Source organism: Coffea arabica, chromosome 10c (assembly GCF_036785885.1).
Source record: "Coffea arabica cultivar ET-39 chromosome 10c, Coffea Arabica ET-39 HiFi, whole genome shotgun sequence".
NCBI classification, from domain to species: domain Eukaryota; kingdom Viridiplantae; phylum Streptophyta; class Magnoliopsida; order Gentianales; family Rubiaceae; genus Coffea; species Coffea arabica.
In genome coordinates this window covers 10886941-10959029 of record NC_092329.1, presented here as the reverse complement: position 1 = coordinate 10959029, position 72089 = coordinate 10886941, and the positions used below count along the sequence as shown (strand labels likewise).

Here is a 72089-nt window from a genome sequence, read left to right as displayed (position 1 = left end):
TTCTAGTATTCTATTTATTGTCTATTTAGTAGCTATATTATAGGTATATTTGTAGTGAATTATTGTGCAATTAATTGCACATATAGGCGATTCTGTCTAGAAAATTGGTACTTAAATAGGTCAGTGTGCCTCACCAAATATTTCCTGGAAATTACCATTTTGTAATTTTAGGTACAATAATTTACTCGTTATACCTTAATTTGGTAGAGCTTCCACAACAGAATCAAACAAGGAGAAGTTCGGGAAATACCTGATGAAGCTTTTTGGGTCAAATCAGAACGAGAAAACACGTGAAAGGAGCAGATGTGGCAGATTTGTTAAAGTTTCGGACATGCGCCAATGAAGCCGGACCAGCAACTTTGGGGTCAGATTCGAGGGCTTTCCAGTCGGTGTTTGCAAAAAATTTCTAAATGAAACTTACTCTCCTCACTCCCTAGATTGTGCAGCAATCGAAATCTTCTCAAATAAAGCTATATTGAAAGAGAAACCTTGGTCAAAAGGAGGCCCAAAGGTCAACTATTTCCGGTAAAAACTTTTTTGCAAAAATCTCTTTTTCCTTCTCTGTTTTCCTTTCTTTCTTTTCCTGCTATTTATCCTCACCCCCTCCTAAGGTTGCATGTCTTTTCTATTTAAATGAGATGGAACCCCCCAAAACCCTCCCATCCAGGGTTGAGATGAAAACCCTCTTTTGATGCTTATTTTTTGGCCATTCGATGGCTTTTTCCAGAAGTTTTCTTGATAAGAATTTGGTTGGTGAAGTGGCCTTTGTACTAGTAATCTTGGGGAAAAAGAAAAGGAAGAAAAATTGAATCAAAATTCCAGCTGCAAATTTTTGTACTGTTGCCTTGTTTCTGGTACGAAAACGCGAGGGAGAAGAAGGTATAATGTGTGTGTGGAGCAGAAAATTTTTTTTTTCTAGAAAAACAATTTTTTTTCTTTCTTTTTTTTTTCTTTTCTTCCTTTCCCTTTTTGCTTTTCCTACAAAACCAATCAAATAAAGTCAAATGAGATAGAATGATTTTCTTAGAAAAATAAAAATAAAAATAACAATGGAAATAAATAAAAATGAATATAAATAAATGAAATGATCTATCGAGAAAATTTTGCGTCTACACAAACCATAAATCTCACTTTAAAAACATAAGTTACACTTTTGAATGAATGAATTTGTAGCCAAAAATTCATTGAAGAATTTGTAATTTATTATGTTTGATTTCAAAATAAACCTAGGACATTCTTTTATTAAAATATCGAACAATGTGAGTCCCATTGACCAAAGCAATGATTAGATCTTGTTAGAATTGGAATCTTAAGCAGCTTTCACAATAATCATCCTGAAAAATAACTAAAACTATTTAAACAAATTAGAATAGAAAACACTCTCAAAAGAGGGGACTCTGCTCACAATGCTTAAATTGTCTTTCTGGGGAAAAAATGGACAAGTTGCAGTAGCTTTTTCATATTATTTTTTATTTTTGTTGGGTGTAATGGAAAACTTTGGCAGGAGGGAGAAAATGATAAAAAGAGATTGGAATTCCCTCCAACCGCCAGATCATTGGTTGCATGGCCACTAGGAGGGACTCTAAGTTCCTTTTCGGGTGCTGGTTGTAAGATCAAATCTCCTTGCCACCATCAAATGCTAACCAATGTTTTAAAACTCGGACCGTCAATTGAACCGGTGAAATAAAAGGGTCGAGGTTCAATAGGTCGGACCGGTTCAATCCCGGTTCAATGAATTTTTTAAAAAATAATTTATATAAATATATATATGTACAAAATAAGACATGCAATAGACTAATTTAAAACTTTATATGATGAAAAGTTTACTATTTTTGAATAACTTGAATTTTCAAAAATAAATTTTTTAAATTATAAGTTAAAACAAATAAATTTTATTTCAATTTCAATTATATTTACCAAAATAATCTTAAATCCAACCCAAAAATATCACAATATCTTGAAATTATACAAAATTCAAGTCTATGAGAATTTTACATTGTGAACTTAAATTTTAATTTACGTCTTTGGGATTTAGGGATTGTAATTTAAAAAAGAAAGTTTGGAGTTCGAAGGAAGTTAAGAGAATCGAAAATAGAAATGCAAACTTGATAAGAAATAAAAAATGAGATAAAAGTGAGTGGTTGTAGCAATAAATAATTTGGGTTAAAGAAAAATAATTTTTTTAAAATTTTTTCAATTTAATGGAAAAAAATTAAAAAAATAGAAGAAAACATCAATAAATTAAAATTAAAGAGGTTTAATTAAAAAGGGAGTGACAAAAAAAAGGGGAGAGAGAGAGTGTGTGTGTGTGTGTGTGTTGAAAATTAAAAAGAAAGAGTCATGAAAGAATGAGATTTTGTAGGAAAAATGAAAAAAAGAAATATGGATGTTTGTTATATATATATATATATTTATATAAGTTATAAAAAAAAAACAAATAAGATGTGATGGTGCAATGGTTATTATATTGTAGGGGTGCAAACGAATCGAGCCGCTCGCGAGCTGCTCGATTCGAGCTCGAGTCGAGCTTGAGCTGGTCGAGTCAAAATCGAGCTCGAACTCGAGCTCAAAACATTAAGCTCGTTAGCTCGCGAGTCGGCTCGCGAACTCGAATATATATATATATATTTTTATTTTTATTTTTATTTTAATAGTAAAATTACATAAATATCCTTAATATTTTATTATTTATTAAGAAAAATATTATTTTATTTATTTTTTAAAAATAAAATAATTATTTTTATTTTTTTCGAGCTCGAGTTCGACTCGAATCGAATCAAGCTCAAGCTCGAGCTTAAAAATTGCCAGCTCGTCGAGTTCGAGCTCGAGTTCGATGAAATTAAGGCAGGGCTTGACTCGGCTCGGCTCGGCTCGTTTGCAACCCTACTATATTGGTCTTGTATTACAAAGGTCTTGAGTTTGAATCTTGATAGAAGCATTTTGCGAAACTTAAAAAAAAAAAAAAAAAAAAAAAGAGGAAAGTTGAAAACTGGTTCAATCCGGACTGATCCGGTTCAGCAGTTTTCACGGTTTTGATCGGGTTTGATCGGTTTTCTAACAAAATCAACACCAATATAGAATCGGACCAGTGTCATAACCGGCTCACGATTCGACCAGTTGAACAGACCGATCCGATCCGGTTTTCAAAACACTGATGCCAACAATTCTTGGTTTCTCATATCTAACTGATCTAGTCCCCTCTGAATCATAATTGCCCAAAATTACCTCCTAATTTGTCAACGTAAGCTTTAATAAATCTTAGGCCAATGGCCTCACTAGGCATTGGGCTTGTCCCAAAAAAAAAATTCCTCCTAGTCTGTCAACCTAGGCCTTAACAAACTCTTAATGGGCCTAATGAATTAATATTATTCCTTTTAAGTCTATGAAAGAACATTAATCATAACATAATTTAGTCTTTTATATTTCTCATTTGCCATTCTAGTCCTTGTACTATATACCTAATCAAATTTAGCCCCCAATATCTCACTATTGATATTTTGTGCTCTTATGTTTCTATGACTTCTATGCTATAAAAAAAATTTTTCCTCAAATAACTAAATCACCAAGTACCAATACAAAAGATTACAATTGCAAATGTGCAAACAAGAGCAATAAAAGTACATAAGATCATAAATAAGAAGGTAAAGATCTAATTCCCCTTCTCTCTCCCCACTTTTTAAATTTCATCTCTCCCTTGATAGAAAAAAAATTAAAAAATAAAGATCTAAAAGTGAAATATCAAATTCAAATTTTCTAATAAACATGAGGTTCTTAATAGAAAATTACCCTTTTGTTGCTTTTTAGTATACTGGGATTCTTTTTCTTGTTAGAGCCATGAATATGGGGGTAAAGTGAGGACAATAACTAATAAATTTATGTTGGCATCAACGGAAAAGAGTAGCAAAATGCAAGAAAGTCAACAACGTGTCTCCTAAAAAAAATAGTCTTACATAACAAGACATAAATTTGGGAACAAATTTTCAAATATTATCCAGCTTGCATTTTAAATATAATTTTTAGTCACCATATTTATCTCACATAAATCACATTGTAAAAAGTGTTACAATATTATTCTAAATAATTCTTTTTGAAATAATCTCCTATCCAAAAACACCACAAGATTGTAGAGTTTTCAGTTTTTCTTCTTATTAGAAGGTTTCATTAAGCATGATGGTTAATTAACTGAAAGTTGTTTTTGAATGAAACATATCTATAGTAACCCTCCTAAAAACACTTTAAAACAAATTCAAATACTATCTGTAGACAATGGAATTTTAATTAAATTCTAAAAATTACCATTGGTCTATTGAAATATTTTTGTCCAATCGGATATTGCCATATGTCATGTACACTTGGAAAATTTGGTTATTAAGCAGCCAATTATATTTTGCCACGTGTCAGGGTGAGGTGTTCCAAATCAATTCAAATTGCAGGGGTATCTCCACCAACCAAATCATATCATATCATGTATTTATTGGATAAATATCTAAATATTTCTTATTAAAGGGATAATATTTAGAATTGTTTAATCCAAGTATATCTCTTATATACTGCAATGGCCTGGCCAGTAAAATGGCGCCACGTCACGTGTCCCCACAAGTCTGGCCAATCGAAAAATTACTTATCTCTTTATTAATGAAGAGATAATATTTAACTGGCACAGTCCTAATATGACTGTACGTCTTGCTAGGCAAGTAGAGTGGTGTACATGATCTCAACCTCCACCTCTTGCTACAACTATAAATAGAGGTCTCTCAACCAAGTTAAGGGGACACAGAGATATCAAGAAGCATCTCATACACTCAAGTATTGAAGCCTCAAGCTACGAAGGTCTGGGTCTCAAAGCTCCTCAAGTCTTCCGCATATCAAGGCTTGAGCCTTCAAGTATTTTCAAATCCTTCAAATCTTCCATATCAAGATTTGAAGGAGTCGGTGGTTGATCCAAGAACAAGCGGCGAAGCCCTTGGATTGGTGTTCGAGGAGAAGAATCGAAGGAAGCTCTCCATAAGTTCGAGAAACTTCCAGAGATTGTACCTACATATTTTTTCAAAGTTTATATAGTACATATTTGTCGTGTATTTCTTTTTCTTGTCGTTTTGCAGACTTGAAATTTTTATCGCGTACAAATTTTTGGCACGTCCGGTGGGACCATCTCTGCCTTCCATCTCTTCCCCTCGAATATTCAACTACGTCTATCACCAATGGCACCAAAGAGCAACAAAATCGTGATTGCACGTTCCAAGGCTACTGATGCTAAGCCTGTTCAGGAAGCTGCACACGTTGCCACCAATACCCACGTTATTGGCCCCGTGACAAGGAGTATGACGAGAGCCTCCACCCAAAGTAGCATGGAACCCTCGGCGCCAACTCCCGTTTTCGGGCCAACATCACAAATGAGCTATTCCTCCACGATGGGGGTCCAAGACGTTTTCACCTCGATTGAGAAGGCTCTTGCCATGCTCGAATTTGGATCCGAACCCAAATTTTATAAGCATGACGATGATTCATCAAGCATTGGAACAGCCTCTTCACATGAAACTCTTCATTCAAGATTTTGTATTGAAGATTCTGCTGCTTCTTCTGCTGCAATGCCTGTCATGATGACAAATATTTTGAGTCTCGAAGAAAAAGTTTCGAACATGTCCAAGATGATGGAAACCATGATGAAACACATCAAGGACCAAGATGCTCTTATCGCTCAACTGCTCACCCAAAAGGACCACGCTCCTGAGGGAAGCCATATGAATTCTAAGGAGAACCAAGAGCGTGAAAATCTCTCATCTAAAGGTAAAGACAAGGTGAAAGAAGTACACGTGACCGCCGAGGGAACTATCCCCGTAGAACAGTTGAAGGAACTTGTTGAAGGCGTGATCAAAGACAAAAATGGGGGTAGTTCAAGATCGAGTTTTACCTACTCCAAACCTTACACTGCTAGAATTGACAATCTAGCAATGCCTGCTGAATATCAACCGCCTAAGTTTCAACATTTCGATGGGAAAGGCAGTCCAAAACAACATGTGGCCCATTTTGTCGAAACCTGCAATAACGCTGGAACCTATGGTGACCTGCTAGTCAAACAGTTCGTCCGATCCTTGAAGGGCAACGCGTTTGATTGGTACACTGATCTCACTCCGGGGTCCATCGACAGTTGGGAACAGTTGGAACAAGAGTTCTTGAATCGCTTCTACAGCACTAGAAGAACCGTCAGTATGCTGGTGTTGACTAACACTCGTCAATGGAAGGATGAACCTGTGGTCAACTACAATGATAGGTGGAGAAGTCTGAGTCTTAACTGCAAGGACAGGCTGTCTGAACCCTCTGCCATAGAAATGTGCATTCGAGGAATGCATTGGAGCCTAAGTTACATTTTGCAGGGTATACGCCCAAACACATTTGAAGAATTAGCTACTCGTGCTCATGACATGGAGTTAAGCATCACAGTCAATGCAACTGATGGGCTTCCTATTCAAATTCCGCGAGTACAGCCACCTCGGCAAAACAATGAAAGACAAGAAAATAGAAAAGGGGGCAAGCCTCCTTCAAGATTCAATAATAAGGAGTCCATGGCAATAAACACAGCTCCCATGAAAATTGCTACCAAAGTGAGTCGAAAGATCACTGAGAAATTAGATTCCTCCCAGAATAGATCAGTAAGAAGACCCACTTTAAAAGAGATGCAAGAAAGGGAGTACCCTTTCCTTGAGTCCGACTTACAAGGAATGTTTGATGATCTTTTCAAGGAGAAGCTCCTTGAACTTCCCGACATGAAGCATCCGGAGGAAACCGGTCAAGTCAATGATCCGAATTATTGCTGTTATCACCGCTTGATTGGTCATCCTCTCACTAAATGCTTTGTCTTTAAGGACAAAATTATAGAATTAGCCCGCCAAGAAAAAATCCTTCTTGAGGAGGATAAAGCATCGGCAAACCAAACAACAATAATGTTTGGATCTGTGTGTTGTCCGGTAGAAGTTCTACCCACATCAAGTAGTGCTCTGTCTGTACAAACGGAGTTTGAAAAATCGTCAATTGAAGATGTTGTCGAAGATGATAATGAAGGATGGACTTTAGTCACTCGAAAGAGAACTTGCAAGTCAAGAATAAAGAAGTACATCTTTTCGAAAAGCATCCATTCGACAAAGCCAAAAGTAACGATGAAACTACAAAATGCAACAAAAAAATAAAAGAGAGTGGCCATAAAATCAATTCCTTCAGATTTTCAGTGCCTTCAAGAGGTTCGGCAGCCCGTGACACTGAGAGAATTTATACCCAAGGGGTATTTAAGTGACGATACCGATGATTTCACTTCTTGTAATGTCGTCAAAGCTGAAAATCCTCAAGTCACACAAATTGGCACTGAATTTGAGAAAAAACTCAAAGTCGATGATAAACCACCGGTGGATTGTGCAACGACCATCATTTTTTATGATGATGATTTAACTGTTGAGTTCAAAACCCACAATCGAGCTTTGTTTGTTAGTGCATATGTTCGAGAACAAAAGATGAGTCGGGTACTCATTGATGGGGGATCTGCTGTCAATATCATGTCTGTACGTGCTATGAAAGAGTTAGGAATCTCAAGTGATGAACTCTCCCAGAGCCGCCTCATGATCCAAGGATTTAATCAAGGGGGGCAAAGAGCAATTGGCCTCATAAGGCTTGAATTGCTCATTGGTGAGCTGTCTTCAAGTGCGTTATTTCATATCATTGAAGCCAAAACCTCTTATAACATGCTTTTGGGAAGGCCCTGGATTCACGAGAATGAAATTATACCATCTACTCTGCATCAATGTTTCAAATATTGTCGAGACGGTATTATTAAGAAAGTTACTGCCGATGACAAACCTTTCACGGAAGCCGAAACTCACTTTGCCGATGCCAAATTTTATCTTCACAAAGAAGCAAAAAGAAAGGAATCGGTAAGGGAAGAAAATCAAGATTCCAAAGTACCCATTTTGCGGTATACTCCAAGATCAAAGAGAGAAGAAGGTCAGTCTTCTTTTATCAGAAATGACACATTAAATGTTCCGCTCACCAAGATAAAGCCTGTTAAAAGTTGAGAAGGTGAGCTTGCAAGGGTTTGTTCGTCCCAAAGAAGAACCGGCAGTGGAACATTACTCGCTACCAACTAATCGGACTCAAGAAGGTTTTGATCCAAACGCCTATAGACTTCTTGCTAAGGCAGGTTATAACCCAAATGAGAAGAATACATTGGGCAAACTCCCTCCTGAAGTGACTGGCGAGAGGACTCACGGATTGACACCTACGCAGAAAATGTTGAAAGAAAGGGACTATAATGTTGAAAGTTCATCGATGGGTCTTGGTTATCAACCGCCCTCTCCTGTTCGTATAATGATCAAAAGAGCGAGTTGTAACTATGTGAACGAAGAAATGGAGGTCACGAGCCAAAAGAGATCTGTGTTCGACCGATTGGGAAATAAGTCAAAACGTACTTCTGTGTTTAACAGACTCGGCCCGCAGCCGAAAAATCTGAAGTCGCCCGTCTATGAGAGATTAGGCAGTAAGAAACAAGAATACCAAGTTGCCAGGGAAGAAAGTCTTACTCCAATAAAGAAGAACAGACCAAGAAAGCGAGTCTTCAATTTCTTCATGCACTATGGAGACTTATTCAATGTAAGAATTGAAACCATTTTTGAAGAATAGGGTCAAGAAAGTACGGCTTCCTGTCACCATATTACGATCAGTGATCTTGAAGAAGAAGAAAAAGATGCAGATGACGCTCCCGCTGAACTTGAACAAGGGGTAAAAAATACGGTCGATGAGCTAAAAGAAATTAACCTTGGCACAAGCGACGATCCTCGCCCAATTTACATAAGTTCTTGTATGACTCCTGAAGAAGAAAAATAGTATGTTGATTTGCTGCTCGAGTTCAGGGACGTCTTTGCCTGGAATTACTCAGAAATGCCTGGTTTGGATCCAAAGATCGCCGTTCATAATTTGTCCGTCAAGCGAGGAACAAAACCTGTCAAGCAAACGCAAAGGCGCTTTCGGCCCGAATTGATTCCTCTGATAGAAAATGAGATAAATCGATTGATTGAAACCGAATTCATACGATAAGTAAAATATCCAACATGGATTTCAAGCATCGTCCCTGTAAGGAAGAAGAATGGGCAAATTCGAGTTTGTGTTGACTTTCGAGACTTAAACGAGACTTGCCCCAAAGATGATTTTCCTCTCTCCATCACAGAATTGACGGTAGATGCTACAACCGGACATGAAGCACTATCTTTTCTCGATGGTTCGTCTGGCTACAATCAAATACATATGGCGCCCGAGGATGAGGAGCTAACTGCCTTCCGCACCCCCAAGAGAATTTATTGCTATAAAGTAATGCCATTTGGCTTGAAAAATGCTGGAGCGACATATCAAAGGGCAATGCAAAGAATATTTGATGATATGCTCCATAGAAATGTGGAGTGCTACGTTGATGACCTTGTGGTGAAATCAAAGAAGCGAGAGAATCATATTCAAGACCTTCGAAGAGTTTTCCAACGCCTTCGGAGATACCAATTAAAGATAAATCCTTTGAAGTGCGCATTCGGAGTCACTTCTGGCAAATTTCTTGGTTTCATCATTCATCAACGGGGAATAGAAGTCGATCGATCTAAAATTGATGCCATTGTGAACATGCCTGAACCGCGAAATATTCATGAATTGAAGAGCCTTCAAGGGAAGTTGGCATATATCTGGAGGTTTATCTCTAATTTGGCCGGGCGATGTCAACCCTTTAGTAGACTGATGAAGAAAGGGGTACCCTTCGAGTGGGATGAATCGTGTAGGAATGCTTTTACAAGCATCAAGGCGTATCTCATGAATCCCCCAGTGCTGGCTGCGCCCATTCCAGGAAAACCATTGATTCTCTATATTTCCGCTCAAGAACGGTCGGTTAGGGCCTTACTTGCTCAAGAAAACGATGAAGGTAAGGAGAATGCGCTGTATTACTTGAGTCGGATGATGACATCTAATGAGTTGAACTACGCACCCATCGAGAAGTTGTGTTTGGCACTTATATTTGTCATTCAGAAGTTGAAGCATTATTTTCATGCACATACTATTCGTCTCATATCTAAGTCCAATCCCATTAAATATGTCATGGCAAAACCTGTACTATCTGATCGGCTCGCGAGATGGTACCTCCAGTTTCAACAATTTGAAATTATTTACGTACCTGCGAAGGCTATCAAAGGACAAATATTGGCAGACTTTTTAGCCGATCATCCCCTACCTGCCGAGTGGGAGTTGACTGATGAACTTCCCGATGAAGAAGTGTTTATGGTCGAATTGCCGTGGTCAATGTATTTCGATGGAGCTGCCCACTGTGATGGAGCTGGTGCGGGAGTTGTCTTTTATACTCCCGAAGCAGATATATTGTCATACTCTTTCACCTTAACACGCCGGTGTTCCAACAATATGGCTGAATATCAGGCATTGATTCTCGGTCTTGAAACGGCTGTAGACATGAAGCAGTTGCATCTTAGAGTCTATGGTGATTCAAAATTGATGGTAAATCAACTCCTTGGTGTTTATGATGTCAAGAAACCTGAATTGATCCCATATTACAAGTATGCAAGGCAACTCATGGGATATTTAGGTAATGTCACTATAGAACATATCTCTAGAAATTTCAACCAACAAGCTGATTCTTTGGCAAGGGTGGCGTCCATGATCACTCTACCTTCTCATCGAAATCAGATTTCAATATGTCAAAATTGGGTCATACCTCCGATGTTTGATGAAGGTAATGATAGTGAAGAAGAAAATACTTATCATATTTTTGTCCATGAGATCGAAAAGGAGGATTGGCGTCACCCCATCATTGATTATCTTAATCATGGAAAGTTACCAGAAGATCCTAAGAAAAGGGTTGATATACGTCGTCGAGCACCACATTTCATTTACTACAAAGGGACGCTTTACCGAAGGTCATTCGATGGGGTGTTTCTACGATGTCTTGGAGAAGATGAGGCCATGCAAGCAATGGAGGAGGCTCACTCTGGGATATGCGGTGCTCACCAGTCTGGCCCGAAATTACACTTTCGTATTAAAAGAATGGGATACTACTGGCCAACAATGGTAAAGGATTGCATTGACTTTGCTAGAAGATGTCGAGCATGTCAATTTCATGGCGATTTCATCCATCAGCCCCCTGAACCATTGCACCCAACTGTGGCTTCTTGGCCGTTCGATGCTTGGGGTTTGGATGTAGTTGGACCACTTCCAAAGTCTTCTGGTGGACATGTTTTTATTTTGGCAGCGACGGATTACTTTTCAAAATGGGCTGAAGCGATTCCTCTAAGAGAGGTAAAAAAGGAGAATGTAGTGGATTTCATTCGCTTGCACATCATTTATCGGTATGGAGTCCCGCGTTATATCATTACCGATAACGGTAAGCCTTTTTGCAATGTAGCAATGAACAAACTTTGCGAGAAGTTTCATTTCAAACAATACAATTCGTCCATGTACTACGCTGCTGCAAATGGACTCACTGAAACATTCAACAAGACCTTATGTAATCTGTTGAAGAAAGTCGTGAATAAATCGAGAAGGGATTGGCATCTTCGAATTGGAGAAGCACTTTGGGCATACCGAACTACTTTTCGAACTCCCACGCAAGCGACCCCATACGCGCTTGTTTATGGTGTTGAAGGTGTTCTTCCACTTGAGTGTCAAATACCTTCGCTAAGAATTGCGATTCAAGAAGGGCTCAGTGGAGAAGATAATGTCCGTCTTCGCCTTGAGGAGTTAGAAGCACTCGACGAAAAGAGATTGGAAACCCAGCAACGGATTGAGTGTTATCAAGCCCGCCTTTCAAAAGCATTTAATAAACATGTCCGGCCACGCTCTTTCCAGATTGGAGATTTAGTACTCGCCGTTCGGAGACCGATCATTCTCATTCATGGCGGTCGAAGAAAGTTTATTTCTAAGTGGGATGGGCCCTATGTTGTTCGAGAAGTGTATACAAATGGCTCATACAAGTTGGTTGCTGAAGACGGGTTAAGGGTTGGCCCCATCAATGGCAAGTACCTAAAAAGGTACTATGCGTAATCGGAACCGCGCAAGGCTCCTGGCCCGCATGAGCTAAAACTGTGGATGGCAACCACCAATAGTGTAGCATGTGGTTAAACTGCTGAAACACTCCACCAAGTCTAAGGTGGTAAACAAATAGATATCCTGGCCCGCATGAGGTTAAAATGTGAACGGCAGGAATTACGTGTGACTCGATTCCCTTGTTGGGATACGTAGGCAGCTTGGAGGGCAACTTCTAAGTTACACCACTCCAAATCAAATCCTTGTCCCTTGCAAAAAAAAAAAAAAGAATTTTCTCTTCCCAAAAAATAAAATAAAATTAAAAAAAAAATAATAATAAAATGCTCCATTTGAGTTCTTTTCTCTTAAAAAAAAAACAAGAGATAAGAAATTAAAAGCGTTTTATTAAAAAGAAAAAAATTCATTACATGGAAAAAAATGAGTGGTTCAAGGAAAAGAAGAACATGGTGGAAAGCCTAAATATCAAATTTGTATTCCACTACAGCTACTTTATATAATTCAAGTGCAGACTCCATGTCTTCAAGTTCCTTCACAGCATCATCAGTCAAGATGCTAGCATTTTCAATGGAAGATAGCTCAGCATGCGCTTGGGTTATTTCGGCTTGGATCTCTTTGAAAGTCGCATGCTTTTGATCGATAGTTGAGGTGATTTCCAAGCTTTGCTTCTCCAAACTGATGAGTTCCTGTTGTAGAACCTTCTTCTTGGCTACAATGGATTGCAACTCTTCTTCAAAACGTTGCAAATGACAAGTTAGCTCTTCTCCCTTTGCCTTAACTTTCTCGAGTTGGACGGTCGCTTTTGAAAGGAGTTCTGCATGTGTTTCTTTGCTCATCCTTTCCCACGATGAAGATGCTAGAACATCATAAGCCTCCGCCTTGGCAAACAATTCCATCAAGTGGTCTTTTAAAGGGAGACCATTGGCGGGATCCGTTCTTGTGATTTCTGCAATGATTTCCTCCGCACACTCTTTTAAAGAAGAGATCTGCTCAATTGGAGTGTCAAGAATCTGTTCGCGGAAATCCATCCACAAACTCTGCAAGTACTTTCTTAGATGTGCCTAGATCAACTTTTGGCCATGAAATTCTGAAACCAGTGCTACCTTAGGTCTTTTTCGAATTTCGTGTGAACCAGTCAGTTCCTTCTTGTGCATTGGCGAGATATCTCCACTGGAGGCAAATTGTTGTGGGGCACTGATAGCTACTTCGTCACTTTTGTTGTTTGAGATTATATCATCAGTTTCGAGTTCGGGTGGTGAATTGTTACCAACACCTTCTTGACGAAATTCAAGAAACGGGGGCTGAAAAGAAAAAGGTTACAATCAAAAGAAAATTATTACAAAAAGGGAAAAAAGATGGAGAGATGATTACCTTAAGTGGCGACACTTCAACCGATGGTGGTGTACAGGAAATCTCCTCCAAATCAGAAGATGTCCTCTTTTTCGATCGGTTCCAGTGACGATCTTGACTACTACTACCGCTTGCCAATGAATGGACCCCTCTTTGGGTAGATCCGATGTCCTGAGCTTGAGTTCCTTCCTTTTCTATAGTCTCGATAGAATCACGATTGTCCACCGTTTCAATTTCGATATCTTCTTCAGTGCGAGTTGCCGATAAGGATTTCGAAGCTTTGGGCAGCGTCTTCTTCGCTGGAACCCTTGGTTGCGCCTCTTTGATGGCCTGCCGAGAGTCCTTAGAAAACTTATTTTTTGTAGCAATATTTTTCGAGGGACTGCTAGTAATTTTGTTCTTTCGCAAGGTGGATGAGGCAAGACCCGTTACAATCTCTATATCTCCGTTGTGATGCCCTAACTCGTTAGCAGAGGTAATCTTACCCTTCTTCGATGATTGCTGAGGGATTTTAACAGTGAATTTAAAGGAAGTTGAAGAGACATTATTTGACCGAGTCGACCACCAGGCGTCATAGTCTTTTGTGATCAATGGATGCTTCCTGTGCGCGGGTATAGTCATCCGAGATCGCGTCTGCGTGCGAACTGAACAATCCCATAGTTGAATAGCCTCGCCCAAAGTGTAAGTGTGAGTGATTTCTTTCAAGTTGTTGGGAGTGTCTTGACAAAAGCCGAATTGTCTGCTAAACCTGCAAGGATTATATTTTTCAATAATGAAAGTATTGTCCTTACGTAGAGTTAAATGGCAAGAGCGTTGACTAATGAAATAGCTCGTGAGTCTTGATGATAAGGATCCGTCATCGATCAACGCCTTTTCTTCATTCTCAGTCCAGCACAATTTAGGGAGCATCAAAGGATTCACTTCTTTGAAAATTTCCTCGGCTTCCAATTGGCCATAAAATATTACCATTTTCTCACCGCTAAATCTCGTCATGCGCGCGTGGTGGCTACTCACTTGATTATTCTCGTGATATACGTCAAAGTATTGGCCAATCCAAGTATAGACGTAATGGATTGGAAAAGCTACCCCGCATTCTCCAAGGTTAGGGGCGTGGACGATCTCCCTCAACCCATGATATATGCTCGTAAGGACGGAAATTGCAAGACAATCTTTTCCCTGTAGCCATTAAGCATGCAACCTTAAAGACACTTGGGCGAATACGATCGACCTTTTTGCTTGGCAAAAGAAACTTGCAAATCCAGCACGCTATGAATGCCGCAATGTAGGTTTCCTTTCTTAGATACCCTGGAATGTCCAGTGTGTCGAAAGGGACGTTGAAGTCCTTCGTATCAGCAAGGTCGTAAGGCTCCACGCTTCCAGAAGGGTTGTAAGTCATTTTTGGTTTAGATGTGGTCTTCCTTCTATTCGCTCTATTCGGAGGAGCCCTATACCTAGTTTCTCCTTTGAACCAGAAGCGAATCCAGTCTTTCACCCATACCCCTTGATCGTTCGTCCAAAGGTGGTAGTAGGCAGAAAAGAGGTGTCTGCAACTCTCGGGGAGAAGCGGCTTCCCTTCTTTGTCACGAGTGATGAGCTCCCGCGCAGAAGGAACAACTTCATCGAAAAACGTGCCATCGATCGAAAGGCCACCAAGTCGATAGAGGTTCCAAAGCGTGATGGACAACTCCCCAACGGGCGTATGGAGTGTGTTCGTCGAGGGACACCAATATTTGAAGAAGGCTCGCAAGATATTTTCGCAGCGATCGTAGGAGTATCTCGACGCGTAGAGGGCTTCAAATATACCAGCGCGTGTGAGTATGTCTTTATACCTTCCAAGCATGTCCTCAACCCACTCCCAATAATGGGAGGTGAAGCACGTCTCACCAAAGAAGGACGAAGGGATTTTCCATGTAGCTTTGTCAACATTGAATCCCACGAACGGAAGTGTGAATTTGGCTATTTATGGATCTCCATTGTGAAGTGACGAGTTTAATACGACCACTTCTTTTTCCCTCGACGTGGTGGAGAAAGTCGACGGTGCCACCACTTCCTTAGTCCACTTGCTAGTCCAATCTTCAAGATGAAAGCATCCTTCGAGGGGTATGAAGGATTCAGCGAGCGGGCCGATTGCTGGTTTGTAAACATGTAGTGATAAACTCTTCGATTGAGTTCCTCCCTGTTCATCCGTCAGTGAAATATGCGGCAGTGGTACGGCATTGTCCCTAATTTGCATGATTGCTGGAATTTTGAAAAGGAAAGTATTAGACGATGAAGAGAATTTCTTACAAAATTCGGTAATTAAATTACCTAATCGGTGGCTCTCTTCAAATCCCCGAAATTATTTCAAGATCCTTTTCAGGCACGAGAGGGGGTATCTACAGAAGAGCAAGTTAGTAAAATTGAGATATTGACATGGGCCGTGAAAAAAAAAACTCAAATATCATATCTAGTGTTAAGAAAAAGGGGGGGTTCAAATATTATATTTATTACCCTAGTAAATGAGCAAAACAAAAAAAAAACAAAGAAAAAAACAAAAAAAACAAAAAAAAAATCATATTTGGTATTGTCCCAATAGATGAATCAAATGGCCAGGCTATTTTGTGATGCAAGCAGATGCAATTATACAAGTCTAGAATACGTGCCCAGTAGATGTGCAAAGTTCGGACAACAATCGTGGCACCCAAGGAACTACCTAGACCGAAGCCTCCGCTAACACGCGAATATTGTTGTAAGTGAAAGGAAAGTCTTAAGTACCTGGTACAGGCAAGACGGAGGAGAAGAAAGGTGTTGTTGTCAGGAGCACTGCCGAGAGACACCAATTTAACGGTAGTACCGATTACCGAGGCTAGCAGCAATGACGATGCGGCTAGGGAAAAGAGAAGTCAAATTTACCTAATAAACTATGGCCTCGGCTTGGCCATATATATACTGGAAGGGTTACTCTGACTGAAAGTCGTTTCCCGCACGAATTTGAAAGAAAGTTGACTTCTTTTTGGAACAACTTTACTGATCCGAAGCCGACCTGTCAAAGGTGTCATGGAATACGGTGGTGATAGCTGGCTAAGTAATTCGCTGGGTAAAGAGTCCCAATTCAATTCGGAAGCGTGCAATCACGGTCAATATAGGAGGAGGCTTGTAATTGGTGGGCCATGGAAGAAACGCATTGGAAATGGAAATCATTGGCCTTATCAACTTTTTGCATGGAATATGGCTACGGGATTGTGGTTTCATTGGACTTAGCCACAGCATAGAAAGCTTTTGGTTTTGGAAATTGAAACCGTTGGCCCCACCAAAGCAAAGACATATTGGCTTGCACAATTTCACCAACTTTCACCCACACATAGTAATTTCATGGTCGAGTCAATGTCCGTAATTGACACAAACCGTTGGCCCCACCAAAAATCATGTATTCACTTAATATTTAGCGTCGGTGAAAGTACTATGCATGGCCGTCTTATACCCATTCAGAAGCTATGGACATTTGGCTTGCAAAACTTCAGGTTTTAGCCCATTTTCTTTGGAACTCCAACGACATTCAAATCAAATTGGAGGAGAAAAAAAATATATCGAAACTCGTTCACTCAAATCCCGCCTTAATTTTATTCGTGAACAAATTTCGAGGGGGCATTTGTAGACAATGGAATTTTAATTAAATTCTAAAAATTACCATTGGTCTATTGAAATATTTTTGTCCAATCGGATATTGCCATATGTCATGTACACTTGGAAAATTTGGTTATTAAGCAGCCAATTATATTTTGCCACGTGTCAGGGTGAGGTGTTCCAAATCAATTCAAATTGCAGGGGTATCTCCACCAACCAAATCATATCATATCATGTATTTATTGGATAAATATCTAAATATTTATTTCTTATTAAAGGGATAATATTTAGAATTGTTTAATCCAAGTATATCTCTTATATACTGCAATGGCCTGGCCAGTAAAATGGCGCCACGTCACGTGTCCCCACAAGTCTGGCCAATCGAAAAATTACTTATCTCTTTATTAATGAAAAGATAATATTTAACTGGCACAGTCCTAATATGACTGTACGTCTTGCTAGGCAAGTAGAGTGGTGTACATGATCTCAACCTCCACCTCTTGCTACAACTATAAATAGAGGTCTCTCAACCAAGTTAAGGGGACACAGAGATATCAAGAAGCATCTCATACACTCAAGTATTGAAGCCTCAAGCTACGAAGGTCTGGGTCTCAAAGCTCCTCAAGTCTTCCGCATATCAAGGCTTGAGCCTTCAAGTATTTTCAAATCCTTCAAATCTTCCATATCAAGATTTGAAGGAGTCGGTGGTTGATCCAAGAACAAGCGGCGAAGCCCTTGGATTGGTGTTCGAGGAGAAGAATCGAAGGAAGCTCTCCATAAGTTCGAGAAACTTCCAGAGATTGTACCTACATATTTTTTCTAAGTTTATATAGTACATATTTGTCGTGTATTTCTTTTTCTTGTCGTTTTGCAGACTTAAAATTTTTATCGCGTACACTATCCATAAGGAAACACACCAAAATATTTAAAATGCCCACAGATCAATACCCTTTTCTTCATCAACTATATAGACAACCCTTCATCTCTTCCCCCTTCCTTTTCTCCATACAACCTATTTCCTCTGCTCTCAAGCCAAATTTAGTTTGCGACTAGATTGCAGCCTGCCATTTTAGATATTTTACATAAATATCCCCTCTTACAATTCCTATTGTGGCCTTAAATTTTCAAAATATTCTTAAACTACCATGAATTACAAAGAGAATGAGTACATTTTCTATTATGGCCTTAAAATTTCAAAATATTCTTAAACTACCTACGAATAACAAATAGAATGGTACCTATACAATGAATTGCTTCCAAACCAAACCATCTCGCCCACAGCTTTGGGAACTTGAACTGGCTTTTTGCATGATTATCTAAACCTGAGAGCTTTCTATATGACATGTGTGATTAGGAATTTCATAATAGTAAATCGATTGACATTTAGGTGGGTTTTCTTCAGGGTCAGGCTATGATACGCAGTTTTTTTTTTCCTCTCCCCTTTTTTGATTTGGGTGGACAACGAATGAGAATAAAATTGGTAAGCAGGGACGGAGCCAGAAATTTATTTTTGGGGGGGCTGAAGTGTATTAAAAATTTTTTTTTGTGACGAAATAAATATATTTAATAAGTAAAATTTAGAATCAATAATTATAAAAATAATAAAAACATATAATTATACATACCCAAAAATTTGTTATTGATTAACACTTGAAGTATTGGTAGTTGTTGCACTCGAATAACGAAGAGGAGGCAATTGCATTCTGCGAGTCTTCATCCGTTGAAAACGCTGCAATATTTGCTCATTTTCAATTGTTGCAAAAATATCCTTCTCGATGTATACAACCAGACAGTCATTCAACTTGCGTGTTGTATTACAATGGATCAAGAAAAGTACTACTCATTCAACCGTCGCCACAAACAATTGCTTGTTCATTTGTTCCTTCAGATTTTATTTTTAGCACGTTACCATCAAGTCCAAGAATTCAACTAGAAAATATTTGGGCCTGCAAGTGAAGCTGGTGGATCAATAATAATATGTATATTGCACAAACCCAATGGAAAAGCTACAAGAAGCAAAGTCAAAAGTTGCTACGAAGCTAAGTCCCATCATGCCCAAATTGATTCCTGCTGCTTCTGCTAAGATCCGGGTCGTGCCCCGTGACATAAGTTTTTGCGTTAGAAGATCGTAACAGAGAAGGATATCTTTTTTGTCTCGTTCATAAGGCGAAATGGTTAAAAATCTAGGAGTGTGCAGCAAAAGATTCTTCTGACGGGTTTGCGCAACATATAGAGCCTATCCAATCCAAAACCATCCGCTGATTTTTTAAGGAGGTTTACAGAGAGCAAAGTTGGCCCGGGGCTCCATTCTAAATTAATGGGGCCTGGCGGCCTTCAATCCTGTAACTAATTGTTTAGAGTTCAATGTTGATGGTCCAGAGGTACAGCGCTCTCTCTGGGACTGGGACTGGGAGATCGAGGGTTACCAATCCAGAGGCTTCTTCAAAATGAAACTGGACTTCCTCTGTGTCAACTGTGATTCTTTTGGGTCTGACTGATGAATAGGCTCCAAAAGTACCACATCCCCGTGCTTTGACGCATATGTTCTTTCCATAACCCACTTCTTTGACCGCTCCACCTGAATTGAACATCCTGATGAGGCCTATAGGAGCGAATCGAGAACCATTTGATGTTTCCTTGACAGGAACAACCGTGAAAACCTCGTACTCCCGTGCCATCAGTGTAATTGGCAGAGCAGCATTGCTTGGAAGGTAGACTAGATGTAGGGGGTTTTCCGGCGGCTTGGGGGGGGGGCTTAAGCCCCCACCAGCCCCCCCTTAAATCCGTGGCTGTTGGTAAGGGAATAAAGTGAAAAGATATGATAATTAATCGTCAATTGTGAAGTTACGTTGCAAGTAACTAACAATTTCAAATGGACTGACCGTAGCAAAAACTGGGGAACCAAATATTTACGAATTAAAATAAATCTAAAACTCTAGGCAAAAGGGGTTGGGATTGTGCAGGCATATGGAGGCTTGTAATAAAAAACCACAATACATATAGATATAGATTGGGCACTCAATTGGCCTACACATTGTAATCCAACCTTTGTGTTTAACCTTTGTTGGTGCAATTTTTAAAGGCAGTAACTCTATACTTAATTTTTCTTTTTGTTTATTTTTTTTCCAAGGCAATACTGGTTTGTCAAAAAAATAAAAAGGAAATTTCAGGCAGTAACAAACGAATAGAAGTACAAATTATTATCGTAAAATTGGATGCAGAACTAGTGCTGCATTTGGATTGGTCATTTTTTGAAGTTTTTTATATACAATGTTACAATAATACACAAACAAAAATAACTTCAAAAACATCAAAAACAAACTAAAAAACAACCTCATCTACAGTAAAAAATTTTCACTTACATTACTACAATAAAATATTTCAAAATTACCTCTCAAAAATAGTTAATCCAAACGGAGATCCAAAACAAGAAGAAACACTCAACTTCCGACTTTTATAATAGTACCTTACTACTTGTTAGAGAATAGGATCTGTAGGATACATCAAATATATTTTCTTTCTTCTTATTTTACCCTTGGCGAGTAAACTAATCTATAAAAGATTTTAAGCCATTTATGAAAGTAGTATGAGTTTAAGGTCTCTAATAGAGAGCTTGACAAGTTCAGAATAATTTAAGAGCAATGTTTTGAGTTTCTCTTTTGGGATTTGTTGTCACCATCCCTCATGATCTGGGGGCACCTCCATGATTCCCAACAAGGTGCATATATTGTAAAATATACCTAGATAATCTAGATGTTAACTAACTAACGAATTTTTTTCTTCCCTCTTTGGAGAAAAGGATAAACAAAAATCATATAAAACCCACATTTTTTTATTCCACATTTTTTTATTCAATTTTATTTCTCTCATTAATTAAGTGGTACTTTTCCTACGGATAAAAAGTAAAATGACATGTAAAAAATGTTAAGGGGTTGATTGGGAGTTGAGGAGGAGATAAGATAGGATAAGTTAAAACAAAAGAAAAACTCCAACCATGTAACCACCATGTAGTGGGTAGTTATTAGAGATTTAAAACACTTATCTAAAAAATTAAAGAAACAACGTTGTTCTTAATTCTCATTATCTTCATTCACTTAGGTCCATTTGGTTCACAGACTATATGAGATAAGATGACTCATCCTCGGATTATTAATCCTGGGTTGAGTCATTTCCGAATAAATAATTCAAGTTATCTAGTGTTTGCTTGGTTCTGATTTGGATAGAATATATTGGTAAATAATCCTATCATGTGTTTGGTTGAAGATTGGATGAGGTAGGATTACTATTTTAATGACCAAAGCACCCTTTAATTTATAGATTCTTTTTACTAAAATATTAATAAAATAATTTAATAAAAATTTTAATATTTATAAATTTTATTAAAATAGAATATTTTGAAACTTTAGAATTATACAGTAAATCAAGAGTTTTGATCTATAAAAATTTGTATTCACTCAAACTTAGTCCATTCGAGCCCTTAAAAATACATTTTGACCAAGTTTTTGAACAAAAATTTAAAATCCAATTAAATAATAAGTTGAGTTTTTGCTAAATTAGGGTTAAATCAATTAAAACCTAAAACATTTAATAGCTTTAAATGAGTCGAATTTAGTCCAAGGGCAATATAGTCCTTCTATTATGATGTTAGTATGGCATATTAGTCAAAAATTTCAAATTACTTAATAGGGGTAAGTCAAAAATTTTAAAATAATGAATGGGGGCAAATTAGTCAAAAAATTTTAATATAATTAGTAGGGGTTAATTAATCCATTTATTATCATATTATTACATGAGAGTATGGTTATATAATAATCAGTATGAATTTGAATCATTCATAAGGGTAAATTAGTCCAAATATTGTTATATCGGTGGCAAGGACAAATTAGTCAAAAAAATTTTAAATTAATTAGTAGGGGCAAATTTGTCCATTAATATTATATTATCATGTGGGAGTAGGGTTATATAATAATAAGAATATAAATTTGTATTCTTGTAAGGATAAATTAGTTTAAAATTTTATTATTCTATCTGTTAGTCACCCTGAGATGACTAATACCATCTCTCCCATGGGATTATTTTATCCCATGAATAGGGGATTAACTTGGTTAGGTAGGATGTGTCATCCTATGTATAAAATATAACCAAACATAGGTTGACACGGGATGATTAATCCAATCCTATGTCATCCCCATGAACCAAATGGATCCTTAGAACAAGAACTATCTAAGAAGAGAGAAAGAGAAAAAGAGGTCACTGTCGATCAAGCAAACAACTAATCATCTAAACCAGTAAGTCTGTAACGTATGTTAAAACTTTTCCTTTTAAGTTTTGTTAATTTCATGAATTATTTTAACGATTTTATGTATATGTATGTATGTATGTATATATATACCTATTATGAGGAATTTAGGAAGATTCATGTTTGGATTAGTGGAAATATTGTGTTAAATTTTAATTGTGTGATGATGATGTTATTAGGGCTTTGAAAATTTTGGTTTGTGTTGGAGTTTGATTCTGGAAATCTAAGGAAGAGGAAGAAGGACCCGTTTGTGTGAAATGGGTCAAAATAGGTGTATAAATTAAGTAAATGGGTTGGACTTGAATAAATGGAACCAGGCCATTTATAAATGGACTACTGTTGCTTCTTTTAGTTGGACTTTGGGCCGAAAGTTAAATGGGTGATATGCTAAAGATTAGAAAACACAAAAAAAAAGGAAATTGTTGGGCTAAACAATCATATTGGACTAGAAATTACTGTTAGGTCCAATAGTCTTTAATTACATAAACTCATGAATAAAGTCTAGACTAATAATGTGGGGTATACATGTTATTAAGCAATAAATCTAACGTATATTAGTTTTGAACTACTAAAGTTGGTCCAATAATAATAAAATAAAAAACACTTAATACAGACCCAAGTCTTATTAATTAAATGATATTAAGTAAATAGAGGAACAACAAATGTAAGTTTAAATGATCATAACAAAGAAGTAATCAATTAACGTAATAAGAATAATTAATTAATTAAATGATCAATTAATCATTAAAATAAATAGAAATCATTGATTAATTGATTTAATAAATAATTAATTAAATACTATAACTAAAAAAAATAATTAACTAATTAAACTAAGAAGTTAATTATTAAAGTAGTACTAATGATGAGAAATAATTAATTAAATTTATTAATTAATCATTATGATAAAAATAAAAATAAATTATTGATTAATTTAATAATTAATTAAATTAAATTAAAATTAATTAATTAATTATGGGAATAAAATAGAATAAATGACTAATTAATTAAGCATTAAAATAGTGACGATTGGCAAAGATAAAATAATGATAATTAGTAGTAAGTAAAGACAAGGTCATGAATAATTACTTTAGGGAAACTCACATATGATGAAAATTCTCTAAATTAGGAAATCTACTAAAAAAAGGAACTTTCCAAATATTCCAAATCTAGAAACTTCCAATTTAAGAAAGTTTTTAAAATTTTATGTAGAAGATCTAAACATGAATCCCAAAATTACATGGAATATCAACTGATTAGAATGTCCATACACTTGATATAGGTACAGAACAAGTCTAAGCAGCCTAAGTCTATTTCATCGAGCAGTCAGTCAAAGTTAGTTGGTAGTTACCTTACTGTGATTTTAAAAGTTCAAAGTGAAATTTTTATTACTAATTCTATTTTGAAGTGTCAATTGGGAATTTACTTGATTAAATGATTTACTTGGGGAGTTATGCAAGTTCTATTTTTACCATATAAAGATGGACCATGTGTATTTTTTGAAGTATTTGTATATATTATCATGTACGAAATGGGTGGTATCTTTGTAAAATCAAAGAATTATTTATGTGACGTGTGAAATGAATTTATGTCAAGTAAAGGTCAAAATAGTCATGGAATAGATGGTAGGGGCTATAGTCCTACTTAATAGTTATGGTAACCTTGTGTAGAGTCCAACCGATTGACAAGATCAAAGTAGTTTAGTATAAAGTCTGGCCGATTGACAATTATGATAGTTCAGTATAGAGCCCAGCCGATTGATTGTCATAGTAGTTCGGTATAGAGTCCGGCCGATTGACAAGATCAAAGTAGTTTAGTGTAGAGTCTGGCCGATTAACTGTCATAGTAGTTCGGTATAAAGTCCAGCCGATTGACCTATGTATATAATAAGACCAATCGGTAGTCATGAAATCTATTAGTCGCTCACCTAAAACGAGTTTAATTTCTAAGTTGAGTACTCAGAAGTCGATCATTCCATGTACTTGTTATGAGTTGATATGAAATGATTTACAACTATATGGTTTTCATATACGGTTATGTATGGGATGTTTACAAGTTGTTGTGTCACTCATTATTATTAACTGTTTTACGAATAATATATTTTCAATAATTATGCATGTGAATTGTGTGCAAATAATTTGATATATATGCATGTATATGTAAGCTATGGTTGCATGGTCCAACAGAAGAGTAAACGCTACCTATTGCTCAACCTATTTTTTCCATTTTTGCAAATTCTAAAGAGTATGAATTGGTTTACGTTGAAAATCCTAAGGGTGATTTTTATTAGCTCTAAGTGGATAGAAATTAGAGTCTAGCTGCTTTTGGTTATTAATTTTATTTAATATTTTTCACGTTGTTTCGTCTAGAAAATAAATGTACAAATTTATTGGATACTCGTAAACTACCATCCATTTGAGATTTGTACCGCACTATATTTAGTTATTCTATTCAGTATTTTCTTAATTTTATTCTAGTTTAATGTTGCTTTGTATTTTTGAGTGAGACTTGAGAATAAAGTGAATGTCATGTGACTGACATGTGTGGACCAAGGGCTTGACAAATCATGTATTTTAACTTTCTGCGGAGGGAAGTTCAGAAATATCACATTGCTATGATACTTTAAATGTAAAAATAAATGATTTGCTTCATAAAAAATTTTTAAGATCATTCTACTGTTAGTGTTTGGATTGAAGATTATTTCATTTTATCTACACCTTATTTACACACACTGATTTACTTGCATTATCAACACATTTTTCAATCATCTTTTTATTTCACATACATCATATCAAAAAAAGTGTTACAGTAAAAATGTCTCAAATAATTTACAATCCAAACACCGTGAATTAATATAGAAGTGTGTCGCAAAGTTCCTGTAATGTTTGCTGAGTTTGATGTAACTCAAACCATGAAGGAAACAATTTATAGGAGAGAAATTATTCTTAGGTGGGAATGGAAATAGTTGCCAAGGTACTACATCTTCATTTCATAATTCGACAAAGCTTGAGTGCCATTAGTGTTTTTTTTCTAGCACCTCCGAACTCATACAGTATCCAAACATCTATGAATGCGTTGTTTGAGTTTACAAAAACAAAAACTCCTAATCTGAGAGACAAGACAAAGATCTTTGACATCCAAAGTAAACTTTTGTTTTTCTTAGTTTGATACAAAAAGTCTGTTCTACTTTGCAGTTTTATTTGTGAGTATATCCTTACATTGATTTATTACCATAGGTTCAGTTTCATGAATCCTTATTTGGCTTTCAATTTTATTTGACAGATATTGAGATCCAAAATTACAGCGCAAGTCCAAGTCTTTGTAGTTCCCAGAGCTTGCAGTCCTTTCAAAATGATGCTTAATAGTTAAGATAACCAATTTATAAGTGCAAGAATCTGTTTTAGTTTATAGAACCATGTGATCATGATTTCATGTTTTAAAATGGCACCCTTAACTTCCAAATATCACACTATTTACATCTTCTGTCAACTATACATGCCCACCAGAAACTAAATTATACGTTTAGAATATAAAGCTATAATCAGGTGAAATTTTACTCTGAAAAGATATAGAATGTCAAGCTGTGCAAGCTCAAACTAATCTTTTCTGTCCAGCACTTTGATCTGTAATATGAAGGCCAAAGAGATGCCGAATAAATATCGTCCAAGCATGTACATCTAAAGGGCTAGCTCAAGTTACCTTGGCTATCCAATCAAGCATCAGGATCTTGCATAAAATGTTGTTGCCCGCGTTGACGCCTCTGCTGTATCATGCTTGCAATCAAGTAACAAGGATGAATTCTTCAACAGCAAAGATGGTGCTCACATTAGTTGCTCAGTCCTCCATTGCTACAGCAAATTATCTCGATCACCAGCTAAAACAAAAGGAGGCCTTGCCTTGAAGACACAAGCATGCAAGATGAGCTAATAATTATTAAGGCTGAATTAATAGAGCAACAATAAGATATTGTAGAAAAGAAACCGTCTTGCCCCTATCCAACACAGGCAAAATCCCTGTAGTAAAAGCGTGGTGACATGATATACTGTATGTTTCAGCATCATGCTATGTTCTTATAAAGTAACATATGTTTAATATGTGTAAAACTATTTGTTCCACCAATTAATATTATTTACTGCAACTGGCACCTACGAATGAGTGGATTTTGACCAAAAGCCTGCAAAGTCGTTTTGACCTGAGGGATGGCATGAACCTGGACTACCTGTGTGAAGATGTCCATTGTGATGATAAGGAACTGTGAAAGAGACAGGGAAGTCAAAATTTGATTGATTGTGAGTTAAATGATTTTCCTCTTTTGCTGCCGGACACTGTCCTATCAAAGGGTGTGACACAATTTGCTTCTGTGTGTGTGAGCCATCGCTGTTTACTAAAAAAAGAGATATAATATAAGGTCAATTTGTATGATAAGCAATTTTTTTTTCTTTTTTTCTTGGAGAAATTTTGTTGAATGATATACATGGCTAAAAAGAGTAAAATATTTACACTCTAAACAACTCTACCTTGAATATTTCTTCTAACTATTTTTCGACCAATTATTTACTTTATATACGTCACATCTTGAAAAATATTTCTCCAAAAATCCTCTAAAAAATACAATCCAAACTGCCTGTTAGCCTCAACAATCACAACCAGTCGCTTGGGCTGTGGCTGCTGCGGCGGCGCAACTTCACACATAGCCAGTCGTTCGATGATGTAAGATGTTACGCTCTTTAGTAGGCTCGTTTGACTCCAAATCTCTGGGATGCGCGTGTAGCTGAAGGCCAGTAGAATGGACAACTTTTATAGACTTTTTGGAATCACTGATGACGTCATGTCATTTTATTACTTCTTTGTTTTTTCCCTAGTTTGGTTTTCGGTGGAATCTTTTTTTCTAAGTGCTGAAATTTTGAAAAAGGAACTCGAAAAGCACAGATGAGATGTCGATACTCAAAAATAAAAAAAAAAATTTTAAACATAAATGAGATGTCAATACTCGAAAAAAATAAAAAGGATCTTTCTGTTGTTAAATATCTGGCGCGGATATATCATTTAGCAAATCTGAGTAATTTACTATCACATATCACGTCTATCAAGTGAAAAGAAGTTTCTGCTGCCCAGTAAATTAATGTTTTGTGGTGTGAAGAACTTCAAATTTTATTTGATGTCATGAGGTCTTTATTATTTGTCCAATTGTTAGTCTGAATCGAAATAAGATTTGACATATATACATTGTGTTGTAATTTTTCATAAGATGTGACTATGTCAAACTACGGTATGAAAACACAGATTATGTCAAACATCACCATGTGAGAATAGGCCTGTCAACGGGTCGGATCTAGATCCGGATCCGGACCGAATCCGTGAAATTATTGTGGGTATGTATAGGGATTTAATTCTGTTTTCCGGATTCGGATCCGGATCCGTTTTGTCAAACAAAAACGGGTCGGATACGGAATATAGCATTCCGACCCGTATTAGACCCGGATCCGGATATAAATGAATTAATAATTTAAAAAATATATATTTATCAATATAATTTGATTAGGGTGATGTATTTTAATAAAGTTAATTTGATTTCTTTTCTTATTTGGTTTTTTCTTTGCATTGGTTAGAAATTAGTTTACAAATATATATTTTTTTCATTTTTATTAGAAATTATAAATTTTAATAAATTTGTTCGGGTAGACCCGGATCCGGATTCGGGACCCGTCGGATCCGAATCCGGAACATAGAATAAAAGACCGTCGGGTAAACGGGTCGAATCCGGATCCGGCATAGTAATTCGGGTCCAGATGCGGAATAATGAATTTCGGCCCGAACCCGGCCCGTTGACAGCCCTATGTGAGAAACAAACCGGCCTAAAAAATTAGGTACGTGTGTGTGGTTTTTTCAGTTTCTGAAAAAAAAAAAAAAAAAAGAGAACCAAACCGGCCTAAAAATTAGACCAAAAGATTTTGGGACGATTATGGTTCAAACATTAAACCCAAAAAAAGGAAAAAAAAAAAAAAAGGATCTTTGGACCCCACCCAGGTTGGCAGTCGCGAGCTTGCAACCAAGAAGATTCTTCTGTGAATTCTACTTGAACACTATAAATATGCATTGATGAGATAATTCATTCTCTCATCTGCGCAACTTCAAGCTACTCGAGGCATCAGAAAGAAGAAACTTTTTTGTATCATCAATTAAATTCTTGTTCAGTAAGAACCAGAAATGTCAAATAAGGCTGAGAATGGAGAACAGGAGCAACAGCAGCGTCAGTCTATCCTCCCTTTACTCACCCCATACAAAATGGGCAACTTCCAGCTTTCTCATAGGTACTCTTCCTTTTTCTTTTTTTCTTTATTTTCCTGCTAGAAATTTTCATTTTTTTCATTTTATTTTTTTTGGGCCTTGTCTTTTTGTAAAGAATATTGCATTCTGTAATGGAGAATAGAGTGTTTTTGTATTTCCTTCTTTTTGGATTTTTTTTTTCTCTTTTTTATGGGTTTATGAGAAAAAGTCTATTTTTCTGGGGAAATTCCAGTTGGGATTCTGCTTGGTGCATTACTGAACTAGTTACAACTATGTTTATTATTTTTGTAAGTATAACCAATTCAAGACAAAGAAAGGAAAGAATGAAAGAAAGGATTTCTTATGGCCTTGTTTTGAAGGATAATCAGAGTATATGTTGCATTCTCACTTCTCAGTTATCTTGCGGTTGGATTATTGCAATTCTGTTTAGTCTCTTCCTGAAGGTTTGTTTATAAAAGTCAAATCTTTGAAGGGAAAGAAGCTCTGGACATCAATCAACTGAAATGTGTCTAGATACATTGACTGAGACTATGAATTAGTGTTCACATATTATGATTTCTTTGGCCGAGTTTATGAACTGAAAATCTAGAAGAAGTTTTGTCTCATATTTAACCCCAAAAAATAAAAATGGAGGAAGAACTAAAGAAAGAGGGATAGTTGCATTTTATTTGTTCTTTCCATTATGCGGTCAATATGTGCTGATTTTAGATGCCAATTAGACTTCAGATAGTCAATTAGCTTTGATTTTATTGAAACATTTATGTGATTCATGTAAAAAGTTTTGCCAGAGCATCTCAGGTGGAGAATATGGTTCCACTTTAATTCCTTGAAACAGGGTTCAAAAATTAGGATTCTGCTTCTGGGTGTCCCCTAAGTTGAGGTTTGGAGTTCATAAAAGTGATCTTTCTTGCCCTTATGCAAATGCGGATCTATCCTATATTTGCTCAACGGACCAAAAGCAACTTTTTTGTTGGTTGCCAAGCCGATTTTTGTGAGATTGTGAACATTGTATATCTATATCCTTTAAAACATTTTTCTCCTTTTTTTTTTCTTTTTTTTTTGGGTCGCAAAAGAATCTAGTATTGCAATGAATTAGGCAAATATCAGGAAGCATTTCAAGTTTTAAATTTGCTAAATTGGAATGTCATAATCACATTTTTTTTCTTTTGTTGCTGGGATTGGATTATTTAGAATCCGGTGCTCCTGATACTTCAATTCAACTGAAAGAAAGAAATTGGAAACTAATTTGTTCACCATTTCTTTTCTGATTTCCTACAGAATTGTTTTGGCACCTCTGACAAGGCAAAGATCCTATGGAAATGTACCACAGCCACATGCCATACTGTATTACTCTCAGAGAACCACCAAAGGTGGTCTTCTCATAGCAGAAGCTACAGGAGTTTCTGACACAGCTCAAGGGTAATTGGTTTTAGTATTTCTTTCTATCTTACTGATTCATAGATTCCACGAATGCCTACACATTTGGCAGTACGTGTATTGTTTTACCTGTCTATACAAGAGTTTTATGTTTCTCCCAATTGTAGGTATCCAGATACACCTGGTATATGGACAAAGGAACAAGTTGAGGCCTGGAAACCCATCGTAGATGCTGTTCATGCCAAAGGTGGTATCTTCTTTTGCCAAATTTGGCATGTTGGAAGGGTTTCAAATTATAGTAAGTCCTTCTGTCATTACCTTTCCCTAATTTTCTGCCTTGTTGGATGTCAAATGTATAGTGGAATTCATACAAAGATCAGAAATGAATTGTTATTTAATATTCACTTGACAAGACCAGATCACTCCACATGATGTATTACAGTTTTGATTTTCTGTTGGGACTAAGCTTTTATGAAGAAATGATTGGACTTGTAGGCAATCCACAATATATAATTTCTTGTTATGCCGTCTCTCGGCCTATTAATGATCCATATTATTGGTTATGGAGTCATAAAACCTCGTATTTCCTCTAAGATCTGCTTTATCTGACTGTCATTCACAGGTTATCAGCCCAATGGACAAGCTCCGATCTCATCTACTGACAAGCTATTAACTCCTCAACTTCGAGCGAATGGTGTTGATGTTGCGGAATTTGCACCACCACGCCGGTTGAGGACTGAAGAAATTCCTGAGATTGTTAATGACTTTAAGCTTGCTGCAATAAATGCTATTGAAGCTGGTAAGGATTTTTGTCATGATTAATATATATTTGAATCTGTAACGTTTGGATGTAGCTTTTTGAAGGGGAATGGTAAATCTGGTAACAGAGTTGTATACTTCGTTTTGTGATGGTTTAAAGGCAGTAAATAGAGTCAAAAAAGAAGGAATTGTCTAATTAAGCAACTTAACTATTCCACAAAAAGATCAAAATATCTACAAACCTTGTGATGCTGCAACTTATTTAAAAAATTTGCCTTCTAGCTTAGAGCACAATGATCAAGTAAGCTTGCTTGAATTGCTTGCCCTGGAGGGCGGAACTATTCTTCAGGTTCTAAATCAGTTACCTATAAAACTGTGCTGCCTTGCTACTTTATGAATAAAAAATACACTTTTTTAAATAGTAGAAATATAATGTCTATTCTGACGTTACTTTGGACAACGGAGAATATGAGAACTATATCCTGAAAAGGAAGCTCAATCACATCTTTCTCTAACTTTATGTATTCCACAAATTATGAAGCAAAGGAAATTTGGGGGAAAGCAGGCTATGGTTCGTTGGCTAATATAGCCTGTTAAATTTTGCAGGATTTGATGGTGTTGAGATCCATGGAGCTCATGGCTATTTAATAGAACAGTTTTTGAAAGACCAAGTCAACGACCGAACAGATGAATATGGAGGCTCTCTGGAGAATCGTTGCAGATTTGCTCTGGAAATTGTTGAAGCTGTCTCCAATGCAATAGGAGCTGATAGAGTTGGCATCAGGCTCTCCCCATTTGCAAGCTACTCCCAAGCAGGAGATTCAAATCCAAATGCTCTTGGTCTTTACATGGCTGCAGCTTTGAATAAATATGGACTTGCATACTGTCACATGGTCGAGCCAAGGATGAAAACTGTTGGGGAAAAATCTGAAACTCCCGATAGTCTTTTGCCCATGAGAAAGGCATTCAAAGGTACTTTCATGGTTGCTGGTGGTTATGATAGGAAAGATGGCATTCAAGCAGTCGCTGAAAGTCGTGCTGATCTTGTTGCTTATGGACGATTGTTCTTGGCCAATCCAGATTTGCCAAAGCGATTCGAGTTAAATGCTTCTCTGAACAAGTACAACAGAGCCACTTTCTATTTACCTGATCCTGTTGTTGGCTACACTGACTATCCATTTCTTGAAACCACAGCGTAATTCTAAAAGAATATTCATTGTATTGCTGGGTCAGAATTTTAAAGCGTACGGCTTTTTTTTTACAGATTCTACTGCAGATATACAACTGAAAATCATATACAGAATTTCTTCAAGAAAAGCTTGGATGATGACTTTTTCCTGTGATTGGGGTCTGTTTGGTTTTTTATTTTCAACTCAAAATATAGACACGGCTTCCAAATATTACACAAATTGGAAGTTCATGTTGCATCCTAAAAGATAACTTCCGAATTTGCAAATTGAGAAATTGTGCTAGTTAACGTTGCCTCCTGCCACTACACCTAAACATATGGTAACCAGTTTCAATAAAGTAATTCATTAGACTAGAGTTTTCCAATTTTCAGTTCCTTGGGTACATATGTGTAAAGTACTTGGTACTACAATAAAACTTGGATCACGAGAATTGTGTAATGCATGGTCAGCCTGCAGCTATGCATAGAGCAGCCATGCATAAACTTGAATAATTTTCTGTTTCACGAGAAAATTTGCTGTCATCTGGGCTGTAGGCCATTTTCCAGCCTGCTCCGTCCCCCTTATGCTCTGCACCTCTACCCTTGCCATACAAAGTGTTCTCGGAGCTACAGATGCCACCTTTACGGCTGGCCATCAGCCGTTGCTCAAACTAGGGAAGACAATAGTATAAGAACAAGTTTACATCTCTATCAAATGAAAGTGGAAGTCAATAGATATTCTTAAAATATGACCAATGCATACGATTAAGAACCCGGGAAAAAAAAACAGTTGTCGATCAAGCACTTTTAAACCTCTTTTTCCCCTTTTTGTTGAGAATTTTTCGGGCCTTGTCTCTCACCCACAAAACGTAGATACCGTTGAAAATTGATCACCAACCTTGTTTCTCTAATATGTTTAGAACCACTTGTTAATTAAATACACGGGCTAACATTTCTTATTATTTGATCCCGATTCCCTAATTAACAATAATAACCAAGTTTGTCAGATATATACGTACAAAAATTAGTAGTAAAAGTTTGGCTATGATCAGCCCCTTGGTGTATACTGGCTGGCTAATATCAGCAAAATGCCAAAGCATCTGGATCCAGCTCTATAAATATTTACACATTAGTTGCTCGCATACTGCAAATTAAGACTAAGAAGAGGAGTGGAGAGACAAGTAGCAAGGCATGGAAATTGAGACAGATGATGGAGCAGAACAGCAGCAGCAACCAATTCCTTTACTGACTCCATATAAATTGGGAAATTTTCAGCTCTGTCATAGGTATATGTCTGTCTACTTATCTATTTGATTCTTGTTTTTCCGTTTTGTTTTCAAGATTTATGTAGTTTTCATTCTCTTATGAAGAATCAAGAATGTGATGTTCTTTTATTGACTCTTGAAAATTTCTGGTTTTTGATGAAAATGAAGATTTTTGGGGGAAAATCCCAGTTGGGAAATTAGCTCTTTGATGCATCAACTGTTGTAATTACTCGTGATTGGAGATTAGAGAGTAGCCTCATTACAACTTAATTCAGTTCATTGATTTCATAAATGGCTTACGTTCTTCAACTTTATTTGTGCCATGACAGAGATATTTGTGGTCCATATGGATCCAAGACCTTATCGTAACAACAAAATCTGGACGAACAAGACATTTTTTTCTATGGCCTTCAATCTTCATAGTTGAAAATGCAAACAAAAGTTTTCAGAAGACAATGGAAAGGATTTATCTTAGCTTCATCGAAACAGAATTGAAAATTACTCAGAGAAGCAACGAAAAATTGATTGCAACTCCTCCCATTTCTACTTTTACCTCATGCTTCAAGTTTCAACATTCAAATTTTTACATTGCATTTCACTGTTTGGAAGTTGCTTTCAACTTCCAAAGTTTGATTGTCACACTCAAGGCTTGATCCATACCAGAAAAAGTTTGAAGGCTAATGTTTTCACCAATTTTGGTTATGTAAATCCATTCAGAATTGTTTTGGCACCTCTGACAAGGATGAGATCTTACGACAATATTCCGCGGCCACACGCCATTTTATACTACTCTCAGAGAGCTACTAAAGGAGGTCTGCTCATAGCCGAAGCCACCGTAGTTTCTGAAACAGGCCGTGGGTAATTACAGTAGCATTCTTATTTGAACTCTTAATCGCTCAATGACATTCTTCTTTTGGTTATTGCGCAATTTCTGAACTTAGTGTTCCCTTTATAACCAAAAAGATGTCCAGCTACACCAGGCATTTGGACAAAGGAGCAAGTTGAGACCTGGAAACCCATTGTAGATGCAGTACATGCCAAAGGCTGTATCTTCTTTTGCCAGATTTGGCATGCAGGACGGATTTCAAATTACAGTGAGTTCTTATCTTGTTACAATTTTCGTAACTTTTTGTACTCTATATGCCGTGTTCTTCTTGGACCACTGCCCTACACATAAATGGACTACAAATCTTAAAGAAGACTCACATGACAAGACCTCTGTGGACGGTGCATTGTACCTTCAAATATCGATTGGAATCAAGCATGTATAGAACTCTGAGCTGTCTTGGAGGCAATTCATAATTCTTTTTCCTCTGTTGTGCAGTGTTGTATAAAATTGAGATTTTTTGTTTCTTACTTGTGCAGCTTGGGAGGCGAAGATTGGTTTATCTGTTTCATGCTTTTTTTTTTTTTTTTCTATTCCAGGTTATCAGCCCAATGGACAATCTCCAATCTCATCAACAGACAAGCAATTAACTTTCAAAGTTCAAAAGAACGGCGTAGATGATTACAAGTATCCACCTCCACGACGCCTAAGAACAGAAGAAATTCCTGCGATTGTCAATGAATTCAGAGTCGCTGCAATTAATGCTATTGAAGCTGGTATGGCTATACAAAAAACGAACTGAACTGAAAACCTTTCATTTACCCTTTTTGCAGAGAAAGACTGAGCTCAGGTTAAAGAACTTTGGTCTACTTATCGTTTGTTTACTATGAATAGCAAAATTATTGAAGGGGAGCTAGAAGAGTAAAAGAAAAAGAAAATGACAAAAATTTAAATGGAACAATCATTAAATCTTCAGGATATTAAATAAGCAATGCATTTGATGTTGGAAATAGTTTGTAATACAACTCAGAATGAAAAGAGCTGAAGTGTGCAATTGATGAAGATCCGAATTTGGATCCCTGTAACGGTCATTTTCTGTAAATTCATTTGGCACCTTTTCATGTGAATTTTCTGAAAGATTGCCTGTAAATTTTCTGCAAATTCATTTGACACCTTTTCATGTGAATTTTCTGAAAGGTTGCACCATCAATTCATGCCTGTTAACATGAACATTTTTCTAGGTGTTATAGCAAAATAAATAACTGTTTTAACAGAAGAAAAAACTAACTATTTTTCAGCATTCTAATTCTTGTCAAGACAATCCAAGAACTTGTTATTTGGTTATCATCTCGAATTCATTGTATCATAAAGTTTTTGCCCAATACCTGATTAGCAAGATAGTAGGGGCAATCAAACTTCAAGAAAAGTGATTACACACCTTGAATTCACTTAGTGTTATCAAATTCCCCTTATTTTGTGTCTTTGCAATTTTTTCTAGAACTTCATCATCAATTCTTTTGTTTTTGACTTACTTGTTGTCTTATTACAACCCCTTTGTCAAACAAAGTTAGGTTAGTTGCTAAAGATTATAGGTAAAAGGAATAGACTATTTTGATGCATATGCACTTGTAACTAGACCTACTTCTGTTCGAGTGCTTCTAGCTTTAGGTTATGTATTTAGCCTTTATGTACATCAAATGGATGTTAAAATATCTTTTTTATATGGTGACTTACATTAGGAGGTTTATATGGAACAACCGGCTGGCTTTATGCTACTGGGTAACGAATATAAAGTGAGTAAATTAGTCAAATCTTTGTATAGTTTAAAACAAACTCCGAAACAATGATATGAGAAATTTGAATCTATTTTACTCTCTAGTGGATTTAGGTACAGTAATGCTGATTAGTGCATTTATAATAAATTTAATAGTGAGTATGGTGTGATCATTTGTCTTTTATGCGGATAATATGCTCATTGTTAGTACTATGAATAAAGGTGTAGTGAAGACTAAGAAATATTTATCTCCTAAGTTCAAGATGAAAGATCTTGATGAAATAGATACTATCTTAGAAATTAAAGTTAAGAGACATAGTCCCGGTTTTGTCTTATCACAATCACATTACGTGGAAAATATATTAAAGAAATATCAGCACCTACATGTGAAGGAAGAGGAGACTCTCTTTGATCCTAAATTTAAGTTATATGAAAATACCGGTAAACCAATTGCTCAGCTGGAATATGCTAGTGTAATTGGTAGTCTTATGTATGCAACGAGTTGCACTAGACCAAATATTTCATACTCAGTTTGTAGACTTGTTAGATACACTAAAAATTCGGGACCAGATCATTGGAAAGCCATTGGTAGAGAACTTGGTTATCTTAAAAAAATCGAGAATATTGAACTCTTTTATAATAGTTTTCCTAGTGTTCTAGAGGGATTTTCAGATGCTCGTTGGATTACTAGCATTAGTGATCAAAGACCTACAAGTGGTTGGATATTCTTACTGGGTGGCAAAGCTATCTCATGAGTTTCAAAAAAGCAAACAATGATAACTCATTCAACCATGAAAGTTGAACTTATTACATTATCTTCAGCTTGTAAAGAGGTTGGGTGGCTAAGGGATCTTTTACTTGACATTGATTTTTGGCCTAAACCAATGCCTTTAATAATATCTTTTGTGATAGTGAAACTACTATGTCTAGAGTATTGAACAAGATTTACAATGGCAGGTCTAAACATATAAGCTTGAGGTATGCATTTATTAAAGAAATGCTTGCAAATGATGTTGTTGGTATTGTGTTTGTAAGGACACACAAAAACTTAGCAGAGATTCGTTGACCAAGCCTTTAGTAAGAAAGTTGGTAAATATGACAATATCCAGAATGGGATTAAAGCTGTTAGACTAAAATCACTTAGTAATGGTAACCCAACCTTCTTCTAGTACTACCTCTAGTTTGAAAGGTTTAAAGAGTAAAAACAAATTGTTTTAGGTGGTAGTGAGCACTACAATTTAGGCTAATTCCTTAGATTATAGATGGAAAAAAAAAAGAAAATCGGACAATTGTAGGTCTGACAAGGGGTTTTGCAAAACTATAGCTGCTGTTCTGACTTAGCACAGTAGGACGAAGTAAACATTTTTTTTTTTATAAAGTTAGATGTTGCAAAAAAAAAAAAAAAAAACCTGCAAATCTTGTCCCCTGCCGGTCTGACTTGGCCCGGCAAGAGTGATCCTTAAAAATAAAATGGCAACCTAAGGCTTTCTATATATATATATAGAAAGTTGCCTCTTGCCGGGCTAAGTGAGCCCGGTAGGGGGTGATTGTTTTATAAAAAAAAGGGGTTAATTATACTTTTCCCCCTTCTACTTGGATTTTGTAACACTTTGTCCCCCTAAACTCCAAACATGTACACTTTATCTCTTGTGATCAACTTTTTGATGGGGTTAAGATGAAATAATATTTTTTACACTATACATTTTGATCTTTTAGCACTAAAATGAATTAAATAATTCATAAAAAAGAAGTCTAAGCAACTCAATGAGTTTATGTCAATGTCGTAGCAATACTTCTTTTAAATAAAAGATCGAAATGCATAATGTAATTGTATTTAAGTGCATTTAGCAAATATTAAAGAAATAGCTATTTATTATGTTACAATTATTATAAGTGTTTAAGAATTAATCAGGGATATTTTGGTCATAAAAAATATTATTTCATCTTAACCCCATCAAAGAGATGACCACAAGAGATAAAGTGTATATGTTTGGAGTTTAAGGGAACAAAGTGTTACAAAGATCCAAGTGGAAGGGGCAAAGTATAATTAACATTTTTTTTATAAGGCAACTTTATATATATATATATGTATATAAAGGCTTTAGGTTGCCTTTTACTTTTGAGGATTACCCTTGCCAAGTTAGCCCGGAAGGGGATTTGTAGGCTTTTTTTTTTTTTTTTTTTTTTTTTGCAGTATCTAACTTTACAAAAAAAAAAAAAAAAATTTACTTCTTCCTACCGTGCTGACTTAGCACGGCAGCTATAGTTTTGCAAAACCCTCTTGTCTGACCTACAATTGTTCGATTTTTCTTTTTGTTATCTATAATCTAAGGAATTAACCTACAATTTAGGTGTAGACCATTCCAAGGAATCACACGGGATCCTCAGTGCCACTTTTCTAGTGGCAATTCAGTGTCACTTCTATATTTATGTCAAGTGTCCTATTTATTAATTTGTCATAAGTTGTTTATTTAAATTTCTTCTACCATCATGTGATTAGTGAGATTAGCACTGAATTTGGCACCGAGTAGTGGCACAGAGAATTCCAACTGCCAAGAAATAGTATCAATTGTTACTCTTAACTGAGTAGGATGTGAAATTTCTTTTAACAAACATGCTTTTTAGTGCTTTATGTATTAAAGTTAAAAATATAGTTTATTTATATGATGATAGAAGTGGTGCTGCTTCTAACAAAAATTTGGGACAATCTTTTGTATATGATCATCAATTAAGATGAGCAAACAGTCAGTAATAGTGCTAAAACTAAGTGTGAATTTATGAATGCTTTGAAAGTCCATATGTGCAATATTTCTTTCTTTGTTGAGTCTTGGTTTAAGCAACATAGTCACCATTGACTTAACTTAGATATGTGATATATGAATATTATGAAGAAAGTTTGAAATGAAAATTATCTCCCTTTTATGTATGACCTCTTCGATGTTAGTTTTGGAATTATATTACAAACTACGTGGGGAATATTGAAAATAGTTTGTAATACAACTCAGAATGAAAAGAGCTGAAGTGTACAATCGATGAAGATGCGAATTTGAATCCATGTAATGGTTATTTTCTGCAAATTCATTTGGCACCTTTTCATGTGAATTTTCTGAAAGGTTGCCTGTGAATTTTCTTTAAATTTGTTTGGCACCTTTTCATGTGAATTTTCTGAAAGGTTGCACTATCAATTCATGCATGTTAACATGAACAATTTTCTGGGTGTTATAGCAAAATAAATAGCTGCTTTAATAAAAGAAAAAAACTAACCAATTTTTCAGCATTCTAATTCTTGTCAAGACAATCCAAGAACTTGTTACTTGGTTGTCTTCTTGAATTCATTGTATCCTGGAGTTTTTACCCAATACCTGATTAGCAAGACAGTGGGGGCAATCAAACTTCAAGAAAAGTAATTACATGCCTTGAATTCACTTAGTGTTATCAGATTCCCCTCATTTTATATCTTTACAATTTTTCCTAGAACTTCATCATCAATTCTCTTGTTTTTGATTTACTTGTTGCCTTATTACAACCCCTTTGTTTTCCTACATTTGAAATAGTACTCATTTGAAACTTCCATCTCAAACTGCTGATGGGGTGACCTAGCTTGCATTTCTTGCTCTAAAATATTTTGCATGTCTAAGGTCATTGACTGGTAGTACATGTTGAAGTCGTATCTTTATAGATCTTTAATGTAAAAGCAGACTACAGTTTAACATGGGAGAGACATGATACGGGAGGGAGAACGAGCAGAAGATAAGTGAATGCTGATGCAGTCTGTTCGTATTTGCAGGTTTTGATGGGGTAGAGATCCATGGAGCTCATGGTTATATAGTAGAACAGTTTCTGAAAGACCAAATCAATGACAGAACAGATGAATACGGAGGCTCATTGGAGAACCGTTGCAGATTTGCTCTGGAAATCGTTGAAGCTGTCTCCAATGCGATAGGAGCTGATAGAGTTGGCCTCAGGCTCTCCCCGTTTGCAGATTACATGGAATCAGGAGACTCAAATCCAACAGCACTAGGTCTCTACATGGCTGAAGCCCTGAATAAATATGGAATTCTGTACTGTCACATGGTGGAGCCAAGGATGAAAACTCTGGGGGAAAAATTCGATTGTGCAGATACTCTTCTGCCAATGAGGAAGGCATTCAAAGGTACTTTCATCGTTGCTGGTGGCTATGGTAGGGAAGATGGCAGCGAAGCAGTGGCCAAAGATAATGCTGATCTTGTTGCCTATGGACGTTTGTTCCTGGCCAATCCAGATTTGCCAAAACGATTTGAGTTAAATGCTCCTCTGAACAAGTACAACAGAACCACCTTCTACATACCTGATCCTGTTGTTGGCTACACTGACTATCCATTTCTTGAAACCATTGCATGAATCTGTAAAAGGTACGAAAAGACAACACCATTGTATTGCAGGACCACTGAAACCATGTTAAGGTCTTTTTTAGGTGCAATTTGTATTGCAGGACTGCTAATTTAAGCATTTGGTACAATTGTAACTTGATACTACTATTTGTCGATTGCATTATGAATTTCTCTGTCTCTCTTTCTCAGTTACACGAGGCTCAATGGCCAAAGCAATGATTAGATCTTGTTGGAATTGGAATCTTAAACAGCTTTTACAATAATCATCCTGAAAAGTAACTGAAACTATTTAAACAAATTAGAATAGAAAACACTCTCAAAAGAGGGGACTCTGCCCACAATGCTTAGATAATCGGTCCATTGGTCCAGCAACCACCAGGAGGGACTCTTTAAGTCCCTCTCCGGTGCTGGTTGCGAAATCAAATCTCCTTACCACCATGAAATGCCAACAATTCTTGGTTTCCCAACTGATTTTAGTCCCCTCTAAATTCTAATGGCCAATAAATCCCTCCTAATTTGTCAACCTAAGCTTTAATAAATTCTTAGGCCAATGGTCTCATTGGGTTTGTCCCCAAAAAAAAAAAAAAGAAATCCCTCCTAATCCATTGACCTGAGCCTTAACAGATTCTTAATGGGACTACTGAATTAATATTGTTCCTTTTTAAGTCTATGAAATAACATTAATCATAACATAATTTAGTCTCTTTTATTTCTCATTTACTATTTTAGTCCTTGTAAAGTATACTTAATCAAATTTAGCCCCTTATATCCCACTATTGATATATTGTGCACTTATATTTTAGTCCTTGTAAGATGGACGTAAAGAGAGGACAATAACTAATAAATTTATGCCGCCCGGCGGACCTTTGCCCTTTGGCATCAACGGAAAAGTGTAGCAAAATGCAAGAAAGTCAAGAAACGTATCACCTAAAAAATAATAGTCTTATATAACAAGACATAAATTTGGGAAATTTTTTTTTAAATATTATCTTTCATGCATTATAAATACATTCCTAATCATTATTTTTATCTCTCATAAATCACATCATAAAAAGTGTTACTGTATTATTCTAAATAATTTTTTTGAAATAATCTCCTATCCAAACACACCACAAGATTGTAGAGTTTTCATTTTTTCTTCTTGTTAGAAAGGAAAGTATTTGAGTCAATCTTCAATTTAAATATTTGACAATGAAATGCGATTTAGTTGGTAAAAATATTTTCATTTGTGATGAGAGGGTCATACGAGTGGAATCTCACAATTATCACAATTGATACTTCAGGGATGATTGCGCGGTAAGATGGAATAAATTATAAGTAGGAAGTTTGGATTAAAAAACTCACACTTATTAAAAAAACAAAAGTATATCACAGGTGATACTCTTCAAAATGGAAAAAGTGTAATAAATTGTTATATTAATCTTCTTGTATGTACTAGGTTGAAACACACGTCTTCTTCCATTTAGTTTCGATCTCTTTTTGCACACAGAGCATAAATTAGACCCGAAACATGTTGTACAAAGGCAAGACAAATTGGCAATATTATGTGTACATAAAGTAAAATTCAGTGTGAAGTTTCAGTGGAACACGTAATTTGGAAAGTAAAAGGTTCTTTGTACTTTATTCTAATCCACTGGTATAATTAATAATTGTATAGGAGACTAGACAAATTAGGCTATGATCAGCTACATGGTGGATAGTGAATACTGGTGCCTGCAGTTGCCAGAATAACCAAATCTTTTTTTCAGCTCCCACACTGGTTCACTCAGTTGCATGGTCCTTTGAGATCAAAGACCAAGAACACTTGAGATTTAGAGATAGTAAACAGAAATGGAAAAGAAGGTAGATGATAGACCGGAGGAGCAAACAATACCTTTGCTGACTCCCTATCAAATGGGACCTTTCCAGCTCTCTCACAGGTAATATATTTAGTACCAGAATTTCTCTTCCTATATTTCAGTCAGGCTATATAGTTTTGAACCTTTTTTTTTTATGAAGGAAACGATCAGCTTGTGTTCACTGTTGAAAATTTCTGAATTTGGATTAAGAAGCAGATTTTTAGGAAAATCCCACTTGGGAAATCACTTTGATGTATGTATTTATCTATTTGCTAGCTTTTGACTTGGGGTGAAACCAGGGTCATTAGGCAAGTAATTTCAACCTTTATATTATTCAAGAAGCAGACAAAGTTAGATTACTAAAACGAAGGACTTGGTTGTAGTGTTTTGAAGGAGGGATTACTGTCTCAATAATCTGGGCTGAAGTGCCATCTTTCTTCCTTAAGTGATAGCTAATAGGAAAGATGTATTTATACACCTGGTAAAGTTGATCGGTAACTATGAATAATAACATAATTTGATTTGGAAGAAAATGCACTAAAAAAGTTTCTGAATTTGTTACATTAACAGACTTTGTACCTACTTTTCTGATCATGTCATGATGTGAAGAAATTTGCTGTCCTAAGGATTTGAAGAGAAGAAATAGAAGCTATATGTTGTAAAGGAGTCACAGAGGCTACTTTCAGTTTGAACTTCAAAGAGTCACAAATTAAAGAAATGCTCCAAGCTGGGCAGTCTTATCACTCTGTCCCTGCCTCATTGTGGGAGAGCACATTCTAATTTTTCTTTTCCTCTTTTCCTTTCCTGATCTTTCAAAGTGATCAATGGCTCAGTTTGAACTCACAGGAAACGAAATAGAAAAGAAAAAGATTCTAGAAGATCAATGACAAATTGGCTTGAAACTTTGTGTAGTTTGTCATTGCGTATAAATGTAACTTATCCTAAGGATTGTTCTTGAGTTCTTGCTCTTATGTACACTTTTCTTATTCAGCGCAGGTAGAAGTGTAAATGAGAACAAAAAAGACTTGTTCATTGGGAACTTTAACTTAATTTTCAGCAAGTAGGATAAATTTGAGCTAGTAACATACTGGAAACTTCTACAAAATAATCTTCTGATTTGCAAGTGCCTTATCTGCATTTCTTTAGTTAAGATTACAATTTATGTCCTAAATGGCTAAATCATTCATTCTACCAATGTTGCAAAGAAGATGAGAGAACAACCTTAAAGTTATCAGAAGATCATGTTTTGCCCTATCCAGCTTAAGTCTATTCTGCAGGATTTGATGGGGTTGAAATCCATGGAGCTCATGGTTATCTAATCGACCAGTTTTTGAAGGACCGAGTCAATGACAGAACAGATGAATATGGAGGATCTTTGGAGAGCCGCTGCAGATTTGCTTTGGAAATAGTTGAAGCCGTGTCAGATGCAATAGGAGCCGATAGAGTTGGTATAAGACTTTCGTCCTTTGCGAATTACAATGGAGCAAGCGATTCAAATCCGAAAGCGCTAGCTCTGCATATGGCTGAAGCCTTGAATAAATATGGAATTCTGTACTTGCACATGGTTGAGCCAAGGATGATAAAAGTTGGAGAAAAATTTGAGTGTGCCGATAGTCTTCTGCCAATGAGAAAGGCATTCAAAGGTACTTTCATTGCTGCTGGTGGTTATGAAAGGGAAGATGGAAACAAAGCCGTGGTAGAAAATCGTGCTGATCTTATTGCATATGGGGCGTATATTCTTAGCCAATCCTGATTTACCCAAGAGATTTGAGTTAAATGCTCCCCTGAACAAGTATAATCGAGCTACATTCTATATACCTGATCCAGTTGTGGGTTATACTGACTATCCATTTCTTGAAACAAATGCATGACTTACATCTTATTGTATTGGCTGGACTACTGTTGAAAAGGATGTGAATTTTGTTGGACATTGTATTGCAGAGGTAGTTAGAAAAGGGCATGGCATGAAATGGCTCAGCATCCGCCTGGTATTAAATGTGATGATTAAGGATTTAACAATCAACACTGCAAATTTACATATACTTTCGAATAGCTAAGCTAAACAGATCAATGATCTTTATGGTCATTTTTGACTGTTTATTCCAGCAATATGTATGCATTTGATAAAACTGAAGTCTGAAATCTGAAATTTGAATCCATTAAGTTATTGAATTATTATGTATTAAATCTAGTGTATATCATATTCAGTGATAAGTGAATAGCTTATCACTTAATTTTGGGAGCAAGTTTGTCTAGGAAATTCAGTGCCGCTTAATTAATTCCGATGTTCAATTTTTGGTTATCAAATAGTTTGACTATGTTAAAATCTAAATCTATTAAATTTAAGTGTTGAATTGGGTTATCAAACAAGATCTCAAATATTTGTACACATGGGAAAATTCAGGTTGCACTTTGACTGAGTTTTGCAGCTTGAGGATTTCAGAAAACAACTATTGCAATTAGCAACAGCATATCAGCAGAAGAATAAACCATTTATCTCATAATTAGTACAAGAATCAGAGCTTTAGGTTTTCAATTTTCTGTTCTTTTTTGTCATACATATAAAATTTAGGATATGGTCACATTTCAAGTATTAAAAAACTGGAATTCCTGGACGTGTGGCATGCAAGAAATCTACCTTAAATGGTTTTGAAAATCAAAGCTATATGCTTTACCGCGGAAGCGAAATTTGTTCTGAAAATCTATACAATTTTTGGATACTGTTTTTCCTTTCTCTGTTTAGTATTTTTGCAAATTCATGATTTAACCAGAAACAAAATAAATCTTGAAAAGTATATTGCTTAAGCACTAAATAATTAGTACTTGCAAATTAAAAGCTTATAGGCTATTGCAAGTACTATTGAAACTTGATATTATTATTATTTTTCTATTAGGGCTTCAACATGCTGCAAGACTGAAGTTGAACTCGACTGACTTGGTTTAATTTTGAGCATAAAAAAAGGGTAAATTTATAAAAATATCTCAACAAATCAGGTGTAATTTGCTTGCCGGGAGGCAAACCCGGATGTAATCGCTTAAACCAATTAGGTGCCACAATGGATCTTAGACCCTATTTGATAATCTAATTTAACACGTAAATTTAATAGATTCAGATCTTAATATGTTTAGATGCGTTTAATACCAAAAATTGAATATCTAAATTAATTAAGTAGCATTGAATTTTCTAAGCAAAACTTGCTTATAAAAATAAGTGATAAACTATTTACTTATCACTTAATGTAATATACACTCAAATGTATCAGACTTACTAATTAATAATTCAATAATTTAATTGACCAGTTTTTGAACTTTAATTACCCTGAGTCATTTGTTGATATAACAATTTCAATTAATTATATAAAACTAACCCTATTTAATAAATCAATTCAGTACTTAAATCTAAAATATTCAAATCTTAACATGTTCAAACATGTTTGATAACTAAAAACGAAACATTTGAATTAATTGAATGGTATTGACAAAATTTGCTACCAAAAGTAAGTGATAAACTATTTACTTATCACTTAATGAGATATACATTCAAATGTATTAGATTTAATACTTAACAATTCAATAATTTAATAGATTCAGACTTTAAATTTTAGATTTCATATTTTAGTTTCAAATTTCAATTTTATCAAATGCAAATCTCTTTGACTTTTCACGTCTATACCCCATTTCCCCATTCTTTTTTCTCGCGCAATAGATAATAATTTGGGGAAAACTATGTTAGTACGAAAATTGTTCAAAATATCCCTCATATATTACTAATTGAATTTTTTGGTCCTTTACTTTTAAAATGTTAACTTTATATCCCTTACAAATTCAAGATAGTAAAATTTAGTTCCAACACCAGTTTCTAACATCTTTTTAATCTGAAATCACTACGTGACCTACATGCAATCATTTTTTATGCGCAAAAAGATTAGATCTTATCTTTTTAGTGACAAAATCGAATATGAATTGATTTAGATTAGGGTTGGAGCTAAATCGAGCAACTTAACTTGAACTCGCAAGTAGCTTAGTCGGTTGCTCGACTCTTGACCGAGCTTGAGTTACTTGACTAAGCTGGTGAGTCAAGCTCAAGCAAGAATGTGATAAGATCGAAGCTTGATGAGTAGTTTGAGCTCGATAGCCAATTTATTTAACTAGTAAATTATAATTATTAAATTACTATATTAGGCATATGAGTTACTACATGTACGACCTTAAGAGGTATACTTACAAAATTATTGAAGGATGAATAAGTAATTTTGCAAAAAAAACCCCTTGAATAAACTTAAACAAAACAAATGAGCTTCATTTCATTTCTAATTTTCCATCTTCTTCTCTCCCTCGTTCGATCCGAGTTCGAAGGCCGAAGCTCAACTACTCAAGTAGCTAAGCTCAAGTACCAACTCCAAGTCCATTTTGCTTCAGCCTTCAGCAATCAACTTCTTGGTGGAGCTGTTGGGGCATCATAGCATACTGATTCATTGCTAAAACTGAAACTTGGATTCTGGAAATTGGAAACTGAAGTAGCAGGAATCAGATTGAGCTTGCAGAAACTGTTTTTTGAGCTTGAGTACTCAAGCTCGATAAGGAGCCTTAGTACTCAAGCTCGATAAGGAGCCTTATCGAGTCGAACTCGAGCTCCCTTCCTAGCTACGAGTTCGAGCTAGAGTTGAGTGCATCATATATGAGCCGAGTTCGAGCTCGATCTGACTCGATAGCATCCCTAGTTCAAAGCTTATATTTTTAAGAAAAAAAAATTGAATATGATTCAGGTTAGATCTCACATTTTAAGGACAAAAATGAATATGGAGCCGGACGTTTGTTTAACTATAAATGGGATATAACTTTTTTGCTTCGATAAAAATGACTATATATGGGTCACGTGATGGAATTAGAGTAAAAAATATAGTAAAAAATCTAGGTTGTAACCAAATTTTTTAACTTTATTTTATAAGGGATATAAAATTACTATTTTAAAAGTGAATGACGAAAAAATTCATTAGCAAAATGTGATGAACATTTTGAAAGATTTCTCATGTTGGTAACCCCTGAACAATTTCATATTGCTACTTTCCCACAAAATTTGTTAGCTCTAGTTTTTGAAGTCCTAATTATCTCTCTCTCTCTCTCTCTCTCTCTCTCTCTCTCTCTCTCAAAATCTTGTGATCGACAAAATCCCACTAATATTTTTGCATTTCCTTTCTTTTTAGGTAACCTCTTTAAGTTTTCTAAATTCAAAATTATCCTAAATCAATAACAAGTCTGTATCTTGTACAAATATGCAACAATTTGAAAATGTAGAAATTCACGAGAAAAATTTCTTTGGTAGGGAATTTCTTTCCTTTGGAGATTCCCAAAAAAAGAAATCAAATGAGGCTTGTGTTTTGAAATTCAAATTGGATAGTGATTCAATCGAATTTGAGGGCTAGGGTTAATGAGTTTGACCAAAGTTAGACTGATCTAAGAATGTGATGATATCATCATAACGTCATAAAATATTTATGACATTAATCACCATACAAAGTACATAAACTTTGGTATATTTCTTTTTCCTACACATTTCCTATATATCATACTCACCAAATAAAACCAACTTTGGAAATCTAAACATGTAAAATCCAGTAACTTCAGAAAATGAGGAACGACCACCTCCAAATCCAACCAAACTAACAAACTAAACGAAATAGATATCTATTACATATTAAAATCTTAAGAGAATGAAAAAACAATTAAAATTCCACCTGTCTACTTTAGTTCTAATGGTTCCAATGTTCCATAGGCGATATCACTGTCATTGTGTATAGTCATCAACTCCCCTAAAAATCTTATACTACACTTTAATACAAATTGGAAATTGGAAACTACACTTTAATACAAATTTGTTACAAACTTAAACTTCGACGCAGCAACATAATCTGAAAGAACAAAAGCAGCACAAATTGAAGTATAATAAATTTTGTTTAGGTATTGACATACTAAGTTTGTATACATTGAGTTATTTAAAAATTCTCTAGGCCCAATATATACATTTTAGTTCTTTTTCTTAGAATCCATATATCACAAATTATTGCAGAATATATTCTTAGCAAATTCTTACATGCGAAAGATCTAAACTACAAATGCCAAAAAATAAAAAACGCTAATACAAAACTTGATTATGAAATAGTAGTATAATTATTACTTACTATTCTACTTCTTGTATTAATGCACTCTTTTCACTACTGCTGGTACTATGTTTCAAACATTAGGCCTATCTTAATCTGGAATCATTCCATTCCACGCATCAAAGTAGTTTTGTCGTGTCAATCCATGGGTTAACAAGGTTAATTGTAGGTTGACAGATTAATTAGAAACCTATAACATGATATGCTTATTATTCAAGTGATCGATGATATTAGATCTTTCTGTTTCTTAGGGTTTCTGACTTTTGTAAAAGAGAAGGTGAAAGGGAGAAGATTCATCAGCATTAACTTTACCTGCAATTTTCTGAAAATGGCTTTTGATATTCTGTATTATGTATGGTTAATATCTGGCAAAACTGTGTTGTAAACCCCTAAATAATTTCATATTGCTAATTGCATGCTAAATTTGTAAGCTCCATTTTATGAAACCCTAATTATCTCTCTCACTCTCTTTTTCTTTAATATTTTTATTGACAAAATTCAAGTAATCTCTTTGAATTTTATTTTTCTTTTTTTTTTTAGAATAATCCCTTTGAGTCAAATAACAAGTCCATATATGCATATATCTTGCACAAATTTGCAACAATTCGAAAACGTGGAACTTGATGAGAAAATTTTCCTTGGCGTGGAATTTCTTTCCTTTGGACATTCCCAATCAAGGAAATCAAATGAGACCCAAAAAACTTAATAAAACCTAAAAATCAGACACCTAAAGCAAAAGCCAAAGGTGACCGTATCCTAAAAGGGCAAGTATTTCCAAAGAGATTAGTAATAATTAGGTTAATAACTCCAGTATTCTTGAAACTTGAATCTGTGACCTTTCTCCTTAGGATTCTAATTTGGCTCTAGATTGAACAACTGTGTAATCAAGTAATTTCTTTATCCAAGAAACCGTATTGGTTTATAATGTACATTAGGTTATTTATTTTCAATTTAAGACTTAGTACTATAAATCTTGGGGAGCAATTACTTAATTTGGGTAGTGCAATAGAAAGTGAATGAAAGCATTAGCGCTTTGGTTCAATTAGAACGGATTTTGATTGCTTTACAAAAAAGTTAATTTTGCAACGCTGAGACTTCATCATTGTCTACTGCACTTTACTCTTTGAGGGGCAGAAAATCTCTAATATTTCAATGCTGAGCAACGAAACAAGAAGATAAATTGAAATACTTCCAAAACAAAAGAGAAAAAATATTCCGCTGCCGGGAGTCGAACCCGGATTGCAATACTTCCTTTTAATTCAGTGCTACAGCGGATCTACACCATGTACAAGCTATGACTTGTTGGTCTTCATTTCCCTATATATTTATAGAAGACAATTAGTGGTTTGTGGCAAAAGTGGATAAAACTTAGCAATCAACGGATTAACACTTCGAAGAAGCATAGTTATTAAACCCTGCCCGGAAAGGAGACCGGCGAAGGTAGTGGGTCAACGGGTTACTAGTTCATCCAGTGGATGAGTGGTTGAACCAGTGGGTCACTAAATATATTTAAATATTATATCTTATAATTTTTTATATAGGATATATGATATAAATTTTAATAAATAATGTCATAACAAATGCTCATTTAATTTAATTTGCTGTAGAATAATTAATTCATATAAGAATCAGCAAAATATAAATTAATTAGTGATCCACCAAGCTTCAAGTGCAAAATTTTATCTATGTTTAGTGTAATTATCTAGGTTACTTACGAATTTTAAGTGCAAAAAAATTATTAAAAATAATATTTGTCTTTAAAATAAATTATATAATATGTTATTTTTGAAATCTATTTTATAATTTATAGAATTTGGGGGTCATAAGTTTGTATTAAAAGAGTCCAAATAAATTTGTTTTGGAGAAATAAAAAAGGAATAAAGATAAAATTGATAAAACGTTCATATAGTATAAGAATGGTAGTTAACTAACACGTGGCAAAATGGTCTGGTGGTGAGCTTGTCATAAATCTTGACCTAAGGACATAGGTTCGAATCTAGTGAAAAACTTGTAAAATCTTTTCCTCAAAACCGATTTCTCCGTAAAATCGGTTGGGTTTCCGGTTTAATCCGGATGAACCATTGAATTAGAGACTCGATTTAATCCGGTTTAATCCGATTTCCAGTGCTTAACCGATCTAATTAGAGACTCGGCCCGGTCTACTGGCGGGTTCACTGGATTGATCAGTTGGATCACAGGGCTGGGCCGGATTTTATAACTATGTGAAGAAGAGAAGATGGGCCAATAATAAAATTTGTTCCGCTGCTGGGAGTTGAATCCGGATTGTAGAGTTGTCCATATTTTTTTGGTATTTTAATATTAAATAAGGGTTAATGATAATTTATCCATTCTAAAGTATACCCTGATTTTCACTTTATCCCCTAACCTTTATTTTTTGTCGCTTAACCCCCTAAGGGAAAAAAAATACTTCTTTATTATGTTAAGTACTTATTTTGAAATTTTCTACTTCCTTTAGTCATTGAACTTTTTAACTTGCGATTTGATTTTGATCACTCTAATTGATGGTGGCAAGTTTCACATAAGATAAGTATATATTAGGACATACACTATTTTTAAAAAAAAATTAAAAAAAAGATCATAATAAGCAAAAATTCATTATATGAAAACAACCAAAGAATGTCCAGTACTGACATATGGACATGTGATTGTAAAAATGGATAATTGATTATGAATAGTGTAATTATAAGGAAATAGAATAAAATTTTTTTCTTCATTTCTTGAATTGGAAAATAGATGAAATTTATTTGTAAAAATGTTTTTTCAGTTTTGTAAATTAGGGAATGGACATCAAAATTTTTTGTTAGATAATTTTATTATTTTATTATAAATAAATTTTTGAAAAAAGAAAAATAATTTGTAATAAAAGATAGAAAAAAAAAGAAAAAAATTTGCATCATAGAGGGGTATTTTTATCTCTTAGGGGGTTAAGTGATACAAAATAAATGTTGGGGGACTAAAGTGAGAATCAGGATACCCTTAGGGAGATAAATTACAAATAACCTTTAAATAATTATAGGGTGGTGATTTCAACACTGGTTGATTACACAATTCCAACATAGTGAAAGAATCGCGGCCAAAAAGAAAAAAAAAATTGGGCGGTTATAAATAGTTCAATGTAATTATAACATGCAAAAATTAAAGATTGGTTCATAACTAATCATAGGTTGACTGATTATAGTGAATTTGAGTTGGAAAAGTAGACATTGTTTTAGTTTGTATTGTACATGAGGAATTTATTTGTTGTTTTGATTATAGTGAATTTGATTTGGAAAAGTAAATACTGTTTTTGTTTATATTGTACATGAGGTAATTCAATTCTTCCATTTGAGAAAAGCATTGTTTCTTTTGTTCAAAATGAACATATCCATTGCATATGAAAAAAGAATAATAATTTTTCAACGTTGAGCTTTCAATTTTCGTTATCATCTGCTGCACTAACAAATCTGTAATAATTTAATTGCTGAGCTTTCTTGTGAACAGCCGGGACAACGAAACAAAAAGAAATGCCTGAACACTTCCAAAATTCAAAAAAAAATAAAAAATCAACACTGAAACACTTTTGCAAAGCAAAAACTGGGTGGAAAAAAAGGGTTACTGATTCCGCTGCCGGGAGTCGAACCCGGAATATAGTATTGCCAAGTTGATAAAGTGCTACAGCGGAGCTAAGTCAAATACGACATGTTCAAACTTTGGTTCCTTTTCTATATATATACATTTAGGTGTCTTCTACGGAAAAGCAAAATAAAAAAACCAATTTAGTATGTAAAAGGCAAAAGTAGTAAAAAAAAATTAGGGTTAAAAAAAAAAAAAAACCACCATATGCAATGATGGAGCCAAGGCATGGCTGAGGGGAGCTATGGCCCCTTAAGTTTTGAAAATTTGAACTCATAGTATGTAAATTTATGTGTAAAACAAAGTTGGCCCTTCTAATTTTTCACAATTTTAGTTTATATTATGAGAGTTTATATATATACACACACGCACACGCGCGCATGCGAACACACACACACACACACACACATATATATATATATATATATGAATTAACCACATTTGGATTACTTTTTTCATCAAAATAAGTTATTTATTTTTATTGTGCTAATTATTTAACTTTCAAAAAATTAAACATATAATTTGATGATCCATAGTAAATCTACCCAATTTAATATATTATAATAAAGAGATCCAATTCACAATTATCAATGGGCCAAAATAAAAATATTTACTTTATTAGCCCATATACAAATGCACAGCTTTGCCAAATGACTAGACTTTTTCTCACTTTTCCTATATTAACTGCAACTAGAGAATGGGTATTTTCAATTATGAAAATCAATTAGACTAAACTCCGAAACAAGATGGAAGATAATTTCTTAAATGATTGCCTAACTATGTATGTAGAAAATGAAGTTGTTGAAAAATTTAGTACTGATTTAATCATGGATGAATTTAGTTCTATGAAAGAACGTAAAACTCAATTTAGTTTTAAGAAAAGATGTCGAAATTTCAAGGTATGTTAACATAACTTTTATTTTTTTAATTGAAAATAGTTATATTTGTATTGCACATATAATATATATATATATATATATATATATATATATATATATATATATATATATATATATATATTGCACAGGTGACATATTAGTGCATCTTCTCTTTTTTTTTTTTTTTCCGGAAACGTAAGAAGATAATTAGAGCATCGTCTCATAATGTGCAACTTGGGTAGTTTATGATGTTATAGGATGTTTAATCAAAGGTTATTTTTTTATCTTAATTTTCGTTATGACTATGCTGCATATTTATGAATAGACATACATTTATAATTAAAGTTAATATTTGATGTTTTTATATGTCATATATTTAAATAAATGAAAATTATTTTGAATATGATATATGAAGATAATTTTGTTGGGAAAAAATCCCGGCTTCGTCACTGACCATATGGCGTGACATATATTGACACTTTAGTTTTCTATAGTTTGGAGACCTATACTTTAACTCTTTATAGCTATAATGAAAGTAAAACTAATAGATTTCACGATAAAACTTAAATAGTCAAACTTTTAAAATAAAATTACTATGAAATTACAATCAATTTTCAAACTAAGATTAACATCATGTTCGAAATAAATTTTGAGGCAAATTGTACTTTTAGAAAATTTTGAAGTAAAAATAAAATTTTAGACAAAAATTTATATTTATTTATTTTATCTATTGGATTCTACTATCGTGACATGACAAAAAATTCATTTTTTTTCATCTTTGGCAAGAACAAATCAATCTGAAAATATAAGGTTTTGTTATCGCAATGGGGTTTAATGTGCGCACAATTAAGAATTGTCAAATCATATAAAATAAAAAAGAATTCCATGAATGCAAATAGTGTGTTTGGAAGGGGAATTCAACTGATTTTTTGCAGTTAAGAAGGAGAAAGCTTGGTATTTGTCACATTGATTAATGATCCTATGGATGTATCCAAGTCCAAATTGATATTCATTGATGTAATGTGGTCCTTGAATTACAAAATTTATCAATAGTTTTTGCCTTAAGAGGCAGTAGAGAAGATTTACCGCCTGACCTGAATGATTACAAGGAGGAAAATTGTGGAAAATGCTGGTGGAAGTTCACTATTGTTATTCGTTGGTCAGTAGCAGAAAAGATTTTAATTTACTCCTTCAGCTTGTTCCTCCATTGCTAAAAGTCCCTTTGTACACGTCTGAGCCCGTCCCACTGAATTGGTGCAGCTGTCCAAATCAAATCGCCATGTTTGCAAAAGAAAAGCATATGCTCTACAGCTTCCTACCCTTCTCGACAGCGTTTACGTCTGTTACCTCTTGAATATGAGCTCATTCACCGGAAGTGCTTTGTCAAAACATTTCCTTACTAAGTGCTTGATTTTGTGTTTTGCATTTAAGTTCCACAGCATCTCCCATATTCTTGAACTCTGATTAACTATACTACATTTTCCCTCAAACTGATTCCATCATTCATTTCTTTTTTTCCACATTTTTTGCTTCATTGTAATCTGACTAGACTGTCTACTGGCCACATGAGTCATGCTTTCAGTATATCCTGTCTGCTTTCCTAGTTAAGACTTATTGGCATGCTGAGCATGTATTGAGCATCTTCATTGTTGAAAGACTGCTTAACAAGCTGTATATTCCAGTTAAAATTCACAATCAACTAACCGGCTGTGGTCAAAAGCTAGTTCTGCGGCATCCTGATTGTCACTTTACAATCTATCATTACCTCGAATCTATTTATGTTGCCAAATAGCCTGTTCTGCCCTCCCCAACTCTATTCCTGAGGCCATGTTCCAGCAACTTTTTTGCACTTGTGACACTTTTCCATAACCAAGCTGCATTCTTAGGAGGGAGGACCGAGTATTGTTCCTAACAACAATCACATAGCAGCGAAGCCCATAAACCAAGTTCTTTGGATTCTCCAACTGTTAGCCTAGGTAATGAATCAAAACTAAGCAGGCCCATGGCTGAAACTTTTCTAACATTCTTCCTTGATTGCATTCCTTGCTATCCAATTGGTCCAGAAATAGAGATTCATGACAGCCTTCATTTACGTCTATTATCCAGCATGGAAAACTTGTAAACTGGTATCAGTCTGAAACCAACTAAAGCCAGTGCCCCTAGATATGCCTCGTCTTCATAAACTCCCTAATTTCACTTGCATTGTTCCATCTCCCAGCCTCTGCCAAGGTATTTGATAAAGCAACATATGCCCCAGGATGACTCTCAGCATTTAACCTGATTAGTTCATTGGCAGCTAAATTAGCTATATCTATATCTGCATGCAGCCTAGAAGAACTCAGAAGAGCAGCCCAAACATCAGAAGTAGGCTTTCAAGGCATTTTCACAGTCAATTCCAATGCCTGATTAAGATTTCCTGCACGGCCTAAGTGATCAACCATATGCACGCATAGTGCTCCATCCTTGGTTTGATGAAACAGTCTCTCTCCAAGCAGTAAAAGATCTCCCATCCTTTTGCAACTAGTCCGGCATGTGCACAAGCAGTAACAGCACTGAGAAAGGTAACATAGTTAGGCTTGACTAAGGGATCTAATAGCGTCCTATTGAAGAGCTGAAGTGCTTCAGTTGAAGCACCATTTTTACCATAACCATCAATCATGGAAGTCCACGTAAACACATTCCTTTCAGGCATATGATCAAAAATTCTTCTTGCGTCTTCTGTTCCTCCACATTTTGAATACATACCAAGAAGAGCACTCCCCATTTTTATATCCATGAACAATTCAGTCTTCTTAAGTTGCCCTTGAACCTGATGACCAACTTCAAATGATGATATTACAGAACAAGCTCCAATAATGCTTGCAAAGGTTGAAATTGTGGGCATCATCATCACCTTTGACAGCGAGATTACACTTTGAAAACTAGATCCCTTCAATATCATCGAAAATGTAAAACCGTCAGCCTTTTCACCTGAAAAGGTCAATTTTCTAAACTAATCAAGGATTTCTCAGCGAACCCATGTTTTATGTAACCTGCTAGCATATAGTCATAGGAACTAAGAGTTGGATGAGGCAATTCATCAAACATTTTCTGCGCGTATGCCAAGCAAGAAGATTTGAGGTGAAGCATGAGGATCTTGATGCAGATATTAAGATTGGGCTTGAACCTAGTTTTGATATAATGTGGGAATGAATCTTTTGTCCATGAGAAGGGTGGTCTGGGTTGATGTAATATTGGAGGGCCGATGAGACACTGGAGTATAGTTATTAAACTCGGTCCGGAAAGGAGACCGGCGAAGGAGATGGATCAACGGATCACTGGTTCAACTAGTGGGTGAGTGGTTGAACCAATGGATCACTAAATATATTTAAATATTATATCTTATAATTTTTGATAGAGGATATATGATATAAATTATAATAAATAATGTCATAACAAATGCTCATTTAATTTGATTTGCTATAGAATAATTAATTCATATAAGAATCAACAAAACATAAATTTAATTAGTAATCCACCAAACTTCAAGTGTAAAATTTTATCTATATTTAGTGTAATTATCTAGGTTATTTACGAATTTTAAGTGCAAAAAATTATTAAAAACAATATTTGTCTTTAAAATAAATTAAGTAATATGTTATTTTTGAAATCTATTTTATAATTTATAGAATTTGGGGGTCATAAGTTTGTATTAAAAGATTCCAAATAAATTTGTTTCGAAGATATAAAAAAAATAAAGATAAAATTGATAAAACGTTCATATAGTGTAAGAATAGTATTTAACTAACATGTGGCAAAATGGTCAGTGGGGTGAGCATGTCATCAACCTTGACCTAAGGTTATAGATTCAAATTTCAGCAAAAAACTTGGTGAAATTTTTTCCTCAAAACCGGTTTCTCCACAAAATCGATCAGATTTTTGGTTTAATCCGATTGAATTACTGAGTCATTGACCAGTCAACGGTTCCAGTGCTTAACCGATCTAATTAGAGACCTTGCCCGGTCCAATAGTGGATTCATCGGATTGATCGGTTCAACCACCGGACCGGATCGGGTTTTATAACTATGCACTAGAGGAAGTTAACGGGTTCAAAAGGTAGTTATTTTCTGTTGGTGGGTAGTTAGTCGTTGATGGGATCAGGTGTTTGACTTTTGCACATTTTGACATCTTTTTAAGAAATTGCAGGATTGAGGCCTCATTTTTTGGCCTATTAATACATTTGTCTTTTTTTTACGACACAAGGGGTATTCGGGTTTTCAACCCGACTAATCCGGCTGCAGCTCGGGAGAGGGCGCCCCAACGCACTCTGAGCCCGGTAGCCACGGGACTAGAGCACTGGTCAATGCCTTAAAAAAGAACTATATGACCGGCCAACCTACCCCGCGGGAGCTATTAATACATTTGTCAATTAGGGGTATTTGGAATTGTATTTTTAACTTTTGCATATCAATTAAAATCTTTGTTTTGTATCTTTTTTTGCTAATTTGTCTTCTTCCATCTTTTCAAAGAATGGCAAATGATGTACTTGTGTTGTATGCTAACTTTTTCTATTGAACTCGCTTGAGGTATGGATGCTCTGAAAGAAATATGCATACGTTATTTTCATGAAGAAAATATGCAAGTTTTGTATTGGACCATTGTAGGGTTAGGGCTACCTATACTATTGTCATTAACGTTATATGTGTTGGGGTTTTTACTAGAATATATTATATGATACTTTTGCCCTTTATTATATTATATTAGCATCTACATTTATATGTGTTGGGGTTGGTCCATATATTTTGTATTAAAGCATATATTATATGGTAAATTAATATTGATAATTGTAAACTTTTTATATCCTTTTTATGGTAAATTCAAGTGTTTAAATTATATATATATATATATATATATGTATGTATATGTATTTATGTAATTTAAATACTTTTAATTCAAAGGCAGATTTTTAAATTTAAGTGAAATCCAAAGTAGGGAAGCTCTGAAAACTCGATGAACTATTGTTGGATGTTAATTCTTGCACTTGTCATTGCTGGATTTGTTTACTAATTATATATGATTGGTCTTTTTTTTTTTGGGATAAATGGGTCATAGCGGACAGCCTAAATCGAACCAAAACTTTCCCACATTTCATGATACCTTCTAGATTAGTAATGTTCAAACCCCCCCCCCCCCCCCCCCCCCCAAAATTGGTTGTTACAAATCTTCTAAAAAATACACACTTAGATACAGTCCTTATAAATTAGAGAAGGTTAAAAAAAAAATTAGTTAATTTGTCTGATTCAGAAAGCCCACCATAGACTTTTAGCTTTTATGAATTTACTAATGAAGTACTTTTGAATCCCAAAATTACATGGAATATCAACTGATTAGAATGTCCATGCACTTGATATAGGTACAGAACAAGTCTAAGCAGCCTAAGTCTATTTCACCGAGCAGTCAGTCAAAGGTAGTTGGTACTTACCCTTCTATGATTTTAAAAGTTTAAAGTGAATTTTTTATTACTAATTCTATTTTGAAGTGTCAATTGGGAATTTACTTGATTAAATGATTTACTTGGGGAGTTATGCAAGTTCTATTTTTACCATATAAAGATGGACCATGTGCATTTTTTGAAGTATTTGGATATATTATCATGTACGAAATGCGTGGTATCTTTGTAAAATCAAAGAATTATGTATGTGACGTGTGAAATGAATTTATATCAAGTAAAGGTCAAAATAGTCATGGAATAGATGGTAGGGGCTATAGTCCTATTTAATAGTTATGGTAACCTTGTGTAGAGTTCAGCCGATTGACAAGATCAAAGTAGTTTAGTATAGAGTCTGGCCGATTGATTGTCATGGTAGTTCGGTATAGAGTCCAGCCGATTGACAAGATCAAAGTAGTTTAGTATAGAGCCTGGGTGATTAACTGTCATAGTAATTCGATATAGAGTCCATCCGATTGACCTATGTATATAATAAGATCAATCGGTAGTCATGAAACCTATTGGTCGCTCACTTAAAAAGAGTTTAATTTCTAAGTTGAGTACTCAGAAGTTAGTCATTGCATGTACTTGTTATGAGTTGATATGAAATGATTTATAACTATATGGCTTTCATATACGACTATGTATAGGATGTTTACAAGTTGCTGTGTCACTCATTATTATTGACTGTTTTACGAATAATATATTTTCAATAATTATGCATGTGAATTGTGTGCAAATAATTTGATATATATGCATGTATATGTAAGCTATGGTTGCATGGTCTAACAGAAGAGTAAACGCTACCTATTGCTCAACCTATTTTTTCCATTTTTGCAAATTCTAAAGAGTATGAATTGGTTTACGTTGAAAACCCTAAGGATGATTTTTATTAGCTCTAAGTGGATAGAAATTAGAGTCTGGCTGCTTTTGGCTATTAATTTTATTTAATATTTTTCACGTTGTTTCGTCTAGAAAATAAATGTACAAATTTATTGGATACTCGTAGACTATCATTCATTTGAGATTTGTACCGCACTATATTAGTTATTCTATTCAATATTTTCTTAATTTTATTCTAGTTTAATGTTGACTTGAGAATAAAGTGAATGTCATGTGACTGACATGTGTGGACCAAGGGCATGACAAATCATGTATTTTAACTTTCTGCGGAAGGAAGTTCAGAAATATCACATTGTAGACCTCTTATTTCTTTGTAGCAGCTTGCTGATTCAGCAGTAAAACACTAATGTTGCAGTCCTTTCTTTTCGTGACTTTGCATTCTTGTTTGTGCTCTTACTTAATGCTTCGTTAGTTCTGTAGAAACTAGAAACTAAAACCCAATTAGCAAGTGAAGTTTATAGAATACGGATTATGGATAGGATCAGATTATTAGGGATTAAGATGCGCTGGTTAACAATAACATCCCTCAAGTAAAATAAAAAGATATTGGTTTCACTGTAGCAGCTTCTTTTCTTGACAAGTGGCAACTTCGATTATTTTAGTTGAATTCTTTCCTCCGCGTTTTCTTCGATTTGTCAAATCTACCTTGTATATAAGAAGAAAGCCAAGTAACTGTAGCAGCCTATCTTTTTGACACATGTATTACATATATTTTTGACAAGTGGAATCTTGATTATTTTAGCTAAATTTTTCCTTCACTTTTTTGATTCAATTGGGCCAAAATGATTAAAATATTTTTTCTTCTTGAGAAAATCAACTCCATTTCTTTTTCTTCTTCTCGCCACAGCTGTTATCATCCCTCACATTTTTTATTTTTTATTTTTTAAACCTAATCTAACTAAGATTGTTGTCATTTGTTTCGTCGAGATGATTAGCTACTTAACAAAGAGAAGTCTTTATTATTTTTTTATCCCATTTTACATTTTTTTTTTTGTATTTCTAATCTCTCATGTTTGTTCTATTCTTTGATCATAATGTTATAGCCAACTGGCATTTGTTTGTAAAATTTTTAGGATGACGTTGTTATTTAATATTTCTTCATGGATAAAAGGTAAAGTATTAAAATATGTAAAACAAATCTTAGAATTCATTTTATACCAATGATAATTTTCTATGAAGAATAAAACAAAAATTCATTCTTTTCTTTTCTTCTCCCAAGATTTGATTTCTTACTTCACATTTTTTCCTTTTCTTTTTTTTGTTACATTTTGTAATTATCTACAATTTTGTGTATTTTTTAGGAGAAAAGATATATCATGTGATGCTTCCACCAAGATAAATCTAACTAGAATTTCGTCTACCTTTGTTTTTCTCTGTTTCTTTCTCCCCCTCCCCCCTTTGGAATTACTTTATGGTCTATTCAATTTAATTGACGGATCGAATAAGATTTTGTATATATATTTAAACTAATGTTAATTTTTGTTTGTTTTTAATTACTCAAGTGTTGTAGTATCAATTGGGTTGGCATACAAGGATTGTAGTTGGTGATGGAAGTCACAGTCCAGACTTTCAGCCTAGAGTGTGACTTGACAAAAATTTGTTAGAAAATTCAATTTTGATTAGGAAGATGTTTTTGCAATAAAAAAAATGATTTAGTTCTAATTTGTATATGTAGATCTGGAAACGTAGTAATTCATATTTTTTTTTATCTAACCTTGCTATTTATATTATGGAGTTGTAGAATAATGTTGTCACCTTTAGGCAGGATTTAAATAAATGAACTAACTTCTTCTATCAAAAGAATGAAAATGTGAAAGTTTATGATAAGCTATATTGATGTTGAAGATTGTGTCATGTCTTAGTGGCTTTCTAAACTTTTTCTCATTATTTAAGTATTGGAAGTATTGTGACTGCTTTTGGTTTAGTTACAACTAAAACTATACTGCTATTAATACAGCAATGCGCTTGTAGTGCATTAATTCTCTCTCCTTTTTGAGTATCATCATAATAGTGGTTTAAAAATCTTTATTTAAATCACAATAAATAGGGGGGGTTGGTTTCATAGATAGAATTTCTCTTCACAACAAATTTTGAGGGAAATTTTATTTATACTCCATATTTCGTTAATTGTATTCCTACAATAAATAAAAACTATATGATAAAAATAATAATGGAAGTGCGATTAATAAAAATGAGGGTTCAAATAATATTTGACAATTTTAATTGTTTTGATACTCAATTTTCTCCTATGTTTCTATTCATTCATCATGTGCCAAAATAATTTGATGTTGTGTGTTGGACTAAATTTCTAGGGGGCCCAAGCTGTGCTTTGCACAGCTGAAGTACCTCTAGTTTAGTCCTAAAAAAGAAAAACTCTCCTCTCAAAGTCACAACACGATACACAGAAAACCTACCTCACCTTAGTTCTTTCTCTCGCCGCTATTACTTTCAACCCTTATTTCTTATTTGTTTCTTTTCATATTAATCACACAAACATTGTTGTCTTTCTGTATTTTAGGTTTGGTGATGGATAAATTGATAGATAGGATTAGCTCTTACCTTTTTTCACTCTGGTATAGCTCTTTCTTTTTTCCCTATATTTTCTTTTTATTAGTGAAAATCATCAACTTAAGTTTTCTTCTAGCTTAGTTTGTATTTTTTGCATATTATTCCATTTTGAGTTTTGGCTCCCTCCCTCTCTCTCTCTCTCTCTAATACGTATCGATGTTTCTCACTTTTTTTTTGGTGTGTTCGCATAATGACCAGCAGAAATTAATAGTAGCCCTGAATTGACCATTAATCATCTCACTAGGTCAAGATGGAATAATGTTAGTTTTCTTGCTTAGTTTCTTTTGGGCTTAAAAGAGAAACGTACAAAAAATTGACCTTTTACCCTGTTGTTCTTGCCATTTGTTTCTCTGGTATGCTTCTTTTCGTTTTACTTCTTCTTTTACTTCAATTGCATGCTGCAAATCATGGACTTAAGCTTTTACGTATTCTATAGACTTTGCTCCTTTTTTTTTTGTTTTTTTTCATTTTTTGGTCTCCTTATCCTCTGTATGTCTGATATTTCTCTCTTTAATTTTTTTTCGAGGACAAGATTGGCATCTTATTTATAGCCTCTGTCTGTTTTGCTCCTTCAAGTTGGCTCTCCTTTCGTAAGGTTTGTCATAAAACTTGATGTGGTCTCTGTTGGTATTTTACGTTGTTTATTATGTTCAAAGTTTTGCTTTTGTTTGTCAACTTTCAATGGGAGGTTTTCTGCATTCCATTGGGAAGTTACAAACCATTTATGTATTATTTTTATTTAGATACTATGTTAGGAACTGAATGTCGTGCTTATACTTTTATTTTTACTTTACACTGACTATTTGGTCTTTAGTTTAGACTTTTAGTTTTAGTTTGCTCAGGAGGGGGAAAGAAGGAGGCACAAAATGCAAAAATTGTCAGAAAGCTGATTAGACAATGGAGGAGCTATATAATAGTCAGCTGTTGCTAATATCCAACAATGATTGCCATGATACTTTAAATGTAAAAATAAATGATTTGCTTCATAAAAAATTTTTAAGATCATTCTACTGTTAGTGTTTGGATTGAAGATGATTTCACTTTATTTATACCTTATTTACACACACTGATTTGCTTGCATTATCAACACATTTTTCAATCATCTTTTTATCTCATATATATCATATCAAAAAAAGTGCTATAGTAAAAATATCTCAAATAATTTACAATCCAAACACTGAATTAATATAGAAGTGTGTCGCAAAGTTCCTGTAATGTTTGCTGAGTTTGATGTAACTCAAACCATGAAGGAAACAATTTATAGGAGAGAAATTATTCTTAGGTGGGAATGGAAATAGTTGCTAAGGTGCTACATCTTCATAATTCGACAAAGCTTGACTGCCATTAGTGTTTTTTTTCATAATCGAGATTTTGATTAGTTGAACTATAATACCTTATTTTGATTAATCTAGGTTTCTTTGGTGATTCGGAGTACAATCCGAAAGGAAATTTTTGACATATCTCTTGCTCATATTGGTGAGTGTTCTTGTGTATTTGTACAACAAGTGACTATGTGACTATTTGTGAATGTTTGCTTGAATGTTAAATGCTTTCCAAGGATTGTTAAATGGATTTTTGATAGGCGAATGTGTACTTCATCGTACTCGACCCAAGTCAAAGTGAATTTTCAATGATTGAATGCTATTTTGTGCATGAATGTAAGCCTTTTGGCTGAATTGACCCCTTGCCCTTCGTTGCCAGTCGACTCGAGCCAGAAGCTGACTCGATCGGGCGGCTGGTGACCTTGGGATAGTATTTTGGTATACTCGAGTATGACTACGAAGGTTGGTAGAGAACTAGCCAGTGAATTGGCTAGTGGTGGGAAATGAAATCAATGATTGAATATCAAGAACACTGGAGGAGTTTTCACTTGCAATTTTTTTTTTTAATAATTGGAGGAATAAGGAAAATGGTTGGCGAGTGAATGAATAAATGGATCCACGTGAGCATGTATCCTTTTAATGAGTGTGTTTTCATTGCTTTTATATTGTAAATATTTTCCTGATTGATTGTGCTTAAATGACTAATGTTCTTATTTTAATTATTTGATTATGTGTATGGGAACTTCACTGGTTTTTTAGCTTATTCCTTTAGCGTAATCTAGTTTTTAGAAATTTTATAATTGTACTCGCGCTAGTGCTTAACTAGGGTTGAATGTATATGGAATTCAACACTTTTGTCATATTTGGGATTGTATGAATGTTTGAGATAGAAATGAATGTAAGTATCCCAAGTATGGAAACTGTTATTTCACTTATTCTCGAGAGTATACCTTATTATATTTGAAGAGAATGAATGAGTTTTGACGAGAGTTGGGCAGACGGTCCACCAAATCGTGGGGTACGCCCTAGGGAGAGGTGGGATCGTCACAAAGTCAATTTAATTTCTTTTCTTATTTGATTTTTTTTTGTATTAGTTAGAAATTAGTTTACAAATATATTTTTTTTTCTCATTTTTATTAGAAATTGTAAGTTTTGATAAATTTTTTCCGGTAAACCCGTCGGATTCGGAACATAGCGTAGAAGATCCATCGGGTAAACCGGTCGGATCTGGGTCCGATATGATGTGCTAGGTTTGGATCCGGGTTCAAAATAATGAATTCTGGCCCGGACCCGGCTCGTTGACAAGCCTTACAGATGCCACCTTTACAGCCGTTGCACAGACTACTGAGGACAATAGTATAAGAACAAGTTGTTCATGTCTATTAAATGAAAATACAGGTAATCATCACATCAGGAACTTGGTCAATAGAAATGCTTAAAATATGACCAATACAGATTATTTAAGGCGGAAAATGTTTGCAGGATAATGTATTCACCAATTTTGGTTATGTAAATCCATTCAGAATTGTTTTGGCACCTCTGACAAGGATGAGATCTTATGACAATATTCCGCGGCCACACGCTATTTTATACTACTCTCAGAGAGCTACTAAAGGAGGTATGCTCATAGCAGAAGCCACCATAGTTTCTGAAACAGGCCGTGGGTAATTACAGTGGCATTCTTATTTGAACTCTTAATCGCTCAATGATATTCTTGCGCAATTTCTGAACTCAGTGTTCCCTTATAACCAAAAATATGTCCAGCTATACCAGGCGTTTGGACAAAGGAGCAAGTTGGGGCCTGGAAACCCATTGTAGATGCGGTACATGCCAAATGTGGTATCTTATTTTGCCAGATTTGGCATGCAGGACGGATTTCAAATTACAGTGTGAGTTCTTATCTTGTTACAATTTTTGTAACTTTTTGTACTCTATATGCCGTGTTTTTCTTGGACCAATGCCCTACACATAAATGGACTACAAATCTTAAAGAAGACTCATATGACAAGACCTCTGTGGACGGTGCATTGTACCTTCAAATATCGATTGGAATCAAGCATGTATAGAACTCTGAGCTGTCTTGGAGGCAATTCATAATTCCTTTTCCTCTGTTGTGCAGTGTTGTATAAAATTGAGATTTTTTGTTTCTTACTTGTGCAGCTTGGGAGGCGAAGATTGGTTGATCTGTTTCATGCTTTTTTTTCCTATTCCAGGTTATCAGCCCAATGGACAATCTCCAATCTCATCAAAAGACGAGCAACTAACTTTCAAAGTTCAAAAGACCGGTGTGGATGATTATGAGTATCCAGCTCCACGATGCCTAAGAATAGAAGAAATTCCCAAGATTGTCAATGAATTCAGGTTATCCAATGCTATTGAAGCTGGTATTGCTATACAAAAAATATTTTGCCGTCATATTTTTGTTCATTATCCTGCAAAATAAATCTTCCTATTTGTTCCACCAATTATTTACTGCAACTGGCACCTACGAATGAGTGGATTTTAACCAAAATCCAACAAGTCGTTTTGACCTGAGGGATGGCATGAACCTGGACTACCTTCGTGAAGATGTCCATTGTGATAATAAGGAACTAAGAAAGAGAAAGGGAAGTCAAAATTTGATTGATTGCGGGTTAAATGATTTTCCTCTTTTGCTGTCGAGACATCGTCCCACCAAATGGTGGTAATAGTACAATTTAAGCCATTGACTCTCTGAACATCGTGCCAACTCAAGTGTCAACCTTTTGCTGCTTAGGTTCTGACTATCGATTTGCTTCTGTCATCAAGTTTCGTCAAAGCACCGTGCCCTTTCTGATTTTTTGTGCATCTTTTGCTAAACCAAAGGCTTTCTCATATATATATATATATATATATATATATATATATATATATATATATATATATATATATATATATATATATATAGACAACTTTTGAGACGATAGGTTAGAGAAAAGAGATGTAAGATTTTTTTTTATAAGAGGTGAAAGATAAACAGGTAAAGCTTCAAAACTAATCAAATTATAAGTAAAAGAGATAATATAAGGTAAATTTGTATGATAAGCATTTTTTTTTTCTTTTCTCTAGGAAAAACTTGGTTGAATGATACATGTGGCTAATAAAAAAAGAGATATAATATAAGGTAAAGTTGTATGGTACGCAATTTTTTTTTTCTCTTTCTCTTGGAAAAATTTTGTTAAATGATATATGTGGCTGAAAAAAGTAAAATATTTATAATCTAAGCAAGTTTACAATGAATAATTTCTTTTATATATTTTTCGATCATATTTTTTATTTTAAATACATCACATTTTGCAAAGGTGCTAGGGTAATATTTCTCGAAAAATCCTCCAAGAAATACAATCCAAACGCGCTGTTAGCCTCAGCAATCACAACTACTCGCTTGGGCTGTGGCGGCCCCAAATCCAACACGGAAGCTGCTGCGGCGGCGCAACTTCACACATGGGCCACATGGCCAGTCTTTCGATGATGTAAGATGTTACGCTCTTTGGTAGGCTTGTTTGACTCCAAATTTGCGGGATGGGAATACTACTAGAAATGGACAACTTTTATATACTTTTGGAATCACGGATGACGTCACATCATTTTATTACTTTTTTTTTTTTTTTTCCCTTGATTTGGTTTTTGGTGCAATATTTTTTTCTTCGATGTGCTGAAATTTTGAAAAAGGAATTCGAAAAGCACAGATGAGATGTTAATACTCAAAAATACAAAAAATGTCTTTAAGCACGGATGATATGTCAATATTCAAAAATAAAAAAAAAAAATTTTTACCATTAAATATCGAGTACAAATATATTATTTAGCAAATCTGAGTAATTTACTATCACATATTACGTTTATCAAATGAACAGAAGTTTCTAATGCCCAATAAATTAATGTTTTGTGATGTGATGAACTTCAAATTTTGTTTGATGTTGTGAGGTCTTTATTTGTCCAATTGATGGTGTTAATTTAATCAAAACTAGCTATTGAATTTGTCACATAATTAGTCAGAATCGAAATAAGATTTCACATATATACATTGTGTTGTGATTTTTGTAATTTTTCATAAGATGTGACTATGTCAAACTAGGGTATGAAAAAACAGATTATGTCAAATATCACCACGTGAGAACCAAACCGGCCTAAAAAATTAGGTACGCGTGTGTGTTATTTTCAGTTTCTGGAAAAAAAAAAAAAAAGAAGAGAACCAAACCGGCCTAAAAATAAGACCAAAAGATTTTGGGACCATTATGGTTCAAACATTAAACCCAAAAAAGAGGGAAAAAAAAAAATAAGGATCTTTGGACCCCACCCAGGTTGGCAGTCGCAAGCTTGCAACCAAGAAGATTCTTCTGTGAATTCTACTTGAACACTATAAATATGCATTGATGAGATAATTCATTCTCTCATCTGCGCAACTTCAAGCTACTCAAGACATCAGAAAGAAGAAACTTTTTTGTATCATCAATTAAATTCTTGTTCAGTAACAACCAGAAATGTCAAATAAGGCTGAGAATGGAGAACAGGAGCAACAGCAGCCTCAGTCTATCATCCCTTTACTCGCCCCATACAAAATGGGCAACTTCCAGCTTTCTCATAGGTACTCTTCCTTTTTCTTTTTTTCTTTTTTTTCCTGCTAGAAATTTTCATTTTTTTCATTTTATTTTTTTTTGGGCCTTGTCTTTTTGTAAAGAATATTGCATTCTGTAATGGAGAATAGAGTGTTTTTGTATTTCCTTCTTTTTGGATTTTTTTTCTCTTTTTTATGGGTTTATAAGAAAAAGTCTATTTTTCTGGGGAAATTCCAGTTGGGATTCTGCTTGGTGCATTACTGAACTAGTTACAACTATGTTTATTATTTTTGTAAGTATAACCAATTCAAGACAAACAAAGGAAAGAATGAAAGAAAGGATTTCTTATGGCCTTGTTTTGAAGGATAATCACAGTATATGTTGCATTCTCACTTCTCAGTTATCTTGGGGTTAGATTATTGCTATTCTGTTTAGTCTCTTCCTGAAGATTTGTATTATAAAAGTCAAATCTTTGAAGAGAAAGAAACTCTGGACATCAATCAACTGAAATGTGTCTAGATACATTGACTGAGACTATGAATTAGTGTTCACATATTATGATTTCTTTGGCCGAGTTTATGAACCCGAAAATCTAGAAGAAGCTTTGTCTCATATTTAACCCCAAAAAAAATGGAGGAAAAACTAAAGAAAGAGGGATAGTTGCATTTTATTTGTTCTTTCCATTATGCGGTCAATATGTGCTGATTTTAGATACCAATTAGACTTCAGATAGTCAATTAGCTTTGATTTTATTGAAACATTTATGTGATTCATGTAAAAAGTTTTGCCAGAGCATCTCAAGAGGAGAATATGGTTCCACTTTAATTCCTTGAAACAGGGTTCAAAGATTAGGATTCTGTTTCTGGGTGTCCCCTAAGTTGAGGTTTGAAGTTCATAAAAGTGATCTTTCTTGCCCTTATGCAAATGCGGATCTATCCTATATTTGCTCAACGGACCAAAAGCAACTTTTTTGTTGGTTGCCAAGCCGATTTTTGTGAGATTGTGAACATTGTATATCTATATCCTTTAAAACATTTTTGTCCTTTTTTTTTTTTTTTTTTTTTGGGTCGCAAAAGAATCTAGTATTGCAATGAATTAGGCAAATATCACGAAGCATTTCAAGTTTTAAATTTGCTAAATTGGAATGTCATAATCACATTTTTTTTTTCTTGTTGCTGGGATTGGATTATTTAGAATCCGGTGCTCCTGATACTTCAATTCAACTGAAAGAAAGAAATTGGAAACTAATTTGTTCACCATTTCTTTTCTGATTTCCTACAGAATTGTTTTGGCACCTCTGACAAGGCAAAGATCCTATGGAAATGTACCACAGCCACATGCCATACTGTATTACTCTCAGAGAACCACCAAAGGTGGTCTTCTCATAGCAGAAGCTACAGGAGTTTCTGACACAGCTCAAGGGTAATTGGTTTTAGTATTTCTTTCTATCTTACTGATTCATAGATTCCACGAATGCCTACACATTTGGCAGTACGTGTATTGTTTTACCTGTCTATACAAGAGTTTTATGTTTCTCCCAATTGTAGGTATCCAGATACACCTGGTATATGGACAAAGGAACAAGTTGAGGCCTGGAAACCCATCGTAGATGCTGTTCACGCCAAAGGTGGTATCTTCTTTTGCCAAATTTGGCATGTTGGAAGGGTTTCAAATTATAGTAAGTCCTTCTGTCATTACCTTTCCCTAATTTTCTGCCTTGTTGGATGTCAAATGTATAGTGGAATTCATACAAAGATCAGAAATGAATTGTTATTTAATATTCACTTGACAAGACCAAATCACTCCACATGATGTATTACAGTTTCGATTTTCTGTTGGGACTAAGCTTTTATGAAGTAATGATTGGACTTGTAGGCAATCCACAATATATAATTTCTTGTTATGCCGCGTCTCGTCCTACTAATGGTCCATATTATTGGTTATGGAGTCATAAAACCTCGTATTTCCTCTAAGATCTGCTTTATCTGACTGTCATTCACAGGTTATCAGCCCAATAGACAAGCTCCGATCTCATCTACTGATAAGCCATTAACTCCTCAACTTCAAGCGAATGGTGTTGATGTTGCGGAATTCGCACCACCACGCCGGTTGAGGACTGAAGAAATTCCTGAGATTGTCAATGACTTTAAGCTTGCTGCAATAAATGCTATTGAAGCTGGTAAGGATTTTTGTTATGATTAATATATATTTGAATCTGTAACGTTTGGATGTAGCTTTTTGAAGGGGAATGGTAAATCTGGTAACAGAGTTGTATACTTCATTTTGTGATGGTTTAAAGGCAGTAAATAGAGTAAAAAAAGAAGGAATTGTCTAATTAAGCAACTTAACTATTCCACAAAAAGATCAAAATATCTACAAACCTTGTGATGCTGCAACTTATTTAAAAAATTTGCCTTCTAGCTTAGAGCACAATGATCAAGTATTGCTTGCCCTGGAGGGCGGAACTATTCTTCAGGTTCTAAATCAGTTACCTATAAAACTGTGCTGCCTTGCTACTTTATGAATAAAAAATACACTTTTTTAAATAGTAGAAATATAATGTCTATTCTGACGTTACTTTGGACAACGGAGAATATGAGAACTATATCCTGAAAAGGAAGCTCAATCACATCTTTCTCTAACTTTATGTATTCCACAAATTATGAAGCAAAGGAAATTTGGGGGAAAGCAGGCTATGGTTCGTTGGCTAATATAGCCTGTTAAATTTTGCAGGATTTGATGGTGTTGAGATCCATGGAGCTCATGGCTATTTAATAGAACAGTTTTTGAAAGACCAAGTCAACGACCGAACAGATGAATACGGAGGCTCTCTGGAGAATCGTTGCAGATTTGCTCTGGAAATCGTTGAAGCTGTCTCATATGCAATAGGAGCTGATAGAGTTGGCATCAGGCTCTCCCCATTTGCAAGCTACTCCCAAGCAGGAGATTCAAATCCAAATGCTCTTGGTCTTTACATGGCTGCAGCTTTGAATAAATATGGACTTGCATACTGTCACATGGTCAAGCAGTCACTGAAAATCGTGCTGATCTTGTTGCTTATGGACGATTGTTCTTGGCCAATCCAGATTTGCCAAAGCGATTCGAGTTAAATGCTCCTCTGAACAAGTACAACAGAGCCACTTTCTACTTACCTGATCCTGTTGTTGGCTACACTGACTATCCATTTCTTGAAACCACAGCGTAATTCTAAACGAATATTCATTGTATTGATGGGTCAGAATTTTAAAGCATACGGCTTTTTCGTTACAGATTCTACTGCAGATATACAACTGAAAATTATATACAGAATTTCTTCAAGAAAAGCTTGGATGGTGACTTTTTCCTGTGATTGGGGTCTGTTTAGTTTTTTATTTTCAACTCAAAATATAGACACGGCTTCCAAATATTACACAAATTGGAAGTTCATGTTGCATCCTAAAAGATAACTTCCGCATTTGCAAATTGAGAAATTGTGCTAGTTAACGTTGCCTCCTGCCACTACACCTAAACGTATGGTAACTAGTTTCAATAAAGTAATTCATTAGACTAGAGTTTTCCAATTTTCAGTTCCTTGGGTACATATGTGTAAAGTACTTAGTCCTACAATAAAACTTGGATCACGAGAATTGTGTAATGCATAGAGCAGCCATGCATAAACTTGAATAATTTTCTGTTTCACGAGAAAGTTTGCTGTCAAATCTGGGCTGTAGGCCATTTTCCAGCCTGCTCCGTCCCCCTTATGCTTTGCGCCTCTGCCCTTGCTATACAAAGTGTTCTCGGAGCTACAGATGCCACCTTTACGGCTGGCCATCAGCTGCTGCACAAACTGACAGATGTCGTGCCTGTGCAATAATAAATACCTGCTTAAGAGAAATAAATTTTCTGTGTATAGTAGTAAGCAGGGTCGAATCCACAGGGACTGGAAAAAATTTGATTCTTTTTAAATTCGAGACACGGGGGATTTTTATCAGATAAAACTAAAAATAAATAATTTAACAATTTAACTAAAAATAATTAACCAAAAATAAATAATTAATTAATACAATTGTAAATAGCAATTAAATAAATGATAAATAAATTCTAGCCAAGGATACAACTACGCAGACACAGTCCATTCATCCGATCATTGATGCAAAGAAGGTTCACTTAATTTAATTAATAGGCTAGTTATAGTCGCCGATAAGCTCTAACGACCAGCTTTTCCTTAATTTATTGATAACCAAGGTACGACCGTTGATTACCTCTAACTAGGAAATACTTCTAGGTACGACCGTAGGAATTAATTTCCTAATTGCATTAAAAACTAGAAAAGCCTAACCCAAATTAATAACACGCTACGAGGGTTATTTAAATCAGATTGCATGTTCTCCTAGTATGTGAAAATACTAGTTGCCACTAATATTAACCAACTAAACAATTACGGATTTAATTGATTAATTTGACAAGAGATTAAAAAGTCAAATTGCACATCGGGCCCTTGATATCCAATTAACAAAATAATCCCATGGAAATTAAAATAGAAAACATGCAAATATTAACAAATTAAGGAACATGTAAAATTAATTAGATCTCACAGATATTTGGGACTGCGTCTTCGCGTTGA

General features: G+C 34.9%; 3 protein-coding genes and 2 pseudogenes across 4 annotated transcripts; 4 read left to right on the top strand and 1 right to left on the bottom strand.

The window, feature by feature from the left end:
- The first annotated feature begins 28418 nt into the window (after positions 1 to 28418).
- Positions 28419 to 32056, top strand: LOC113713857 (putative 12-oxophytodienoate reductase 11). The gene is made up of 5 exons (XM_027237665.2): positions 28419 to 28626; positions 29882 to 30022; positions 30148 to 30278; positions 30603 to 30779; positions 31346 to 32056. Exons 1-5 carry the CDS (start codon positions 28523 to 28525, stop codon positions 31936 to 31938), a joined length of 1146 nt encoding a protein of 381 aa, XP_027093466.1. The 5' UTR covers positions 28419 to 28522; the 3' UTR covers positions 31939 to 32056.
- Positions 32057 to 32876: 820 nt separating this feature from the next.
- On the top strand, positions 32877 to 40334 carry LOC113714354 (12-oxophytodienoate reductase 1-like). 2 transcript variants are annotated; one of them, XM_072068336.1, is made up of 5 exons: positions 32877 to 33193; positions 33890 to 34030; positions 34136 to 34266; positions 34598 to 34774; positions 39560 to 40334. In XM_072068336.1, exons 1-5 carry the CDS (start codon positions 33099 to 33101, stop codon positions 40150 to 40152), a joined length of 1137 nt encoding a protein of 378 aa, XP_071924437.1. In that variant the 5' UTR covers positions 32877 to 33098; the 3' UTR covers positions 40153 to 40334. The 2 variants fall into 2 exon arrangements, with proteins under 2 accessions (XP_071924437.1, XP_071924435.1); XM_072068334.1 differs by lacking the exon at positions 32877 to 33193 and having other exon boundaries at positions 33573 to 34030.
- A 2654-nt stretch (positions 40335 to 42988) lies between these two features.
- On the top strand, positions 42989 to 43908 carry LOC113713892 (12-oxophytodienoate reductase 1-like; annotated as a pseudogene).
- A 10459-nt stretch (positions 43909 to 54367) lies between these two features.
- On the bottom strand, positions 54368 to 55958 carry LOC113714476 (pentatricopeptide repeat-containing protein At1g28690, mitochondrial-like; annotated as a pseudogene).
- Positions 55959 to 67339: 11381 nt separating this feature from the next.
- Positions 67340 to 70826, top strand: LOC113714566 (putative 12-oxophytodienoate reductase 11). The gene is made up of 5 exons (XM_072069113.1): positions 67340 to 67515; positions 68768 to 68908; positions 69034 to 69164; positions 69489 to 69665; positions 70220 to 70826. Exons 1-5 carry the CDS (start codon positions 67412 to 67414, stop codon positions 70594 to 70596), a joined length of 930 nt encoding a protein of 309 aa, XP_071925214.1. The 5' UTR covers positions 67340 to 67411; the 3' UTR covers positions 70597 to 70826.
- Positions 70827 to 72089: the final 1263 nt, after the last annotated feature.

What these genes read in the sequence shown, in the direction of transcription:
- LOC113713857 (XM_027237665.2), top strand. Translation starts at nt 28,523, where the DNA reads ATGTCAAATAAGGCTGAGAATGGAGAACAGGAGCAACAGCAGCGTCAG. An exon ending in TGGAAGGGTTTCAAATTATA is followed by an intron (nt 30,279 to 30,602) that starts GTAAGTCCTTCT and finishes TGTCATTCACAG; the next exon opens with GTTATCAGCCCAATGGACAA. An exon ending in AATAAATGCTATTGAAGCTG is followed by an intron (nt 30,780 to 31,345) that starts GTAAGGATTTTT and finishes TAAATTTTGCAG; the next exon opens with GATTTGATGGTGTTGAGATC.
- LOC113714354 (XM_072068334.1), top strand. Translation starts at nt 33,729, where the DNA reads ATGCTTCAAGTTTCAACATTCAAATTTTTACATTGCATTTCACTGTTT. An exon ending in AGGACGGATTTCAAATTACA is followed by an intron (nt 34,267 to 34,597) that starts GTGAGTTCTTAT and finishes TTTCTATTCCAG; the next exon opens with GTTATCAGCCCAATGGACAA. An exon ending in AATTAATGCTATTGAAGCTG is followed by an intron (nt 34,775 to 39,559) that starts GTATGGCTATAC and finishes TCGTATTTGCAG; the next exon opens with GTTTTGATGGGGTAGAGATC.
- LOC113714566 (XM_072069113.1), top strand. Translation starts at nt 67,412, where the DNA reads ATGTCAAATAAGGCTGAGAATGGAGAACAGGAGCAACAGCAGCCTCAG. An exon ending in AACTTCCAGCTTTCTCATAG is followed by an intron (nt 67,516 to 68,767) that starts GTACTCTTCCTT and finishes GATTTCCTACAG; the next exon opens with AATTGTTTTGGCACCTCTGA. An exon ending in AATAAATGCTATTGAAGCTG is followed by an intron (nt 69,666 to 70,219) that starts GTAAGGATTTTT and finishes TAAATTTTGCAG; the next exon opens with GATTTGATGGTGTTGAGATC.